The 71054-nt window shown below is 33.1% G+C and overlaps 8 protein-coding genes and 1 non-coding gene across 30 annotated transcripts in view; 7 read left to right on the forward strand and 2 right to left on the reverse strand.

Annotated features, from left to right (window-relative positions):
• Window positions 1-1614: 1614 nt before the first annotated feature.
• Window positions 1615-4426, reverse strand: LOC125864411 (protein RESPONSE TO ABA AND SALT 1-like). The gene is made up of 2 exons (XM_049544410.1): window positions 4075-4426; window positions 1615-2270 (listed from the first exon to the last, which is right to left on the reverse strand). Exons 1-2 carry the CDS (start codon window positions 4393-4395, stop codon window positions 1836-1838), a joined length of 756 nt encoding a protein of 251 aa, XP_049400367.1. The 5' UTR covers window positions 4396-4426; the 3' UTR covers window positions 1615-1835.
• An 8923-nt stretch (window positions 4427-13349) lies between these two features.
• On the forward strand, window positions 13350-16082 carry LOC125864422 (uncharacterized). Of its 2 annotated transcripts, none has more exons than XM_049544421.1 (5): window positions 13350-13398; window positions 13536-13631; window positions 15597-15658; window positions 15738-15796; window positions 15883-16082. In XM_049544421.1, exons 2-5 carry the CDS (start codon window positions 13552-13554, stop codon window positions 15898-15900), a joined length of 219 nt encoding a protein of 72 aa, XP_049400378.1. In that variant the 5' UTR covers window positions 13350-13398; window positions 13536-13551; the 3' UTR covers window positions 15901-16082. The 2 variants fall into 2 exon arrangements, with proteins under 2 accessions (XP_049400378.1, XP_049400379.1); XM_049544422.1 differs by having other exon boundaries at window positions 13389-13395; window positions 13534-13631.
• A 2336-nt stretch (window positions 16083-18418) lies between these two features.
• LOC125864408 (mitochondrial succinate-fumarate transporter 1) lies at window positions 18419-23370 on the forward strand. Its single transcript, XM_049544406.1, has 2 exons — window positions 18419-18888; window positions 22524-23370. Exons 1-2 carry the CDS (start codon window positions 18496-18498, stop codon window positions 23058-23060), a joined length of 930 nt encoding a protein of 309 aa, XP_049400363.1. The 5' UTR covers window positions 18419-18495; the 3' UTR covers window positions 23061-23370.
• Window positions 23371-25484: 2114 nt separating this feature from the next.
• On the forward strand, window positions 25485-29653 carry LOC125864118 (heparanase-like protein 3). The gene is made up of 9 exons (XM_049544048.1): window positions 25485-25826; window positions 26575-26611; window positions 26715-26898; window positions 27018-27169; window positions 27579-27809; window positions 28545-28734; window positions 28826-28951; window positions 29105-29204; window positions 29275-29653. The coding sequence occupies exons 1-9, from the start codon at window positions 25485-25487 to the stop codon at window positions 29641-29643; spliced, it is 1731 nt and encodes a 576-aa protein (XP_049400005.1). The 3' UTR covers window positions 29644-29653.
• A 2220-nt stretch (window positions 29654-31873) lies between these two features.
• LOC125864397 (UDP-glycosyltransferase 76E1) lies at window positions 31874-55940 on the forward strand. 19 transcript variants are annotated; one of them, XM_049544383.1, is made up of 6 exons: window positions 31874-32374; window positions 32576-32821; window positions 41375-41560; window positions 44728-44926; window positions 51353-51440; window positions 55521-55940. In XM_049544383.1, the coding sequence occupies exons 1-6, from the start codon at window positions 31912-31914 to the stop codon at window positions 55770-55772; spliced, it is 1434 nt and encodes a 477-aa protein (XP_049400340.1). In that variant the 5' UTR covers window positions 31874-31911; the 3' UTR covers window positions 55773-55940. The 19 variants fall into 19 exon arrangements, with proteins under 19 accessions (XP_049400340.1, XP_049400337.1, XP_049400334.1 ...); XM_049544380.1 differs by lacking the exon at window positions 44728-44926 and having other exon boundaries at window positions 41375-41664; window positions 51258-51440; XM_049544377.1 differs by lacking the exon at window positions 44728-44926 and having other exon boundaries at window positions 51154-51440.
• On the forward strand, window positions 34698-35303 carry LOC125864421 (UDP-glycosyltransferase 76E1-like). Its single transcript, XM_049544420.1, has one exon. It carries the CDS (start codon window positions 34731-34733, stop codon window positions 35229-35231), a length of 501 nt encoding a protein of 166 aa, XP_049400377.1. The 5' UTR covers window positions 34698-34730; the 3' UTR covers window positions 35232-35303.
• Window positions 55941-61960: 6020 nt separating the features above from the next.
• LOC125865967 (BAG family molecular chaperone regulator 4-like) lies at window positions 61961-67365 on the forward strand. The gene is made up of 4 exons (XM_049546242.1): window positions 61961-62270; window positions 63666-63922; window positions 64005-64151; window positions 66673-67365. The coding sequence occupies exons 1-4, from the start codon at window positions 62090-62092 to the stop codon at window positions 67132-67134; spliced, it is 1047 nt and encodes a 348-aa protein (XP_049402199.1). The 5' UTR covers window positions 61961-62089; the 3' UTR covers window positions 67135-67365.
• Window positions 67366-69554: 2189 nt separating this feature from the next.
• On the forward strand, window positions 69555-69625 carry TRNAG-GCC (transfer RNA glycine (anticodon GCC)). Its single transcript has one exon. It is a non-coding gene; the product is annotated as a tRNA-Gly (tRNA).
• A 23-nt stretch (window positions 69626-69648) lies between these two features.
• Window positions 69649-71054, reverse strand: part of LOC125865731 (uncharacterized protein At5g01610-like) — an 11189-nt gene continuing 9783 nt past the window's right edge. For all 3 annotated transcript variants that reach the window (XM_049545961.1, XM_049545962.1, XM_049545960.1), the window contains one exon: window positions 69649-70152. In XM_049545961.1, coding sequence (XP_049401918.1) covers window positions 69782-70152 — 371 coding nt within the window. In that variant the 3' untranslated portion in view covers window positions 69649-69781. The remainder of the gene's footprint in view (window positions 70153-71054) is intronic.

Genomic DNA, 71054 nt, shown 5'->3' on the forward strand with positions numbered 1-71054 from the left:
TAACAACAAACATATTTAAGATAATTCAAAAAATGAGATTTAGATAGGATAAAATATACATGTAGATAGAGAGGATTGTTTTCTATAAATCTTTCAGCTAAAAAAAAACATACAAACGGATTGAAAAAGAAATATCAATTGTGAAAAAATCATGACAAAAACATTCTAAAAAAAAACATTCATACTAACAAAAAATAGTACGATAATCAAAATTAAAGAGATGTCAAATAGTAATAAAAATTGAAGGACAAGAAATTATAAAAGAAATACTATACCAATAAGAGGCATATAAATTATTCATAGCTGATCTTTTTCACGCATCTCCTTTTCCTTTTCGGATATTTAAATTGTTCTCCACCGGTCAAAGTAGGGAGTAATTGATACTTCCACTGTTTTAAAAAGAACGGAAAAGGATCAAAATTGCCCTTGAACTATGCGAAATAGATCACTTATAGCCTTCATTATATTTTGGGATCAAAAATACCCCTGCAGTTATCTCAGGAGACCACAAATACCCTCAAGAGTTAACACCCCAATTTTTTAGTGACGTGGCAAGCCACATGGGACTAATCCCTCCACCTAAGCATTGCCAACTAAGATTCACTACAAAAGAAGTTGACTTTTAGTGGCGACAAAGTCGCCACAAAATCCCAAAATATTGCCACTAAAGGTTATGAGTGATTTTTAGTGGCGACTAAGGCTCCAACAACCATTCGCTAGTAAAACCTATTTTTTCAACAAAAAAATATGATAATTAATTTTCGATTGCGACCTAATTTTCTAAAATAAATAACTTGCAATATCCATATTAAAAACATCCAATATTATTACGAAAAATAATCAAAATTACTTCTCGATTCAAATCTCCTACTATATATATATAATGCATCATTGTACATTTTATACATTTACATATGACATAAAAATAAAACATATAGTGTCTTCAAACTCCTACTTAATCGATATCATATTTGGTTTTTTAAAAACAATGAAGAAAAAAACACAAAATTAGAATTTAATGTTAAAAACTTTTAGTGACGATTTTTTGGTCTTTTGTGGCGACTGTTGTTGCCGCTAAAGGTCTAGTTCTTTTGTAGTGAATCCTAGTTGGCAATGCTTACGTGGAAGGATTAGTCCCACGTGGCTTGCCACGTCAACAAAAATTTGGGGTGTTAACTCTTGAGGGTATTTGTGGTCTCTTAGGATAACAGCAGGGGCATTTTTTATCCCAAAATGTAACGAAGGGTACAAATGGTTTATTTCATATAGTTCGGGGGTAATTTTGACCCTTTTCCGTAAAAAGAATAACCTTCTTTCTGTTTAGTTTGTTTAAAAAAGAATTATCTTTTTTCTTTTTTAATAACATTTTACTTTCAACTTTTCACGTGACATGTTTAAGACCACAAAATTAAAGGGCAATTTTGTATATTTGACATAACTTTAATTTAGAACCACAAGATTCAAATTATTATTTTTTCTTAAATGTGTCAAATCAAACTAGACCATTTTTTTTAAACGGAGGGAGTAGTGTTTATCTCCAACTTAAAGGTGTGTGCATCTTCTCGTAAACAACGAAATGACCAACACGAGAAAACCCAATTAAACACAGCCAAATAAGCAAAAATCACATGTCTCATGAGGTCTTACACCAAAGCATTTTTTTCTCAAGCTCACACTAATTATTTATTACACAACCTTTAGTTTTCTAGAAACTACTACAACAAAATATTCAAAAATCTTAAAACTAACTCGTTCAGATTCTTCAAAAATATTATTAGACTCAACAATATATATTTTTGAAGAGTTCGAACAACCAGGTACTACCTTGAAGTAGTTTACCATCCATTTGAATGTTCATTTCTTTGTTGTTGTCTCTCAGCTTCTCTTTCCATTCCCATCATCCTTACCCTCAATTGAAGTTGACCTACAGCACTCAAAAACTTCAAACTTTGCAAAGGATTAAGTAATCCTACAACTCTTTCAGCTGTTCTTGTCCTTAACCTATCAGCATCCGTCACCACATTCTCCAATGCCATCTTCAATTGGTCTATGTTTCCATCAACCTCCTCGATCTCTGTGTTTATACTGTCAGTGTATATAAGTTGCATTCCTACTCGACGTGCTAGATCCGCCAATGGTGGTGAGGCCACGCTCTCTTGGATTTGTGCCATCTCTTCCGTTAGGGACCTTTCTTCAGCCTTTGTCTCGTGTTTCAACCAGTTGAGCCTTTGAACTTGATGTTCACTCAAATTGTTTACGGAATCAGTTACCTGTTGAAAATATAATTAAATAAATAAATAAATATGTAATTGAAGTACACCTATGATAACTTGAAGTTTTTAGATGTATCACATAGTTTATTAGAGCTCGTTTAGATTAACAGATAAATATTATGTGTTTGATAAGTATTGTAAGTGTTAAAAATTAATTTTATAAATTACATGTTCGATAAAAAGTGATGAGAAGCTTTTTTAAAAAAAAAGTAGAATGACTAATATATTCTTGGCTTCTTTACCAAAAAATTATAAATTTGAAAGTAATTTTTTATGGAAAAGGATGATTAACGGATATGCAAGGGAGAAGTTAAAATTTTGTTTTGGAAAATGTATTTTAGAAATTAAATAAGGTATTAAAAATTCAATATTTTGATCAAACTAAAATTTACTTATAAGCTAAGAAATCACCATAAGTTGATGGGGATATTTAATTTATAACGACTTACAAGATTTCTATGGAAGGACATGGAAATAGAGAAGTAAATATTTTGATGAAAAAATGATCTACTTATGATTTTGACCGACTTTAGCTTATAAGTAAATAATTATAAGCATTTCGAGCTTATCAAATACCTAGATATAAAAAACATTGTATAACAATTTAAACATCTTACAAACTTATTCAAATATCATACATCTAAGATATCAAAACATATAAAAGTCCTAAGTTAAGCATCATCACAACCTATAAAAAAAATTTATAAGCTCTCTATCTCAATTTAGTTTGAAATATATATGAAATTAAATAAATAAATAAAAACTCTCCTTCAAAAAGTACATTTTTGTGGAATTCTTATAAAAATAATTAAATGAGATGTAACATGAAATATACTGATAATATTATCAAATATTTACTAAATAAAAATGTATCATTATTTTTTTAGACCGACTAAAAAAGAACGGATGATAAAAGGATTTGCTTGCACCGTATGAGCCTTTTGACGCCACCTTTTAAATTCTATCGCATTAATTAGATAATACGTGCTTAGCTCATAAAAAAATCAAAGCTATACGTGAAACGTGTGCTTGCGCCGTATGGTTTTTATGTTAATTAGTTCGATGACAGAAAAAAAAGCAGTGATGAGACACGTTAACAAGGAAAAAAATATAAAAAGTGATTGTTTTTTTCTTAAAAAAATCATTTCTAAATGACACATAAACATGTATATTGAGTTAAATATTTAGATAAGATAATCACACTATTCGATTTGATACATAAAAAGTAATTATATTAAAAAAAAAAATCATTTGTAAATGAGCATGTATATTGAGTCAAATATTTAAATAGATGTTCACATAATTCGAACTGATATATGAAAAGTGATTTTTTTTTTAAAAAAAAATCATTTGTAAATGACACATAAGCAGGTATAATGAGTCAAATATTCATATGGGCTGATTACATTGATATATAAAGAGCGATTATTATTATTATTATTTAAAATCATTTATAAATGACACATAAGCATATATAATGAGTCAAATAATTAGATAGGATAATTACACAATTGTATCTGATATATAAAGGTGATTAGTTTTTTTTTTTATAAATGATACATAAGCATGTATACATAATAAGTCAAATACTTAGATGATCACACAATTTGATTTGATATATAAAAAGTGATGTAAATCATTTATAAATGACACATAAACATGTATAATGAGTCAAATATTTAGATGTGATAATCATATCATTCTATCTATTCTATTTGATATATAAAGAGTCATTTATAAATGAAACATATATAATAAGTCAGATATTTAGATGAGATGATCAGACAGTTCAATAATTTACCAGATTGAATATTAAGCCGGGATTGAACCCGGTGATCCATAAGAAGCTTCTTTCAAGTGGAGAGAACCAAGTAGGTGAAAAGGCTCTGAAAACATTCCTATGAGTCATTCTTGATTTTTCTTCATAATATTCTTGATAATGAGCTAAAACTCTAGAAATAAGGTCTCCCATATCATTTTCTTGTGATTCTTGATCATCAAAAGTATCTTGTGCTACAACAAGTTCATTTAGAAATTGTTCTTGTCTAATTAACCAACCTTCTAGAAACACCTCAAAGGAATTATCATCATGACTACTACTTCTATAAGATCCTCCTGACATAATTTGGTTATAATCTTCTTTTTTATAGAAGAAAATAGAAGTATAAGAGAGGGAGAGATAGAGAGGGGTTGTGTTTCTATTTATAAGAAGAAAAATGAAAAGAGGTAATGACACCGACGTGGGAAATCGAACTTTTGCTAAAAGTTCGATAGCTAACCAATTGAGTTACTATGAAAGTTTAATTTTGTAATTTGCGATTGAATGGTTGAGTTTTGAAAGATTAAAAACACTTATTTTAATTAAATTTTGAGATAAAATAAGTATTTTTTGAAAGTGATAATTAAAAAATAGTGTTTTTCCCAAAAAAAAAGTGCTTTTGTGAAAAACGTTTTATCACTCTTGATAATGTTTGCATTCTCTGTATATTCAGTTTTGCTGACACATAATTAGTTGATGTTTATTCCTCAGTTATTATCATTATTACCTTTTAATTGATTAAACATAAATTGCTTCTCATTAAAAATATATTTTTATTTTTTAAAAAAAATAAGTTAATTATAAAAGTTTGACCAGACAAATGATTATTATAATCGGAATGAATTTTGTTGAATATTTTTGTTGGTTTTGCTTAGTGGGAAAGGATTCAATGGATGCTTGAAGAATAAGGATGTTATTAATTAAACAATGAAAACTAATTATAGATTAGAGAGGATCATATTGAGAGAATATATATAGGTTAAGCCAATTGGCAATCCTACTTGGCTTAATAAAATTGAAGATCATAATTAGAAGGGTGAAGAAACGAAGAGCCAATGATGTGTTGACACGTCATAGGTTAGTCTCCATGAAGGGGGTTGGGGTTAAATCGGTGGGTTTTGTCATATAGTGAAGAGCTTGTCACGGCTACGTGGATTAATACTCGCCTCCTAAATTCTCATCTACACTTGTCTTTGATTTCTTACAACGGTGATCAAGTCAGAAATTTAACGAAGGATATATAAAAACATTGCAAAATCGAATTTACATTTATAATATGTAATATTTGATTTCAAATAATTGATCATAAATCTAATACTTCTTATTTGATTTCTTACTATTATTATTCATGTAATGATAGTATCGAAAAATTAATGAAGATATGCAAATATAAAAAATGCACAAAATTAAATATATATTCATAAATCATAATAACTAGTATTTGATTTATGTAAATTATATAATTATTCTGTAAAAGATATGTACTGAACCATTCTTCTTTTATGAACACTTTTAAATTTTTAAAATATTTTCCTTTAAATAGATAAAAAAAAAAATAGGGAGTATACAAGTAATTTCATGTGTATATTATGAATTACAAGGCCTCTTGTCATGACTACGTGGATCCATTGTTAGCCTCCTAAAATATCGTCTCCATTTGTCCTTATCCCAACTTAGTTTTTCTCAATAATACAAATCATAATCATATGATATCTCACTCAATTAATTTAGATTTATATTGTTTACGCTATATTAGAAAAACATATTTTATATAAATAATTTCTTTGATCTGAATATTTGAATTTAAAATTTCTAGTTAAAAATGAAAGAATCACATATTGAGGAATTGGTCTAAACAAAGATATGATGAAGGTCATGTCGTTCTACTTATGTTTGTTGTCTAATTTATCATCGTGAACAATTTATTTTATTAGCTTTTGTATAACGTTTTATTATTTCAATTCGAATATGTAGCATGGCCAAGTGTGATCGAGAGGATGAAAGATTATGTCACTGTCCTTAACATTACACAATCATCTAAGTACAAAATTGATGCACATTCCTCAATCTATGATGAATTATATGGAAAATTGTTAAAATGAGCCAAAAAAGAAATCCTTTGCATTAAAATACCATATTATATAGTTGATTTTATTGATGAGGATTGAATTGGAATAAGACTTTATATATATTTTTATTATTATTATTACATTAAGGGAAGGGAGTGGGTAGGTGGATGCTACCTACTAACTACGGATGAGTTTGAATCCTCCAACCTCATGAAAGACGGATAATTCACCAAGTGAGTTCAAAGGCGGAGCTATACCCACCCAGGTGTCCAACTAAACATTTTTTGTTAGAAAATTAAGTTATATATATATATATGATAAATTCTGCATTTAAAAGATATATATTTAAAGTTGGACATGCTTGACAAGAGTTATGCCTTTGGCGCAATGGTTATGAATGTTCATTCGAATAAAAAGTTTTGGGTTTGAATCCCAAATAACACAATATATATTTTCTCCCTTTAATAAAATTTCTAGCTCCACCATTGAGTGAATTAGCCCTCAACCTTATAGTAGTACAAAATCCTCCACCTCATGAAAGACGGATAATTCACCAGTGAGTTAGCCCTTAATATTATAGTAGTACAAACTTAAAATGTGAATCAATCGTTTTTTAAAAGTTAAATTTAACAAATTTCACTCAATTTTCTTTCTTGGGAGTGTACGAAGTGTAATAAATTTTACTTGAAGCCCTAATTAACCAAACGAGTGATAAGTTTTATTAGTTAAATTGATGTGATTTTGTTAAAATGTTGCACTACACCATATGAAATGTTAAAACGAGAGGTAAAAGTAAACAAAATCATTTTTTCTAAAAGAACAACCAAATAGATGGGTACGAAGAAAAAAAAGAAGAAAAGATGCTTATTAATTTTTGTTTCTAAATTTTACTATTCATTTAATAAAAAAATTATGTGTCAAAATATTCTTAATTATGTCCAATTATTGTTACTTCTCCCTCGTTTCTTTTCAATTGTTACCTATACAATAAATGTTTGTTCTAAAATAGTTGTCAAGAAGGAATGGAGGCAGTACTAATTTTTTTAAAAAAAATTAATGTTTGCTGCTAATCTTTTTGAAATTTTATTATTGATGTATTTATAATTAAAAATTATAGACAATTAAATTTACAGTTACTTTTTATTTCTTAATTTCTCTAATTCACTTCAATTTGAATCAACCATGTTTTAATATTGACTTTGTAAGATTGTCTTCAATAAAACATTTCAAGAACATTTCAAGCTCAAACTAATTAGATTATCAAATAATCAAATTAAAAAAAAAAATTGTAACTTTGAATGTCTTGGATAACAATCATTATAATATTGGTTTTTGTATTTAAAAATATTATGAAATATTATATAAATAAAAAATGATACTCTAATTTGTAACACCCCGACTTTCCGAAACGTCTAAACTTACTCGTATCTCCATGGAAAGACAAGGAGGGTGGGTAATAAATTAAGAATGATGTGGTATGTCCTATTTTAAGTGTTCAAGTGTTGCATCTCAAGTTTTGAAGTTAGGTAAGTGGCAAAATAAAAGTTGGCGGAAGTTATCGTAAGTTCCTTCTTAAAGATTTCTTTGAAATTTGGGTCAAATGTATTGGAGGTTTTATCCCAATCTATAAAGGGTTATGGGGCCCACAAACTATCGAATCGAAGGTCTACGAGTCTAGTTTCCAATGCATCAAACCGTTTGTTCATACGACTTCAGAATAGAGAGATATTTGAGTTTTCGTAGGACTGCGCAAGCAAGCACGTGAGGTGGGGCCCTAGGTCGGTGGAAAGTTGCATATATCTTCTTCGAATTTTTTCTTCATTTTTAAGCTAATAACCAGAGAAATTAGAGAAACCCATTTCTAGGATCAAGTGAAGTATTAATTTTCTCGACTTAAGTCCTTGACGAAAGTTGTTCTACGCGTTGGGCTCATCATCGTGGTATAATTTGTTTTATCGATTGCGTAGCATATCACACTTTAGTGTTGGGACAACAGGGGTTTGAATATATTTGAAGGTTTTGAGGTGAATTACGAACCTAAGATCGAGGTAAGACCCTTCTTTCATTGACTTTAGCATTTATAAGCAGCAAACATCAATTTGCGATGGAAATACATATCTTTTATCATATTGTCTTGGTATCTTTTATTTTTGTATGTTGATTATGGTCCTACCTTGTTGTAGTATCGAGGGAGTTATGAGTTAAAGTCGTTAGGCCACGTGAATTTAGCGAAAAAGGTATGTTAAGGCTATTCTCTTCCTATGACATGTTTCCTTAAAGCTTAGAAGCAATGTAATTGAGTGTTATCGTTGTTATACTTGTAGCCATTATCGTTAATTGTTGGCCGCTCGAGTGCGTATAATCCTCTCTTATCGGGATTCTTATTCAGTAGTAGCATTCGTATGTTGGACACGACTTAGAGGCTATTTGTATAGGTTGCCTATAACTAAATTGCTCACTTTTAGCTGTTGGATTGTTATTGTTGCCTTTGGGCTATTGTGGTTAGCTGCATGAATGTGATCTATGCCTAGCAGGGTTATGTTCTGCCTACAGGGCTATATGAATGCCTAAAAGGGCTATGAGTTGCCTACGGGGCTATATTGATGCCTAGAAGGGCTATGAGTTGCCTACAGGGATATATATTGACGCCTAAGAAGGTTATGTGTTTCCTACAGGGCCATGTTGTTGCCTAAGAGGGCTATGAGTTATCTATAAGCTATGTTGATGCCTAAGAGGGCTATGTGACTGCCTGCGGGGCTAGGAGACTACCGATAGGGGTATACAGGCTGATTGGCACCTTCCGGGCTTATGGATGCCTGAGTAGGTGGTCTTGTGTGTTGTTTGTACCTGCCGAGCTTATGGGGGCTTGGTTAGGTTGTTGTTTTGTTATTTTTGATAAATTTAGATTTAGAAACAGGTCAGTACAGTTATCTTATCCTTAATTTATTTATCAGAATATTCCAGTATATCAGGATACCTTATCATAGTCTATTGCCTTTCATACTCTGTACATTATTTTGTACTAACGCCCCATTGCCTTAGAGGCGCTGCATTCATGCATGCAGGTCCTGACAGACGATCGAGTAGACCTCCTTATCAGCATGATTGACTTTTATCTGGTTGGTCAGCCCCTTTTCCTCAAGAGCTGCCAAAGTTGGGAGGTTTGTTACCTTTTGTTGTATATATTCTCATGGGCAGGCTGGGGCCCTGTCCCACCAATCTTTACTACTCTTAGAGGCTTGCAGACTAGTGTGTGGGGTTTATAGCTAAGTTATGGCCATGCTGGCCTATGCTGTTGGTTTGCTGAAGCTTGTGAGCTGTTTGATGTATTGTACTGATATTTGCCTGCTTTTAGTTTCGGTATAGATATCATGGTGGCCTCGACGGCCCAATCAAGACTTTTGTTCTAGTTGGCTATTTATTTATATGATTTCCTGGGAGTAGTTGTTTCCTTTATAGATCAGTTGACAGGGGCCTTGCCGGCCGATGACTTAGTTTTAAGCCGAGATATACTTGTTTGATTTCTTGATTGCGTGTGGCTGTCATGCGCTAGTAGCAAATGGTTCAGCAGGGTCGACTCGGGCTTGAGTTTTGGCATTAGGAGCCAGTTGCGCCCCTCGAGTTTAGGGGCGTGACATAATTGACATATTCAATAAAGTGAAATCTTAATTTCATTTTTAAGCACTTTTAGAATAATCTTGACAGTATATGTAATAATTGATTCTATTGAAAAAGTTTTCAAAACTATAATCAATAAAAGATGTTTAAATATTTGTGTTGTTATGTAACATACAATAATTTATATATGTTTATTATTTTCTTACAAAATATTACAAAAAATGTTATATTGTCAATTGAAAAAGAAAAAATTAATTATTAAATTATAATTAATTACAATATTTTTTTAGAATTTATGAGAATAATATATATATTACTATATAAGAAGAGTGAATAAATTCACTCTTCTCTTTCGACACGTGGCACCAAAAAAAAGGAGAGGGTTAAACATAAGTGTGAATGTGAGGGTATTTTGGATATTTAAAAATACCCTCACATTCACACTTATCTACTAAAAAAAATATATTTAACTAGTAGATTTAAATATATTTAAAAATAATATAAATAATACTATACTTAGTATGCTTAAAAATAGTAAAAACTACATAAAAAGTACTACATATCATATTACAATAATTAACAATTATTTGACACTTTCAATTCTATCAATGCCATATAAATTAGGATAAAANACATTTATTTGCTATTTCAAATTGAAATTAAAAAGACAAATGACAAATAAGTTTTATATTAGCTCACTTATGAGCAAAATATATTATAACAATCTTTACTAATTTTATAACAATACATAAACTATACTCTATCCGTCCCATATTAGATGGGCACTTCCAACTTTACACGGTGATTAAGAAATCATTAATACATTGGAAGACTTCACCATTTTACCCTTTGTTTATATCAATGCACATTGAAATGAGTTACAAAAAATACACATACAATATAGGAATGGTCATATTAATTGTAGGGGTAAAATGGAAAAGAATTAATTAATTCTATCCTAATTTAATAAGTGCTCAAATAATATGAAAAAATTTTTTTTAGTAAGATTCTCATCTAATATGGGACGGAGAGAGTAACAATATAACTTTATTAATGTTGGGCCCGGGTAGCGCCCAGACTTTCTTTACTAGTATATATATATTATTGAATAAATGTATCTCTTTTTTCTAAATTTTGACTTTAGTCCACTCATTTTCTTCGATATATAAAGCTAACTAATATGTCATTTTCTTTCTTGGTCGATGTAGTGACTTAGATGGTACTATCTTTTGTACTCTACTAGTTATATCTTTGATTTTCTTCGGATTTTCCGGAAAAGGTTTTTCCACCCAAAGTCAGGGACAAAAATTAGGGATTTCTTCCTTCTCTCGGCGTACGAGTAGGAGTAATGCGACAAAGTCTTTTCTGTCGATCATTAGGTTAGTCTGACAGCTTTCCATTAGTCTTGGACTTTTTCCCTAAGTTTTGCAAACTCGATTGAATCATAATTGTTTGGTTCTTCACTAGGACATAACGAAGAATTGGAAATTATTCATGATGTACCATTCCCTTTAATTTCAGCCGAGGAAATAAAGTTAATTTGTTCAACTCAACTACACGAACACAACTCAGAAACATATCAAGAATATTGAAGTGAAATCAAAATATATCTATGAAGCTAATTCCGTGATTTTTTTTTTCTTTCAATAGAGAGAAAAATAGAGTAAAAACAGATAAAAATGAAAATGAAAGAGGATAAAAACGCTACGAGTTCACATACCTTGACTTTAACGACGGCGAGAAACGTTGGCAATAAACTTTCGGCGAGAATCGACAGAGCAACATCTGTTTTGGGCTTCTTTTGTTTCAAGTTGACCCCGCTGCAAAAATTTGTAGATCAAAATATGTTTTTTTATCTATATCAATATAAATTTGTTCGGCATAAATTTAGAGATAAAATCAAGTTATTCAACATAAGTTGTATAGTATATCAATGACCTAATTCGTTTCGTATAAATTTAAATATTTTTGCTTTGTTTGGCATAAGTTCGATTTACCTAGCTAGACATAAGTTATGTAAGAATTAAGTTATATAACACGACATAACTTGTGGATTCTTAAATGAACTTGTCTCCTAAGTAGAAATTAAGTTATACAATACGACATAACTTGTTGAAGCTTTATAGAAGAAAAAAAAATCTGAAAAAGAAGAAGAATTGTTTCAATTTTTAAGTTTGAAGTGAAAAATTAACATAATTTTTAACCAAATATATTATAAAAATGTCCAAAATGGTTCTAATTATTTTAAAGATTTAACTAGTACAAAAACAATTTGTCTTGAGTGCCATTCTCAAGTCTCAAACCTCTCTTCATGATTTTAACCTAAAGATGGACAAAAAACTAATTATTAACACAGAAAATACGAGCTTTCCCAATATTGCAGCACAATTGGTAAAGGATGAAAGACACAAAACTATACTGAGAAAAAAACATGTGCGTACTATACAATGTCGATCGATCGAGAAGAACAAGTACCTTAATTACTACTATAAAAATATTTTTTTTCCCACTTATATAGCAATAGATTTTTTTTATAAAATTAGATTTATTTTTTTAAAAAAAAAAGAAACGCAGAACGAGTCAGCCACATTATCACATTATGCACTTAAAAATTTTATTCGTTTGTAGCAATAATTTTATTTTTTCTTGTCCACTTCAAAATACAAGAAATAATTATTCCAATGTTCACGTATAACCCAGTGGATCCAAATTCCACTAGACTTCCAATGCTAGGTCTTTTTAAAATAATAATATTATTAATAATAATAATAATAATAATAATAATAATAATAATAATTAAATGGATGACTGGGGGTCTTTATTGACACGCGGCATTCGTTTTCTTATTATATAAACGGAAATGAATTGGGTCTGCTGGGTTTAGTCCAAATTTGGTCTGAAAGTTGAGTTTAAAGTGAGGTAACAAAATAACGACATTTACAATAAAAAGGGTTAGATTTCAAATTAGGACATGGCCACATCAGTTTCAGGTCAATTCTAATTAAGAACGTAATTAAATTTATAAAATTCGGCTAGAATTTAAATAAGATTAATTAATAAGCTTTTTAATCTTAACAAAATAAAATAATTATAAACTAATTGATTCGAAAATATAATCTACTAACTAACTAATACTAATTTCAGAAAATATTTAAGTTTTTGAGAAGATTTTTGAACAATGCTAACTTCTTTTCTCTAACACAAAATACAAATGAATAAAATTTAAACCCTTGACATGGATGGCCAAGTTGCTCAAGTTTCAAAGCATGTTTGTTTTCAAAGAAACTTTTATACGAACTTAGTATAATAAAATAAGTTTCGTAGAAATTAAGCCACAAAAGACATGCCTTATGTTATATATATATTTTTTTACATGCCTTATGCTATATTATGTTACGAAAATATAATTTTTATCTTATTTTTTATTTTTTTACTATTAATGTAGATATTTTCAACTACTTTTTGTTGTTGAAGGAGGCCGCTGGCACATTCCTATAAGCCCATCGTTAATTGGGCCACATAGCCCACTTGTCCAGTTACCTTATAAATACAATTTCCCCTGCATTATTTCCCTCTTTAAGTTCTTCCCCTTCAGATTTGGCGATATCTCGTTTCCCAGGTTAGGGTTTCTTCGATCTGTTCGATTTTCTTACTTAATCTATTGTTCGATCTTCGGAGATTTTTCAATTATAGCGAAAACTGTATGAGTTTCATATTTCTGTATGTGTATTGATTTGTTTTCTTATTTGTGTATAGTTGTGCAATCTCAGCCATGGCTGGTGGAGGAAATTTCATTCATAGGGTCATTTCTTATGTCGCCAATGAATTGATCGTTAACGGGCTCTCCAACAGGTAGTTAATTCTATTTTGGTTGATGTTTCTCTGATATTGAGGGGAGGGGAGGGTTGATGACTTCGAGAGTTCATATGACTTCGCGTAATCAATTTCGTGCATATATTCTCCTGTAAAAGAACTGTCTATACCGTTTTGTTGCACCACAATTTTTTCTTGATTAATGCTCATATCTTATGATTATTAATCAAGTCAAAAGTTCTGTTGTTTGATGCTCCAAGTTTGAATTTCTCTTGTAGTCAATTATGTTTTTATATGACGTAATATGCAACTAATCCATCTCTGATAGCGGCCCTGTTTGTATGTGTATATACAAAATAAAACATAATATAACAAAAATATACCTCGTATAATCCCACAAAGTGGAGTCTGCAAATAAAACATACATGATACAACTGAAATTAATAAAAGCACCTTAGGTGCCACTGGCATAGGGCTATACTCAATCCCAACAAGGTTCTGAGTTCAAATCCTGCTTGCCACAATTTTTGAATCTTTTCCGTCTGTTTAGGACATTTTTAACCTCAAAATGTAAAATATAAGCTCCCTCATTGTAGGTGCAAGGATTCGAACCCAGCTAAGAAAACACATGGAAACTCACCTAGACCAATTCCCCCAAACATCATTTGTAGTTTAGGGTGCCTAGTAATCAATATATACTGTACATAAGGTATATAAACTTATATACATATGATTTTTTCCGTGGTTAACGGGTGCACATGACTCACAATGTAGGTCCGCCTCTGACCTTTGGGAGATGTGTGTCAATACGAGGAACTTTAAGATGGATTTATCTTGTATGGAAGGTTGTCATTGATTTGTTGGTGATGCATAGCCTACAATGACCCCCAAAAAATATAATTTAGCTGGAAACATACTAGGGGACTGTGTCTGTTATTGATCTTTACATGTTCTAATACCGCATTGATCTTTACATGTTCTAATATCGCATGCATGCTGATGATGACTCCTTGGGCTTGTAATGATTGACTAGATGATAGCAATTCTTTTGCTAAAAACTCTTTAACAGACTGAAGCTATTCCTTTTTCATCTTCCCTAGCAATTGTGTTAACATCATTAGGGTTTCCTATTTTGAGGCTATTTGTGTTTATGGCCTTTGTGTAGGATTATTGTTCGACTTCTCTTTGCAACGTAATTGTGTTAACATCATTAGGGTTTCTAGTGATTGTTAAGATGATTGTGATTCGATGATTAAACATATGATGATCCAAGGCTGCCTGGTCATCTTCTTATCTTAATTTTGTATGTTTGTAATGGTTGTGCGACCATATCAGTGTGATAGCTCAAAATCTGTGCTATCTTCATTATACTTGGTGCCTTGTTGAGAAAGTGATTCTTCTTAGAAGTATTTGTTTGCATATGATGCCTTTTGCTTTGACCGGAAGAAATATGATCTTTCATCAATTCTGGGGTGGTTTGTTGTGTGTTGTCATATATGTCAATCTTGTGTTATAGTGCGTTTGATTCCATGTCTCTTTGCTATGCAACTACAAGCAAAGGGAAAGGCGGTTTTCATTTTTGTGCAGTTCTAACTAAACAAAGAATAAGGAATCTGTTAAGTTATGGTTAGCTTAGCTTTAAATAAGCGATGGCCTAATGGATTAAAGTCTTCTGTTGCCACTATTTCTTGTAGCCATCTTAGTGGTTTCGGAAACTTAACAGTCAGTAATATATTCTGAAGGCCAAACTTGTAGGAGATTAAGGAATTTCATATCTATTCTACTGGTGGGTACTGGTCAAGAAGAGAACTATTTGTGTGAAATGTCTTTTTTCAAAATTTATTTTATACTGTGTTACATCTAACATCTTCAATTTACTGTATATACTTTTTGATTCTTAGAGCTAAAATATAATAAAATGAAGTAACTTTAGCAATTTGGGTAATGCTTGAGATGTTATCTTCTGAATATACCCACTAAAAGGCCTCTTTCTCTTCATCTCAGCGCTAGTTTTCAAAGATTTGCAGTGAGGACATCAAAGAGAATGGAGGATCTATCTAAAATGGGTAACTATTATTTCAGTCTTTTCCCTTGTTCGCGTGAATCTTCCAGGCCATTGTAACCATTTGTTTTTGGCACTTGCAGCTCAGCAAAAGAGGCAAGAAATTGCTGATCAGGTGAAGGATGTGTCTAAAAATTTTGAGGTAACAATGCTAAATCTTTTTCAAAGTATAAATACTGTTGAACTAGTGACTTAACACTTATTTATTTCCCAATTTATGCTTTGCAGTCTTTCAAGGACCGGTGATATTGTAACTTGGTGTTCTCCACAAATATGGAATGAATGTAGCAAAATTTAGCTCAGTTTGTAAAGTAGTTTGAAGACAAATGCTTAAAGTTACACTATCGTTTGAGGATTTGGTATTGTATGACTCAATTGTGTTGCATTGTTTGAGTATCAATGCTTCATCCTTTTTCTTTTTCCCTTTGTGATTTCTGTACTGAATCTCTCTTGTAAAGATGCCCTAGTTGGCATGACAAATTTTGAAAATAAGCTTGGTTACAAAAATTTCGAAATAAGGTGATGGCAGGAAGTAGCTAGTAGTGGTGATGGTGCTAGCAATAATCGGTAATAGTTGTAATTGATTGTGGTGTTGATGATGCTAGCCTAAATTGAAGTTCAAAGTAATCTTCATTTTTTTAACTCAATAATAGTTGGTAACAGTGAAATTATCTTTTTTAATTTTACAAGTAAAATCCGAGATGGTTAACATATGCAGAAATTTTACACCTAATTTAAAGGTTTGATGTAAGGTTAAAAAAAGTTTAAAATACTAATCGCTCAATAGTAAAAGAAATAGACATTGTCAGTCAAAAATTAAAAAAACATCTCGCTTAAGGATAAGCGATTTATTCATTATGGTTGATCAACAAAACAAGTGGCAATTTGTGCATTTTAGAGGGAAAAAGTGATCCTTTTGGCTTCAAACTCGTAGAATGTTTATATTATTAAATAAAGAATCTTTATTTTGTAAGCATGGTCAAGTACATTGATATTGTTAACGTGTGTGAGAAAAGTAAGGTTGAAATGGTGAAAAAGAGATGAGGAAAGTAAGGTTGAAATGGTAAAAGAGAGTTGAATGGAAAAAAGATATTCTATATCTCCAACTTATTATGTTAGTCTTGGTGAACCTCTGGACTCTTCAATTAATTCGGAATTGTTTGAGTCACACAATGTTGTGTCTAAAAATAAAGCGAAGCAAAGTGCATAACAAAATAATAGCCATCTGACTCATATTTTCTAAAGGGGACAAAGAATTAAACTGCTAGATCGGTGAAAATTATATGACAATAAACTTGAGTTTTCTTTAAGAAATTGAGACAATAACGTCTCAATATGAGGAATATTTAATTATTTTTCTTCTTTTTTAGTACTACAAAAAAAAATCAAAATCGAGGACCAAAATTGACAAATAACCTCAATTTTTGCCTAGAACTGACCCAAAATCAACAAGCTCCACTATGCCAAAAAAATAGTGAATCGATTTCCTAAAAATAATAACGAAAAACTCCGTCTTTCAAAAATACATATTAAAATAAAGTAGAAGGGAATAAGTAAACAACGTAATCCACGACCAAAAAAAAGGCGCAAAAAGAAAATATTGTTTATTTTATTTATTCATTATTTCAAAAATAAATTTTAAATTTTACTTGCTACTTTTAATAAATTCAAAACGATAATTATAATTTATTTTTTTCATAATTCACCTCACTAACTACTTATCTAATGAGTACCTTACTTCGATTAATATATTTATTACGTTCATGTAAACTACTTTTTTCCTCCAAATATCAATTATTATTTCATATATATACGTTTAAAATTCAAAGCGGACAACTAAACATTATAAGGTCCACTTGTGTTTCCGAATAAATTAATACAGTACTAACCACCATTGAATATGGCAAAAAATCCCCTAGCAAAAGAGTGCTCCTCAAATAGGTTATGCCAATTTAAATTTAGTCGAACTTCAATTCAAATAACTTAGATAAAATCATAAAAAAATTATTTTTTTGTCCTTAATTATTTGTCAACTTTTGAATTGACACATCTATTAAGAAAACAATTAATGGCATAGTGAGTTTACCATTTTACCCCTATTAATTATGAAGTAGATGAAAAGTCCTACATTTTTCAAAATAATTAGTCATTTAATTGAAGGTATAATAGGTAAAAAAAAATTATCCTTTCTTGATTCGTCAAAATGGATAAATAATTAGGAAAAACTATAAAAGAAAAAATAAACAAATAATTAGAGACAGAAAGAGTAATAAACAATACTCCCTCCGTCCCTATTTAGTTGTCCATATTTCCTCTTTTAGTTGTCCCTATTTAGTTGTCCATTTTGACAAATCAAGAAAGGACAACAAATTTTTTCCTATTATACCCTTATTTAAATAAAGTTGTCATAAATAAAATAAATAAACTTATGAACTTTCCAGCATTGATTAGTTATCTTGAGTGAATTTATTTTGAAATTGTAAATTGTACTATAAGGGTAAAATTGTAACTTCACTATGCTAATCATTGTTGCCTTAATCTGTGTGTCATTTCTAAAGTGGACAACTAAATAGGGACGGAGAGAGTACAAAAAATTGAAATGACGTGTTCAAATAAAACTTTAATATCTCATGATTTCATGTTATAATTTCATATGATATGACCAAACGGCCCTAAATATTAGTGAGTTTTCGAATCAAGATCTAAAGAAAAGTAAAAAGAAAGAATAAATTTATGCAATGTCATCACGTCTCTTTTTTCTCCACTGAAGCAGAGGAGAAGGTCGTTACCCAATAAACCTCGGCGCCGTTTATACTTTCTCATTCTGCTTCATCAACTTCAATGGCGGAAGAGAATTCAAGGAGCAAGAAAACGATTCCACCGTATATGAAGGCCATTTCCGGCTCATTAGGTGGAATCGTTGAAGCTAGTTGTTTGCAACCGATCGACGTTATCAAAACCCGGCTTCAACTGGACCGGGCTGGTGCTTACAAGGGGATTGTCCACTGCGGTTCTACCATTGTTAATAACGAAGGTGTAAGGGCTTTGTGGAAAGGATTGACGCCATTCGCTACTCATTTGACTCTCAAGTATGCGTTGCGTATGGGTTCAAATGCGGTTTTTCAGACAGCTTTTAAGGACTCGGAAACGGGTAAGCTTAGCCCGCAAGGTCGGTTGATGGCTGGTTTTGGTGCTGGTGTGCTTGAAGCTCTTGTTATTGTCACGCCCTTTGAGGTTTGTTGATTTCCATAATTTCTCGTGATTTAGTTTTGATTGTGTTGAATCTGCTATATATGCACATAACACGTTTGTCTTAATTTCTGATCCAGTAAATTAGTGTAACTTTGGAACCCAAACAAATCCTTTTTGATAGTAGATAGTTTTCTTTTTTGATAACCGTGGTGTCTTGGCAACCTTGCACGCAGTGCCACCAGCGACAGGTACCAGATAGCTAGATGGAAAGAAATCAACCTAGCGTTTTTATCCGATTAATAGATCAGTTGAGACTATTCAATCATATGAATTGATGATTTAGCTTTGTTCGTGGGTGAGATTGCTTCTTGAAGTACTGACAGTAAGAAGGAGATGATTTAGGACAAAGAGATGAGTAAAACTAAAATTAACAGCTTGAAGTACGACGATAAGTCGACAACAAGGAGGTGATTAAGGACAAAGATATAAGTAAACTAAAACTATATAAACAACATTGCCAAAAAAGGAAATTAGTTGTTTTTATCTAATACTAAAAAAGATAAGAAATGATTACTGTGTATGCAGAGAGAATGTGACTATAAAGCATTTACTCCTTGGATTGTCAGGTCTAATTATCGTGTCAATACTAGTATACACGCTTTACATGCAGAAATGATTGTTGTTGGAGTGATAACGGGTGTATGCATTCTGCCCTGTCTGAAACAGAGTGATTTGGCTAGAGCTGAGGGTAAAAAATTAACATTCGTTTTGGACTAAATGCTACTCATGTTTTCATAAGTGCAAATGGTAATTAGAACCTAATCAACTTGGTAAACCAAATGTTTATAAGGTGTTTATTTGTCAATGTGGTTTTCATTCAATCACTTCGACTGTGCTGCTAAATAATGCATCTAAGTCTTTGGAAATTAGGTTCTCCTCCTTACTAAGATAAATTCCTCTAAAATATGAACCAATGATGCCGTTTTACTAGGTTGAACATGTGTCTTCATAGTATACTCTACATTATTAGGTTTTGTGCGTCCTTTTGTTCTCAAATCATATTTTTATTTTTTGTTTCTTCCAACAAGGAAAAAACTAATGTAGGGCCAAAATATCCCTTTAAAAAACCCAAATACATTTTCTCCTTAAGAATGGATTAGGGGTTTTTGTCCTGCCTTCTCCAAGAGCTGAGGTTATGTCTCTTTCTCATGTACACTCAACAATGACCACGCTAAGGTTGACTTAAGTTCTCTTGATTATCATTCATTATCAAACAATTGACTTCATCTCCAATTTAGACCCAACTTTTGTTTACATAAAACTTTTAACTCTGACCTCAATACAGAAATTAGGTCAATTAATTGAATGATATACTTGAAGAGTTTATCCACCTAGTGGAAGAGCATTCCAATTATCCATGATTTCCGTTTCAAACAAAGCCATGAATAATTTGGCATAGACTGAGTGATAGATCTGATGTGGTTAAACATTTACAGGTTCTGTGGACACTATAAGTTGAGACCTTAGCTGACTTTGTGTGGTTTTACAGTTGATCAAGCACACTTTGCAAAAAGATGGCCAATTTTTCTTAGTTAGGTAATTGGAACAATTTTCTAAGGGAAGTGGCTTGCTTCAAAGAAGGAGAAAAAATGTATATTAGGATAGATGATTTCTCCAAGGCTCTGGTCTAGTGGTAAGACTGAGTGCAACAAGTGATGTGTGAGTAAGGTGTACGCCATGGTTTCATACCTTACTGTAGACAAAAAAATTGGTATTAGGGTAGAGGGGTGGACCTATTATCCATCGAATTTCTAACCATGCGCCGCTGGTCCATTGGGGTTATCTCAGTTATAAAAAAAGAAGATGATGATAGTAAGGTTCTGTTAAGCTTGATCATTCTTAATTCAAAAAACAGGGATTTTGCAGTTCTACTATGGACTTAGTAATTGTAATATTAATATATGTACTAGGAATTTTGTAGTTCATTCAAATTAATGGATATGCACAGATTTTTTTATTTTATTTTTTGAAATAGGCAACTTTGATGCACAGAATTATTAGCAGTTCTACTTTTATTGTTTCTGATTAGTGTTGATCATCAACTGTCCATTGAATTGAAGGCGGTCCTTAGCTAGTGGAGTTTACAATATGATAAAGGTCTTAAGAGCTTACCTCGTGTACGAAGTGCTCCCTGGCTAGCGCAGGGTTAAGGGGAGAGTGGGTGTATACCATACTTTGTCTTCTCCTTGGATAAGATAGGTTGGACCAGTAAAACGGAACTAGGAAAAAGTGCTCTGGAGTATGGCTTCACTAGTTACTAGAGTGACAAACCAAAGTCAAGATATGGTTATGCACCTGTGGTGCTTTATCTAGAAAAGATATTGGTGCAGCTCTAGAGAAGGATGTTGGAGTAAGAATACTAGGTTGGATTAGATAAAAGTTAGAGGAGGAGATAGAGTAACATTGTTGAGCTGAAAGGTTATGCCATGATTACAACTTACAACACAACAAAGAGCACAAGAAAATTAAGTGCTGCAGAATATAGTGGAAATTAAATACTATCTCAAAATGTCGAGCAATTCAAGATAGTGCTAGATGGAGAAGAATTAGGGAGTGCAACACAGGACTAATTTGTGGATTTTCCACATAATGTTTCTTTTAGGTGGCAAAAAGTACCATTCATTTAATTGTTAGTCGGTGAAGACTCCTATAAATAGCGTGGATTTGTGACATCTGGTGATCTTTTATGTGAAAAAGAATATGATATGAGAAGCAATAAAGTGAGTGGAGAGGGCCAATGCATTTATTGTACAAGGTTATGTTAGCCAAATCTTTCAAATTCAAAAAGGAAGTAGTGGAACGATGATCAACGGGTAATGCCCCTCTCTTCCATTTAAGTTTCGTAGTGGCTCATTGTTTAATTTTGAGGATGAATGCAGTTCTAACAATGGAGAAATTTGGTTTGTTGACCAGGCTTAATTGGGCTTTTAAATAATTTATAGTGATAACCATACAGTTAAAAGAAATTAATGTCCAAAAGGTTGTAGATTTTATTCTTAAAGTAGATTTGGTTCCTGATAAATGGACTAAAGTTACCATGGACATGCAGCATATTGCACTACAAATTTGATATTATCTTTGCAATGGAAAAGATAGGCGAGTTGATGGTGATGGATACCTATTGCTTTGTCGAGTATGTAGAGGTTCTAAAAGGATGGTGTGGAAATGTTTGTATGGAATACTTATCTCCTATCTTAGCTGGGATGCTTTAACCTTCCAGGGGCACTTACAAAATGCTTGCATTCTGTACTGTTCATGTGTTTCGCATTTTTTTTAATACAGAAGTCTTTAGAAGGGGTAATGAAATTATCTATAAAATAATTACACTCTGCTCATTTGTATATGGTTGCTTGTTGAGATGTTTTTACTTTCATTTGCCGGTTGACGCTAGGCTTGAAGTGGAATACCTATCCGCTGTTCCAATTGAATGTTGTCCTGTATCATTTGTCAAGAATTATGTCTACAGGATACTAATTTCTGGTTATTTGCATGACTTTGCATAATATTTTGTATACTAGCATCTCTAAAATGGCTCAATATCAGAATTCAGAAGAGAGATTTTTGAAAGGATATTCAGCATAAATCACTGGATGATTGTCAAATTTTTATCAATGCAGGTGGTGAAGATTAGACTACAGCAGCAGAGAGGATTAAGTCCTGAGCTATTGCGATACAAGGGACCTGTACACTGTGCTCGTATGATTGTTCGTGAAGAAGGCATTCTCGGTCTCTGGGCAGGTGCGTCGCCAACAGTTATGCGTAATGGTACGAATCAGGCCGCCATGTTTACAGCCAAGAATGCATTTGACACAATATTGTGGAAGAAACATGAAGGTGATGGGAAAGTTCTTCATCCATGGCAGTCTATGATATCAGGATTCCTGGCAGGGACAGCTGGTCCTATATGCACCGGTCCATTTGACGTTGTGAAAACAAGGCTCATGGCTCAGAGTAAATCTGTGGGCGAGTTGAAGTACAGAGGAATGTTTCATGCCATCGCAACAATACATGCAGAAGAAGGATTACGTGCCTTATGGAAAGGACTAATTCCCCGGCTCATGAGGATCCCACCTGGACAGGCGATTATGTGGGCTGTGGCTGACCAAATAACTGGCTTTTACGAGAGGACATACTTGACAAATGCACCCTTATAGTAGGTACTACTGCAGTTTTGTCTTCGCCTTTCTTAGTTCATTTTTCTGGCAGAAGCTCAGCTAGTTTTTCCCTTTATAGTTTCTGTAGCTATTGTTTGAAGGCGAAAAGAAGATGACGTTACGCCTTATCCACATTTTTACTGAGATCCCGCAACCTTAACAATGTTTGTCTAGACTACCTCTATCTTCACAGGCTGAGGAACTGAGTTTTGCAGTAAAATTGAAATCTTTAAGTCTCATTTTGATATGTACTGAGGATAGAAATCCTAACTGGTGTGATTCAAGTGCTTGAGAACATTGTTGATTTTTTACCCTTGCCAAAAGGAAAAAAAAAATAACACATTCTAAATTTTTGGCAAGTCTTTAAGGGTGCGTTCGGTATGAATTTTTTTATTTTCTCGTGTTTAGTTGGTCAAAAAAATTGAAAAATATCTATTTATAAGAAAATAAACTTCTTGAGAATTGAGGAAAACGATTTCCATAATGAAAAGAAAAACAACTTGTATCGTCTCATTCCCACCCTTGTAATCACCCACCCCATGCACTCCCCCATCCCCACCCTTATTCTCCGAGGTCTATATTTGAAAAATATTTAGTTTAGTTTGAAAAAATTAAGAGATAATTTATTATGTTCCATCAATTTTATTCTTGTTAAATTTTGCGAAACACACGTTTAGTAAAGTCTCACTACACCTACCGTTTATACTCTATATGTCATATCCTTTAAGAAGTAATAAATAAAATAGTATTTTATATTTTCAAAAAGGAATTAATTGAAGGGGAAAATGGGGGAAAAAATAAAGTAATTCTACTTTGATTTTGTATATTGATAAGTAATTTGGGAAATATATTTTTGATAATATGGAAAAGTAATATGAGACGAAGAAATTAATTTTTAAGGGTCATATATACAAAAAAATATATAAGTAAATTGGTCTAGACTTGGGAGGGAGTTCGTAACTTTCTTTATTAACTACTTCCTCCGTTCTTTTTTTACTTTTTCACTTTGAATTTTACATGGGCCTTTAAGAAATAATGATTTATTTGAATATTTTGTGATAATATATATATTAATCAAGGTATATATATATTAAAAAATTATTTTTAAAATATTAAATAAATAAAAGTGAACTATTTGTCATGAAGTTTTCCAGAATTCCTACATTAATTGACATCTTAATTAATTCTTTCGTTTACACATCTCGAGACTAAATTAAATATTTATGGAGATCACAACTTTGCTAATTTTAAAGTTGATCCCACCGATATGCAAAGGCCAAACCCATCAGATCTACTTATAGTAATTTCCAAAATAGTCTTTGTTCATTTTTTTCTTATTATTTTAAAAAAAATTATTTTTATTTATAATTTTGAACAAATAAAATAATTATTTTTTAATATTTTTATTCTTAGTATTAATTACTTATTTTCTAAATCGTTTTACAAGATTAATACATCAATTAATAATAATAGTGTGATAAATAGTTATGTCAATTATTATTTTTCTTAATAAGTGTTTTGAATTCAAATATAACAACTAAAAATAAACGGAGAGAGTATTAAGTTTGTTACTCCCAACATATCAGAGCAAATGGTATTTCACATGATCAAAAAGACATTTGATAATGTTCTTTCAATTTTATTCTTATTTAAATAAAAAAAGTTCACATAATAAAGAATTTATTAAAATTAAGTTAGTAAAAATACCTGTTACTTTCTAGAATAATTTTCTTAAAATATGTGCTTAACTTAAGAAACACAACTTTTTTTTAAACAGAAAAGTATAAATTCAAATAATGATATAGCAAAATTATTATTCTATTTATTGTTTTTTAAAAAGTATGTCAAATTGTTCTCTCTATTTATTTTTATTTGTCCATTATTTTAAAAATAAAAAATTATTTTATACTTGTCACTTTTAACATATCACAAAACAATGATTACTATTTTTTTTTTATGTTTTATTCTTAACATTAATTTAGTTATTTATGTTCAAAACCTAATACTAAATATTAGAATAATGTAATATAATAATCATACCAATTACTTCCTTTGTTCATTTTCTCTTGTCACTTTGACACAATCACTAAGAAAATAATTACTGAAATATATATATATATATTATCACATTATCTCTATTAATTAATGATTTAGTATTAGATCTTGAAAAATAATTTGGAGAATAATATTTAATATTTAATACTAAGGGTAACATATGAAGAAAAAAAATATATTTTAGAAATAAGTGATAGGTAAAAAGTGAACAAGGAAGTATTATTTTTGAATGTGTCAAATTTAAATATATAACAAATAAAAGTGAACGAAGCGGAGGGAGTAACAAAAAATGCTGGGGGGCGCACACGATTCCCACATGTACGATAAGTATAATTTAGAAATTATTATCTTTTATGCATTTACTCCTACATGTGGACATCTAATACTATTTTCATTACAAAATTCCAAAAAAGAGAAGAAAATATAAAGACCAAATTTTATTTGAGTGTAAAATTACTTACTGGAACTGTGCAAATGTCTTCTTCCTTCAGATGCTTCTTGGTGTTGTACTTCTTGCTATTGTCCTTGTACTTAGCCCAAATTTCAAGAGCAGAAGATGATATTGTTGAAGAAGGGATTCTTTACATTGATGGGTTTTCTTCAATTGCAAAAATTGATGAAGATTTTATTTGTGCTACTTTAGATTGGTGGCCTCCTAGTAAATGTGACTATGGAACTTGTAGCTGGGGAAATGCTTCTCTTCTTAATCTTGTAAGTTCCCCTCTTTATAATTTCTTCAGTACTAAAGGAAGAAAAGAAAATGAACCTTTTTGGATCTTTTTAGGTGTAAAAATGAAAGATATTTTGTAGAAAAAGGACATAGACTATTTATTTTTTTTGGAAGTGGCCTAAAAACATCAATTCTCTGCTTACTTGTTGTATAATCTATTTGATTTGTGGTTATGTTAGTTTATGAGTTGGTTTTATATAAATTTTGTAGTGTAAACCACTATATATTCTTCATATTTTGATAATTGTAGGCAGGAATATGTTTTCCTTGAAAACAAGTGAGTTTTTTTCATTTTCAAGTGGTTGGTAAGTAAGCAAAAAAATTATTACCTCAAAAATATTCATATGTATTGTAAAACACTATGGATGGGGAGGTGGTTTGGGTGTTAGGATGGTCAAGGGGTGGGGGGTGGGAGCGTTAGGTGTGTGGGTTGGGAGGAGACAACGAAATCGGAATGTCATTAATGAAACTTGTTTTCGTATTTTCATTACGGAAGTCTAATTTCATGGGGTACATGTTACCTTCTATCTACACAGGTAGCGGGTAACTCTGTCTAGACTTGGACACATGGAAAGAAATCATCTAGTTGTTTTGCGTTCACTGATATTTGAACCGAAGACGGGTGATTCTCAATCCACTTCATTGACTACTAGGCTACACCATTGAGCGTATTATGTTATGTTCAACCTTACATCTCATTGGACTGATGGAAAGTGTTCTTTATTGCAGGATCTAAGCAACAAGGTATTTTTTAATGCAATTAGAGGTATAAAATTTTGGAGAGACACCTATCTATGATACCTTCAAAATTTGTTTAGTAGTTTTCTGATTAATGAGTAACTATTGAAGTTTTCTCCTGCATTTTGCAGCGTTTTCTCCGTTAACAATTAGACTTGGAGGCACATTGCAAGATAGACTAATATACCAAACGAAGCATGATAAACAACCATGTACTCCTTTTCTCCGTGATGATACAGAGCTGTTAAAATTCACCCAAGGTTGCTTGCCTTTGTCTCGTTGGGATGAACTCAATGAATTCTTCAAGAAAACGGGGTAACTTTACTTCATGCAGTTTTCTGCATTTTAAACTTGAGTGAGGAAAATTGTATAGGGACGTGATAGTTATGGACTGTGTTCTTGTTAGTGAAGAGCTATTATGTATATCATTGCAGGGCAAAAGTAGCTTTTGGGTTGAATACTTTAAATGGAAAGAAAATAGCTTCTGATGGCCGCACTGCTTTGGGAGATTGGGATTCCAGCAATGCAGCGTCTTTAATCAGATATACAGTTAGCAGAGGTTATACTATCCACGGCTGGGAGCTTGGTATGAAACTCTCTTCGTTCTTTAACTATAGTTATTTTAAGGGTATTCTGATATGCAAATTTAGCATAAATGTAATAGAATTAACAATACTGTCAGGAGCAAGTAGTATGAGAATTATCGAGTATTCTTTTTTGTTATCGTATGAGAGAGCATATGCATCCATTTCCAGTAATTAGATCTTCATACAGGGTGATAGGGAACCTTTCTGTTGTAGTTGACAGTATATCAATAATCTTTCTCTTGAACAAGAAAATAAATGTCAAAGGGCTTCCGTAAGACAGGTTCGCATGAATCACTTCCTTCAAATAGGAACACAATATCACAAGCCAACTCTGAAACTGTTGACTGATATTTCATCTCTTGGCCTACTCTCTGCTACATTTGATTTACTTTTGTAGTTTCTTTCCAGGAAATGAATTGAATGGAAACGGAATAGGTCCAGCTATTTCAGCCGATCAGTACGCTTATGATGTTATAGCTCTTCACAAATTAGTGCGAGATATATATAAAGGGAAGGATGTTGTGCCATTAATCCTTGCACCAGGAGGAATATTTGATGCTATTTGGTTTCCAAAATTTATAAATAAAGCATCCAATTCTCTTCAAGTAGTTACACATCACATTTACAGTGTTGGTGGAGGTACGTTCAGCTCTTTTTATGTGATGAAGTTTTAATATTCCCTGTAGTCGTAGTATTTCTCATGTAGTTTCTTGTCCTTCGATTTCTGATTCTATCTTTTGTCTCTTGAACTTCGATTATCGCAATATTGTGTTGCAGTTACTGTTCCTTTTTTCAGAATAGTCATCATACTTCCTATAATTTTCCATGATTTCTTCACTTACATTATTTCTTTTTTCAATATGCTTTTCCTTGAACCGAGGGTTTATCAGAAACAACCTCTCTGCCTCCCAAGGTAAGGGGTACGGTCTGCGTACCCTCCCTAAACTCCACTTGTGAGATTACACTGAGTATGTTGTCGTGAGATTACACTGAGTATGTTGTCGTGAGATTACACTAAGTATGTTGTTGTTCTTATAAGCTTTAATTTTCTCCTAATCCTAGGCACCTAGCTCAGCCACTGTAATTGTTATAACGGTGTCAATTTTCTGCTGAATGCCCCTCAAAGTGAGAGTCTTTTACACATCCCGAAAGATCCGCCATCCTATCCCTAAAGATCAGCTATTCTATCTCTACAAATCTGCTATTCAATCCCTCTAAATCTGCCTTGCTATCCCTCCAAATCAGCTATTCTATCACAATATTTATTCCTTTGATTCTACAACAAATGTATATGATCATGCTAATATAATTATAGTAATATATACAATCATTTAGTTGTCCATCATGCTAACAAACGGATCATCTCATATTTAGGCAATGACCCCAACCTAGTTCAGAAAATACTTGAACCTTCTCATCTGGATGAAGAATCCAAATACTTGCAAAATCTTCAAGGCGTTCTCCGAAATTCTGGAACTTCAGCTGTAGCATGGGTTGGTGAAAGTGGAGGAGTTTATAACAGTGGTCGCAATCTTGTTTCAAATAGCTTTGTGTCCAGCTTTTGGTAATAATTCAACCTAACTGGTCTATCTATACCTCTGGTAACTTTCTTGTCAATATTTCATAGAAGTGATTTTGCATCTTGCAATATATAGGTACTTGGATCAGATTGGGATGTCAGCCACGTTCGATACTAAGAAATATTGTCGACAAACATTGGTTGGTGGCAACTACGGTCTCCTCAACACCACAAACTTTCATCCAAATCCTGATTATTATGGGTATGCCTTAGCAACTCTTCAATGTTGTTTTCTTGAAAACAAGACTAACTGCATCATCTACAGAACTAATGTAGAACACGTTTAACTTCGTAATGTAACATACTTGTTTAGCATTATACTTATTGTTACTTGCATTCTCTTTCATGCATACAGTGCTCTTTTATGGCATCGTTTGATGGGAAGGAATGTTCTATCGACACAATTCCAAGGAATGAAAAAACTGCGCTCGTACGCTCACTGTTCAAAATCTTCTGTAAGTATAAATAGTGTAAATTCGAACATGAGAGATTGTGATGTCTAAATACATAATTGATATGTTGCAGGAAGGAATCACACTGATGTTGATCAACATGCATGGTAGTACAACAGTTAATATTAGTCTTTCAGTCACTCTTGCTAACACAAACGAGTCGCCAATGCTGCTACAACTCACAAATGATCAGAACCCGAGACACGGAATTGAGAGGGAAGAATATCACCTTACAGCCAAAGATGGTGATTTACATAGCCAAACAGTGCTTTTGAATGGAAAGGAACTTAATGTGGATCATTTTGGAAGAATCCCTCTCTTGAAACCTATAAGAGTGAACCCCTCTGATCCAATTTCCATTGCTCCTCTTTCAATTGTATTTGTTCACATTCCCACTATTCAAGTGCCTGCTTGTAGTATGTCTACTAGAGAGTACATGTAAGAGTTATTTCCTCCTTTGATCATGGATTTATTTTTGTAATAAATTAGGTGCTAATGAATAAGAGCATGTTTGAGCACACTTTCAAAATCTACTATTTTGAGAAATAAATACTCAAAAGAAGCACTTTGCCAGAGTAGCAATTTGTGTTTAACTATGAGCTTGTTTATATTGACTTATTTTAGATGTTATAAACACTTTTGTAGTGTTTAGGGAAAATGAAAAAGAGTCAATAAAGTAAGGTAAGATTTGCGTACACTCCATGCTCTCCATATCTCAATTGTGGGATTTGTGGGATTATATTAAGTATATTGTTGTTAGATAAAATAACAAAAATAGATCACTAAGTCAGAATTCCTAACTTATAGTTAAAAGACATTTAAGCCCATAGAAACAAGTTTTAATCATTCAAAAAACTCTTTTTTCAATTTTATCTAGAGAAGAGAAAAATTACAAAAGATATCGATAAAATTGGATATAATACATATAGTGGTCGAGACATTGTATTCAATAAGAAGTTTTAACATCTATTGTATGTATATATTAAGAAAATATGACCTTTAGTGCAGATCCCGAGGCTTCGGACTAATTTCGAGCCCCCTCGTGAAATTTGAAATAAAATGGAGTTTGAGTGTGGGATCCAGTTTTTGTTGAGACAACCTCAATTGGAAGTATCAACTGCTCGGTTGAGTCTAGAATATCAAATTTAATGACACAGAATTTCGAACGAATTTCGAGCACCCCGTATTGACACTTGCCAAAACTAAAAATTTTAAACAATAAGATAAATTTTTTTAATAATCAACTAACCGAACTATTAAAATTTTCATCGCCCTCTCCGGTCTGCTCAAACACAAAAAAAAACAAATAGTAATTGTACAAAAGGACCACATGTTAAAAAAATTCTACATAAAATGACAACTTTTCTTGATATTATTTTCTCGACAATGAATACTGAATTGTTGGACTAGAAGACAATACATATATAAAGACAAATAATACCATTGCCAAATTCGAGGCATCTTCTACTTGTGGCTAAGCCTCCAAAGAAATCATAGTTCTAGAATTACACTCCCTTTTTGTGATTAACAAGGTGAGATTTCCCAATATCATTACCACTCATTAAAAATCAACTAGTAGCAAAATTTTAGTTTTAAAATAAAAAAAATGATATTTAAAAATTGAAATTGTTTTTAATTTTTTGTGAGTGATCTGGAGTGAAATAAGTGAAAATAACTTTTTGGTATTTTTTCAAAATTTTATTAGATTTTTTACAACTCTAGAAAAAGTAAAAGAATAAATTAAAATTTATGACCAAATACACCTAAGCAGTAGAAAGTGAAGTTTATAGGTTTTTAGAACGATCTCAAGTTAATATATAATAATAATAATTAGTTTTACACTAGATATTTAGTGAAAGGGTGTATTCAATATAAGAGAAAACGTTTTTCATGAAAAATATTTTCAAGGAAATTAAGTTTGTTTCTTGTTTATTTTCTTCTATGCAATATGTAACAAAACATATTATCCTAAAAGCATTTGTGTATAACTTAGACAAATACTATGAAAAGGTGAAGCGGTGGGGATGAGGCTCTATGTGTAGGAGCAAAGATAAAGTGTGTTGGATAGTGGGTAATGTAGAATTAACATGAAATTTTTCTTTAACGAATGAACATAGGAAAATTGAACTCCATTGAAACACAATCTTGGTACAAGATAAATGCATGATCTCGACAAAAGCTATTGGGTTCAGAGGCGTATGCGGTCACCGGCTTCACGTGAACCCATGCTTTCCTTCCGAAATCATATATAGTAGTGTTATATTTTTAATTTTTTGTTAAATATAGATATGTGAACTCACACATGAAGTATCATATAATGTGACGATGATTGGGTGCACCTCTTAGTGAGGTTAGAAATTTGAAATTTATATCTATCTTGTTTTATTTTTCTTTCTAAAATTGGGTAACGCTTCTCTAAGTTGTTATTGCTAGCACTTTTGGCGTTTTAATTAATTAAGCATTTCAATATTGAACCTATAATTTTAAAATTTTAACTATTTTCAATGATTAAAACCTAAATATCTTATCAATTAGATCCACTTTTTCATAATAGTGCATCCATATTTCCGAAATCCTGGATACGACTCTGATTGGGTTCACGTGAAACCATACTTTGCTAGATCCGCTTCTGCAGTCCTCATAGTTCCAAACCTTAATTAAGAACTTATATATAAACTTCCATCAAGAACAGAAATTCAAGAAAGCAAAGATGAAAATAGAAAGAAAACAGAGAGTAGTACTAGTGCCATACCCATTCCAGGGGCATTTAACACCAATGCTACAGCTTGGAAGTATCCTTCATTCACAAGGCTTTTCTGTTATAGTTATACATACTGAGTACAATACTCCTAATTATTCCAATCATCCTCAATTCGTCTTCCATTCAATGGATGACGGATTACAAGGAATTGACCTATCATTTCCGAGTTTAGAAAACATGTATGATTTGAACGAAAACTGCAAGGCGCCTCTCAGAAACTACCTTGTTAGTATGATGGAAGAGGAAGGTGATCAGCTTGCTTGTATCGTTTATGACAACGTCATGTTCTTTGTCGATGATGTAGCCACCCAGTTGAAGCTTCCCAGCATTGTCCTGCGTACTTTCAGTGCTGCATATTTGCACTCTATGATCACCATTTTTCAGCAACCTGAAAAATATTTACCTTTTGAAGGTATGAGAACAATTACACATACTCTGCTTCAACATCTAAATGAAAAAATCATCCTTATAGTTAATGTTTTCTTAAGGGGCGTGCAAACAGAAAAAATGACAAGTAAAGTTATTTCAGTTTCAGTAAAATATTTTGGTACATTTTTCTTCCATTATGCTCATCTTTTGCTAAGTTTGCATTGATTACTCTATGCAATTTCAGATTCTCAGCTGCTGGATCCATTACCAGAGCTTCATCCCTTGAGATTTAAGGATGTACCGTTTCCTACCATCAAAAATACAGTTTCAGAACCGATACTAGACTTCTGTAGAGCAATGAGTGATATAGGATCATCTGTCGCGACTATATGGAACACGATGCAAGACTTGGAGAGTTCAATGTTATTACGCCTTCAAGAACATTACAAGGTGCCCTTCTTTCCAATAGGCCCTTTACACAAAATGGCACCTTTGGCCTCATCGACTAGCATACTAGAAGAAGACAATAGCTGCATCGAGTGGCTTGATAGACAAGCCCCTAACTCTGTTCTCTATGTCAGCTTGGGTAGCCTAGTGAGGATTGATGACAAAGAGCTAATTGAGACTGCTTGGGGATTAGCTAATAGTGATCAACCCTTCTTGTGGGTTATTCGACCGGGCTCTGTCTCTGGCTTTCAATGTGCTGAGGCACTGCCTGATGGTTTTGAGAAAATGGTAGGAGAAAGAGGACGAATAGTGAAATGGGCACCACAAAAACAGGTGCTTGCACATCCCGCGATAGCAGGCTTTTTCACACATTGTGGTTGGAATTCTACGGTTGAAAGTATTTGTGAACAAGTCCCTATGATATGCAGGCCATTTTTAGGAGACCAACCGGTGAACGCAAGGTATCTGAGCCAAATATACAAGGTTGGGTTCGAATTGGAGGCTATCGAGAGAACGGTAATAGAGAAAACAATACGAAAACTCATGTTAAGTGAAGAAGGCAAAGATGTGAAGAAAAGAGTAGTAGACATGAAACAAAACATAATTGCTGCTATGCAGATTGAAGGCACTTCACATAAGAATCTGAATGATTTGGTAGACTTCATTTCTGCCTTGCCATCACGGCTCGCTCCGCCATTGCCTGTTGTTGGGGCAATCATGAGCTCAAACCATATAGCAAGCAAGTGTATCATAGAGTCTTGAGTTATTTTTGAGCTCAAACCATATATTTGTGGCCTGTTAGCTTGGCAAGACAACAAGTCCTTAATCACAAAAGGAAGAATAAGATAAGAAGTGAACTTTTCATAAGTCCATGGTGCAAATACTGAAGCAATTTACTTTAGTTTGTTGATTGGTTTTATAAGTTGGGAACTTTGACATATTGTTCCTAGTTGGTAGGATAATATTTTCGTGGAAAATAAATGATTTTCTTACTTATTTTGTGGTGTTTGATTAGTAAAGAATATTATTGTCCCAAGAGTATCTATTTACACATAGACCTGGAACCACCCTATAACATAGGCACGGACTTGACTCGACCCGACCTCACCCCAACACTGACCTAAGACAAAACCCTGACCTTGACATCGACTCAAAACTTGATCCTCGATCAGACCCTGACCTAACCTTAACCTAGGACCTGACAACTGACCCCATGCCACGAGCTGCAACCCGAAGTTAACTCTGAACCTAACCTCAACCCAGATCCATGACCCCGTCCAGAGACCTCAACCCCAACGAGGACCCGACTCCTGACCCCAATCTCAAATCTGGACCCCAATCCCGGGTCCCAACTGGACCCAAGAGTATTTATTGATTTTGTTTTCAACTCATTTGATATTCGATATTTATATGGCATTCGACTATGAGTGACTTCATAAGTGAGTAACTGTTGGAATAAAAATCAAAATTAGGTGACTTTGTACGTAAAACACTTATAGCTGAGTGACATTTGGAATAAAATTCAAAGTTGAGCAGCGTTCGGAGATAAAATGATGTTTAGACATTAGTAATACAAAGGTAAAACAAATTAAATTAACTAGTACACAAAATTTGTAAAGGGAGTTTTGACCTTAATACAAAGGTAAAACAAATTAAATTAGCTAGTACAAAAATTGTAAATGAAGTTTTGACCTAAATAATACAAAGGTAAAGCAAATTAAACTAACCAGTACAAAATTTGTAAATGAAGTTTTGACCTTAATAATACAAAGGTAAAACAAATTAAATTAACCAGTACAAAATTTGTAAATGAAGTTTTGACCTTAATAATACAAAGTTAACACAAATTAAATTAACTAGTACAAAATTAACTATAAACTTGTATACATAAACTTCCTTCAAGAACACTATTACTTAACTCTTGAATAGAAGAGAAACTCAAGAAAACAAAGATGAAAATTGAAAGAAAACAGAGTGTAGTACTAGTACCATACCCATTCCAGGGGCATTTAACACCAATGTTGCAGCTTGGAAGTATCCTTCATTCACAAGGCTTTTCTGTTATAATTGCACACCCTGAATACAATACTCCTAAATATTCCAATCATCCTGAATTCGTCTTCCATTCTATGGATGACGGATTAAAGGGAATTGAAATATCATTACCGAGTTTAGAGAACATATATGATTTGAATGAGAACTGCAAGGCGCCCCTCAGAAACTACCTTGTTAAAATGATGAAAGAGGAAGGTGATCAGCTCGCTTGTATCATTTATGATAATGTCATGATTTTCGTAGATGATGTAGCCACTCAGTTAAGGCTTCCCAGCATTGTCCTGCACACTTCCAGTGCTACATATTTGCACTCTATGATCACCATTTTTCAGCAGCCAGAAAAATATTTTCCTTTTGAAGGTATGAGAACAAACACATTCTCTGCTTCAAGATTTTAATGAAAAATCATTTCGATAACAATAACTATGCTTCAGTCACAAACAAGTTGAGGTCGGCTATGTGAATCTTCACTGACCATGTTCCCTATTTACATTCATCACAAGCCAATATTATAGAAAATAAAAATAAAAGTAGAAATGAAAGGTACCCTTTCCAGTCGATTTTACTTGCCGTCCTTACATAAAATAGATGGTCCAAGATAATTGTCATTTTAGAAAAACAAGATATAATTAACTATTAGTTTTCACTTTTATCTTTACTCAATAAATGTGGAAAGAAATTAATGTGGTGGAGAAGAGAGTAGTATTAAATTGAGATCAAATAATAAACAAGGATAATTTGGTCAAATTACACTTTAAGTTATTGTTTTCTTATAGGGCGAGCAAAAAAAATGACAAGTAAAATGGAACAAAGTGAGTACTAGAAGGATAATTCAGCCTATAATCTTTTTCTTCCGTTATGTTGTATCTTTCGCTTAAGCTTGCATTAATTACTCACTACAATTCCAGATTCTCAGTTGTTGGATCCGTTACCAGAGCTTTATCCCTTGAGGTTTAAGGATGTACCAATTCCTGTTGTTAATAATACAGTTGCAGAACCGGTACTAGACTTCTTTAGAGCAATCAGCGATATAGGATCATCTGTTGCGACTATTTGGAACACGATGCAAGACATGGAGAATTCAATATTGTTACGCCTTCAAGAACATTACAAGGTGCCCTTCTATGCAACAGGCCCTTTTCACAAAATGGCGCCTATGGCCTCATCGACTAGCATACTACAAGAAGATAACAGCTGCATCAAGTGGCTGGACAGACAAGCTCCTAACTCTGTTCTCTATGTCAGCTTAGGTAGCCAAATGAGGATTGATGACAAAGAGCTAACTGAGACTGCTTGGGGATTAGCTAATAGTAATCAACCGTTCTTGTGGGTTATTCAACCTGGCTCTGTCTCTGGCTTTCAATGTGCTGAGGCACTGCCTGATGGTTTTGAGAAAATGGTAGGAGAAAGAGGACGAATAGTGAAATGGGCACCACAAAAACAGGTGCTTGCACATCCCGCGGTAGCAGGCTTTTTCACTCATTGTGGTTGGAATTCTACGCTTGAAAGTATTTTGGAGGAAGTCCCTTTGATATGCAGGCCATTTGTAGCAGACCAGCCGGTGACAGCTAGGTATCTGAGCCAAATATACAAGGTTGGGTTCGAATTGGAGGTTATCGAGAGAACGGTCATAGAGAAAACAGTAAGAAAACTCATGTTAAGTGAAGAAGGCAAAGATCTGAAGAAAAGAGTAGTAGACATGAAACATAACATAGTTGCTGGTATGCAGATTGATGGTACTTCACATAAGAATCTAAATGATTTGGTAGACTTCATTTCTGCCTTGCCATCACGGTTCGTTCTGCCATAACCTGTTGTTGGATCAAATATAGCAAGCAAGTGTATCATAGAGTCCTGAAGTTAGAAGAATTACAAACTTTTTGTTGCCTGTTAGCCTTGCAAGACAAAAAGTCCTTAATCACAAAAGGAAGAATAAGATAATTAGTGAACTTTTCTGAAGTCCGTGGGGTAAATGCTGAAGCAATATAGCAGCCTGCTACAATCACAAAACTTTATTATTTTAGTCTGTTGATTTGTTTAATAAGTTGGGAACTTTGACATATTGTTTGCTAGTTGTTAGAACTGAGATATATTTACTCTTTGTTATCCCCATGTTAAAAATATAATATGTAGTATACAACGAGGGAGCTAGTAAAACAATGGTTGTGTTTGGTATGAATGAATATGTTTTCCTAGAAAACATTTTTGTGGAAAATAAATGGTTTTCTTACTTATTTCCTGGTGTTCGGTTAGTATAAAGAAAATGTTGTCCCATGAGTATTTATGTATAATCTGGGCAAATACTATGACATGGACCCAGACTTTGAATCCCACCCTTAACATAGACCAGGACTTGACCCGACTTCACCCCAACACCGACCTGAGGCACAACCCCTGGTCAGTCCAATTATGATCATGTAAATACTAGTGAACGACTTCACACGCAGAAATGATAGTTTTTGGAGTGATAAACACCACGGTATTCTCTGAAACAGAGTGATTAGGCTAGAGGAGAGGATAAATAACTAACTAACTAACATTTGTCAAGGTAATTAATAGGGTGTTTATTTTGTCAAGGGTGATTTTCATTCAATCACTTGATCGTGCTGCTGCTAATTAAATACTGCATCTAAAGTCTTTGGACATACATAAAGGCTCTCCTCCTTATTTATGATAAATTCCTCTAAATATAAGAGTGTTTTACTAGGTTGAAGGGTAGAGGGGCGATCATAAAGTGCCAAAGAAGGCAAGAATAAGGCCATTTTGGATATGGTTTTGGAACTCCTTGTTTCATTTATCTATGAGGGCTAACTTGATATTTTTTTTTCTTACTCACCAAAGATTCCAAGTTCAAATCATGGCACATCTTTTTTCTTTTATTGATTTCTCGGTCTTCTATGAGACTAGCCAAGTAGTCAGGCTAGTCACATTTAAAGAAGGAAATGACATTTAACGAAGACCTCGATGATTCAGGGTTGAATACTTCAATCCCATCAGGCTAATCTAAGCAAGAACCTGAGACTAAAGTAGGATCACTATCCAGCATGTGAAATTTCGACCTTATTGGCATCAATGTGCTCCATATCTACCAATATTTCCTCGTATACCAACAAATCATATACAGGATTGAATCAGTTAAATAATGTGTCTATTCTTTAATACATTAACAAGTAACTGCGAATGTGATTAAAAATTTCGCAGCCATAGGGGAGGACTTTTGTACCTGAAAAGCGGTAGGGGAGGGTGCTTGAGCTCGAGTATCCAGTGCTATGGTTGTCCTGCAATCAATTTGGCAATCTCGGAATCAATCTTTTAACTCACTACACCATCTTCTCCATGGCTTTATCCATTTGTTAGATATTTTTTCTCTGTGTTTCCATATCCAATTAGGAGCACAAGTGCTCTTTTTGGTGTTTTTTTTTCTCTGGTCTTATTGTCAAGCACCTTGAGCGCTTATCATTCTGAGTGATCGTCTTCATCTTTTTCTCCTCTTTTTTTTTCCATATTTTTGCATGCGATCGTTACCTTTATGGTCTTGCAAGCAACAATTGAAGTAAAAATATTAGCAGACAATACAATACAATCTCAACAATTCTTTGCATTCCAACAATTTTTCAAATTTTAAACTTGATTGTTTCAACTTAATTTCTAGTCAATTAATTTCTTGGCTGATGGCTTTATTTATTAGCACTAACTAATATTCTGATTTTTTTTTAAAAATAGAATAATTAATAGAGTAAGGTCATTTTGGCTATGCATTGCTTATGCTTACAAGTCGGGGTGTCAAATGATGGGTTGAGTTGAAATTAGAGATATTAAAATAGGTTGAAATAGAAATCGGGTTGGATCTTGACCCGCCCAAGTTTACTTTGGGCTCAAATGGGTTGGGTTTAAATGGGCTAAAAAACGGGTTGGGTCTTGACCCGTCCAATTTGACCTGATTAATCTCAGTAATTTTAACATAGTGATATTTAACTTTTATAGTCACAATTCAAATTTCAGCTCAAGATTTTTTTTAAAAAAAAGTTACAAATGGATAGATAAATCCTAAAAGATGTTAAATAGATAATAATTCATACCTTTAATATAGGAACATATCTTAGTAAAGAGTTTTAAAACGGGTTGAAATTGGAGATTGAATTGGGCTCAATTGGGATTCTCTTAAAATTGGTTAGGCTTGAATGGGTTGAGATTGAACCCAATTCAAATTATCTTGAGCACAACCCTTAAAATTATGGGCGGGTTCTGGTTCGGGTTAAAAAAGGAATTGGATAATTTCAATTAAAATCGGGTAATTTCAATTGATTTGGGGGTTTCCGTCCAAGGAGGGATATATTTGTTAAGTTTATTGACGGCAGGGGTAAAAATAACTTGCTTTTAATGGTAAGGGTAAAGTCAACCAATAAAACAAAGTTGAGGGGTAATTTTGACCCTTTTCCCTATAATAAATAAAAAGAAACTACAAGGTGAGAAATCGAACCCTCACCAACGAGGTAAAAAATCAAATAATCAACTAACTGAATTACTACGATTAAAAAAACAAAACATGTTGAAAACATTGCACATCAACTTTTCTTGATGTTATTGTCTGGTCCATGAATACTGAATTATTGGACTAAAAGACATGCATACTAAAGGCACAAGCAGTATGAGGCTTCTTGTGGCTCTTGTTACTCCCTTTTTGTGATTGGAAATGGTGAGTAGTTTCAATTTTATCACCACTCATTCAATACCAAGTACCAAGCAAAGACTGATTCAAAATTTGAATTTCGAAAGTCAATAAATTTTATTTTGATCATGAATTCACGCATAGATTTTTTAAAATACAATTTACATAGTTAAAAACAATGCAAAAAATGTTATAGTCACAATAATTTGTAATTCAAGATATTTAAAAAATATATGAAAAAACTACGGTGAAAGAAAGATTTGTTTGAATTTCGAAATCCAAAAAAAATCACAAAAATTGGAACAGAAAAAGTAGGTTTTTATAAAGATTTCAAGTTAATATATAATAATAACTGAATCTAGAGTTAATATTTATAGATTTTAAGGAAAATTTCTTAGTACACTACAAATACATTATTAGAGCAAAAGCTATTGGGTTCACGTTAACGCAAATACTTTTTAAGTTTGAGAGTTATACTACTACTACTAAACTCTTGAATTGAAAAGAAACTCCAAGAAAGCAAAGATGAAAGTAGAAAGGAAACAGAGTGTAGTACTAGTGCCATTCCTACTCCAAGGGCATTAAACACCAATGCTGCAGCTTGGAAGTATCCTTCATTCACAAGGCTTTTCTGTCATAGTTGCACATACTGAATACAATAGTCCCAATTATTCCAATCATCCTGAATTCATCTTCCATTCTATGGATGACGGATTAAAGGGAATTGACATGTCATTCCCGAGGGTAAAGAGTATATATCGTATGAACGAGAGCTGTAAGGCGCCCTTGAGAAATTACCTCGTTAGGATGATGGAACAGGAACAGGAACAGGAAGAGGATGTGCAAGGTGATCAGCTCACCTGTATTATTTATGACAACAACATGTTTTTTGTCGATGATGTAGCCACTCAGCTGAGGCTTCCCAGCATTGTCCTGCACACTTTCAGTGCTGCATGTATGAACTCTATGGTCACCATTTTTCAGCAACCAGAAAAATATTTTCCTTTTGAAGGCATGAGAACAAACACATCCTCTGCTTCAAGATTTTAGTGAAAAATCATTTCGATAACAATAGATATTCTTCAGTCACAAAAAAGTTGAGGTCGGCTATATGAATCCTCACACACTGTGTTCCATATTTACATTCATCTCAAGCCAACATTATAGAAAATAAAAATAGCAATGAAAGATACGCTTTCCAGTCAATTTTACTAGCCGTCCTTACTAAAAATAAATGGTCCAAAATAGTTGTCATTATAGAAAACCAAGATATAATTAACTACTAGTTTTCACTTTTACCCTTAATAAATGTGGAAAGAAATTAATGTGGTGGAAAAGAGAGTAGTATTAAAGTGAGATCAAATACTAAACAAGGATAATTTAGTCAAATTACGGTTTTAGTTAATGTTTTCTTATAGAGCGTGCAAAAAGAATGACAAGTAAAATGGAACGGAGTGAGTACTAGAAGTAACAGGGCCAAAAGTCTCCTAGAAAGCATAGGACCTTACGTACACGTATTAACATGACTAAGATATATTCTCCACTAATTGGTATAGCTTATAATCGTTTTCTTCCATTATGCTCATCTTTTGCTAAGTTTGCATTGATTACTCACTACAATTTCAGATTCTCAACTGCTGGATCCGTTACCGGAGCTTCATCCCTTGAGATTTAAGGATGTACCGTTTCCTACCATCAATAATACAGTTCCAGAACCGATACTAGACTTCTGTAGAGCAATGAGTGATATAGGATCATCTGTCGCGACTATATGGAACATGATGCAAGACTTGGAGAGTTCAATGTTGTTATGCCTTCAAGAACATTACAAGGTGCCCTTCTTTCCAATAGGCCTTTTACACAAAATGACACCTTTGGCCTCATCGACTAGCATACTAGAAGAAGACAACAGCTGCATCGAGTGGCTCGATAGACAAGCCCCTAACTCTGTTCTCTATGTCAGCTTGGGTAGCCTAGTGAGGATTGATGACAAAGAGCTAATTGAGACTGCTTGGGGATTAGCTAATAGTGATCAACCCTTTTTGTGGGTTATTCGACCTGGCTCTGTCTCTGGCTTTCAATGTGCTGAGGCACTGCCTGATGGTTTTGAGAAAATGGTAGGAGAAAGAGGACGAATAGTGAAATGGGCACCACAAAAACAGGTGCTTGCACATCCCGCAATAGCAGGCTTTTTCACACATTGTGGTTGGAATTCTACGGTTGAAAGTATTTGTGAACAAGTCCCTATGATATGCAGGCCATTTTAAGGAGACCAACCGGTGAACGCAAGGTATCTGAGCCAAATATACAAGGTTGGGTTCGAATTGGAGGCTATCGAGAGAACGGTCATAGAGAAAACAATAAGAAAACTCAGATTAAGTGAAGAAGGCAAAGATGTGAAGAAAAGAGTAGTAGACATGAAACAAAACATAGTTGCTGCTATGCAGATTGAAGGCACTTCACATAAGAATCTGAATGATTTGGTAGACTTCATTTCTGCCTTGCCATCACGGCTCGCTCCGCCATTGCCTGTTGTTGGGGCAATCATGAGCTCAAACCATATAGCAAGCAAGTGTATCATAGAGTCTTGAGTTATTTTTGAGCTCAAACCATATATTTGTGGCCTGTTAGCTTGGCAAGACAACAAGTCCTTAATCACAAAAGGAAGAATAAGATAAGAAGTGAACTTTTCATAAGTCCATGGTGCAAATACTGAAGCAACTTACTTTAGTTTGTTGATTGGTTTTATAAGTTGGGAACTTTGACATATTGTTCCTAGTTGGTAGGATAATATTTTCGTGGAAAATAAATGATTTTCTTACTTATTTTGTGGTGTTTGATTAGTAAAGAATATTATTGTCCCAAGAGTATCTATTTACACATAGACCTGGAACCACCCTATAACATAGGCACGGACTTGACTCGACCCGACCTCACCCCAACACTGACCTAAGACAAAACCCTGACCTTGACATCGACTCAAAACTTGATCCTCGATCAGACCCTGACCTAACCTTAACCTAGGACCTGACAACTGACCCCATGCCACGAGCTGCAACCCGAAGTTAACTCTGAACCTAACCTCAACCCAGATCCATGACCCCGTCCAGAGACCTCAACCCCAACGAGGACCCGACTCCTGACCCCAATCTCAAATCTGGACCCCAATCCCGGGTCCCAACTGGACCCAAGAGTATTTATTGATTTTGTTTTCAACTCATTTGATATTCGATATTTATATGGGCATTCGACTATGAGTGACTTCATAAGTGAGTAACTGTTGGAATAAAAATCAAAATTAGGTGACTTTGTACGTAAAACACTTATAGCTGAGTGACATTTGGAATAAAATTCAAAGTTGAGCAGCGTTCGGAGATAAAATGATGTTTAGACATTAGTAATACAAAGGTAAAACAAATTAAATTAACTAGTACACAAAATTTGTAAAGGGAGTTTTGACCTTAATACAAAGGTAAAACAAATTAAATTAGCTAGTACAAAAATTGTAAATGAAGTTTTGACCTAAATAATACAAAGGTAAAGCAAATTAAACTAACCAGTACAAAATTTGTAAATGAAGTTTTGACCTTAATAATACAAAGGTAAAACAAATTAAATTAACCAGTACAAAATTTGTAAATGAAGTTTTGACCTTAATAATACAAAGTTAACACAAATTAAATTAACTAGTACAAAATTAACTATAAACTTGTATACATAAACTTCCTTCAAGAACACTATTACTTAACTCTTGAATAGAAGAGAAACTCAAGAAAACAAAGATGAAAATTGAAAGAAAACAGAGTGTAGTACTAGTACCATACCCATTCCAGGGGCATTTAACACCAATGCTGCAGCTTGGAAGTATCCTTCATTCACAAGGCTTTTCTGTTATAATTGCACACCCTGAATACAATACTCCTAAATATTCCAATCATCCTGAATTCGTCTTCCATTCTATGGATGACGGATTAAAGGGAATTGAAATATCATTACCGAGTTTAGAGAACATATATGATTTGAATGAGAACTGCAAGGCGCCCCTCAGAAACTACCTTGTTAAAATGATGAAAGAGGAAGGTGATCAGCTCGCTTGTATCATTTATGATAATGTCATGATTTTCGTAGATGATGTAGCCACTCAGTTAAGGCTTCCCAGCATTGTCCTGCACACTTCCAGTGCTACATATTTGCACTCTATGATCACCATTTTTCAGCAGCCAGAAAATTATTTTCCTTTTGAAGGTATGAGAACAAACACATTCTCTGCTTCAAGATTTTAATGAAAAATCATTTCGATAACAATAACTATGCTTCAGTCACAAACAAGTTGAGGTCGGCTATGTGAATCTTCACTGACCATGTTCCCTATTTACATTCATCACAAGCCAATATTATAGAAAATAAAAATAAAAGTAGAAATGAAAGGTACCCTTTCCAGTCGATTTTACTTGCCGTCCTTACATAAAATAGATGGTCCAAGATAATTGTCATTTTAGAAAAACAAGATATAATTAACTATTAGTTTTCACTTTTATCTTTACTCAATAAATGTGGAAAGAAATTAATGTGGTGGAGAAGAGAGTAGTATTAAATTGAGATCAAATAATAAACAAGGATAATTTGGTCAAATTACACTTTAAGTTATTGTTTTCTTATAGGGCGAGCAAAAAAAATGACAAGTAAAATGGAACAAAGTGAGTACTAGAAGGATAATTCAGCCTATAATCTTTTTCTTCCGTTATGTTGTATCTTTCGCTTAAGCTTGCATTAATTACTCACTACAATTCCAGATTCTCAGTTGTTGGATCCGTTACCAGAGCTTTATCCCTTGAGGTTTAAGGATGTACCAATTCCTGTTGTTAATAATACAGTTGCAGAACCGGTACTAGACTTCTTTAGAGCAATCAGCGATATAGGATCATCTGTTGCGACTATTTGGAACACGATGCAAGACATGGAGAATTCAATATTGTTACGCCTTCAAGAACATTACAAGGTGCCCTTCTATGCAACAGGCCCTTTTCACAAAATGGCGCCTATGGCCTCATCGACTAGCATACTACAAGAAGATAACAGCTGCATCAAGTGGCTCGACAGACAAGCTCCTAACTCTGTTCTCTATGTCAGCTTAGGTAGCCAAATGAGGATTGATGACAAAGAGCTAACTGAGACTGCTTGGGGATTAGCTAATAGTAATCAACCGTTCTTGTGGGTTATTCAACCTGGCTCTGTCTCTGGCTTTCAATGTGCTGAGGCACTGCCTGATGGTTTTGAGAAAATGGTAGGAGAAAGAGGACGAATAGTGAAATGGGCACCACAAAAACAGGTGCTTGCACATCCCGCGGTAGCAGGCTTTTTCACTCATTGTGGTTGGAATTCTACGCTTGAAAGTATTTTGGAGGAAGTCCCTTTGATATGCAGGCCATTTGTAGCAGACCAGCCGGTGACAGCTAGGTATCTGAGCCAAATATACAAGGTTGGGTTCGAATTGGAGGTTATCGAGAGAACGGTCATAGAGAAAACAGTAAGAAAACTCATGTTAAGTGAAGAAGGCAAAGATCTGAAGAAAAGAGTAGTAGACATGAAACATAACATAGTTGCTGGTATGCAGATTGATGGTACTTCACATAAGAATCTAAATGATTTGGTAGACTTCATTTCTGCCTTGCCATCACGGTTCGTTCTGCCATAACCTGTTGTTGGATCAAATATAGCAAGCAAGTGTATCATAGAGTCCTGAAGTTAGAAGAATTACAAACTTTTTGTTGCCTGTTAGCCTTGCAAGACAAAAAGTCCTTAATCACAAAAGGAAGAATAAGATAATTAGTGAACTTTTCTGAAGTCCGTGGGGTAAATGCTGAAGCAATATAGCAGCCTGCTACAATCACAAAACTTTATTATTTTAGTCTGTTGATTTGTTTAATAAGTTGGGAACTTTGACATATTGTTTGCTAGTTGTTAGAACTGAGATATATTTACTCTTTGTTATCCCCATGTTAAAAATATAATATGTAGTATACAACGAGGGAGCTAGTAAAACAATGGTTGTGTTTGGTATGAATGAATATGTTTTCCTAGAAAACATTTTTGTGGAAAATAAATGGTTTTCTTACTTATTTCCTGGTGTTCGTTAGTATAAAGAAAATGTTGTCCCATGAGTATAATCTGGGCAAATACTATGACATGGACCCAGACTTGGAATCCCACCCTTAACATAGACCAGGACTTGACCCAACTTCACCCCAACACTCCTTTTTTCATTTTTCTACAAGGTCTAACTTGATATTCCTTTTTCATATTCACCAAAGTTCAAATCACGGCACATTTTTTTTTCTTTTAATGATTTCTCGGTCTTCTATGTGAGTAGCCAAGTAGTCAGGCTAGTCGCATTTAAAGAAGACCTGAATGATTCAGGGTTAAATACTTCAATCCCATTAGGCTAATCTAAGCAAGAACCTGGGACTAAAGTAGGATCACTATCCAGCAGTGAAATTTCAACCCTATTGGCATCAATGTGCTCCATATCTACCAATTTTTCTTCGTATGCCAACAAATCATATACACTCCACCCTTAATCTCTAATTAACTCGAACCCTTAATCTCTAATTAAAAATTAGGCACTTACCACTCCACCACAATCTTTATTGATAAAAGAGAAAGAGTTATGGTATTCATGAATGGAGCGGAAATTATGAGATAAAGGGTGATGTAACTCTTAAATGAATAAAAGTTATAAGTCTCAACATTATCCTAGTAAGGACTTAACAATACTTCATAGTCTCCATAGTGATCATGTAAGAAAATGCTAAGGAAATTGGTGGTGATAACACACTCAGTTATAGAGAAAAAGGTATGTATTATTTCGTATAAATCTCCGAGTATAAATCCTTCACAATTCAATTTAGGGAAGAGGAGAATTATAGAAGATAATCATAATATCAGATAATACATATAGTAGCCTAAACATGAATTTCACCAAGAAGATTCAACATATATTATATAAATAAATGGGATAGATAGAAAAATTGAACCTTCGTATAACTTAAAATTCAAGTAATTAACCAACAAAATTATTAGAATAAAAAAAAACATTTTAAAAACATGCACATCAATTTTTCTTGATATGAGTGTCTCACCATGAATACTTAGGGCTCGTTTGGCCATGCGATATGGTATCATGATGTAGAATCATGAGATGAAATTGAAGGTTTGTTTGGACATGTCATATGAAATTTTTGTGTTGTATATTTTCTCATAAACATAAAAATCCCATAAGTTGTAAAACTATTAAAATAGCCCCAATTGTTTATTCAATCTTATCAAATAAACAAAAAATTATAAAATTGCATAATAAATTATTACAAAGTTATTTGTTCTCCACTTAAGTAATTGTTTCATCTAACTTTAATTTAATAAAAAAAATTGAACATAAATTGTAGTGTACTAGTCTTTAATATAATCCTCCCACATAGTATGGACAATTTCCTTACGTTGAACTTGCATTTCTCGATCATGTGACCGAGAAGACGAACCAACATTGTTACTTTGAGCCATTTGTTGGTCAATATCCTCCGCAACTATATCTTCATGTTCATAGACCATAAATATTTTATCACTACTTTGGTATTCTTGCAAATAATTATGTAACTATGACAATTTTCACTTGTGTATCAATATCATAATGATTCATGCCTTGTTTCAGTATTCTAAATCTATTTTTCCAAGCTCCAAAAGTCTGTTCAATCACATTGCGCAGAGATGAATGCCTATAATTAATTAGTTCTTTGGCATTTTGAGACTCTCTTTCACTTCCTCGGTAATCTTGCAAATGATAGCGTAGTCCTTTGTATGGAGCTAAAATTCCTTTTGTGTTTCGGAAACTAGCATCAACAACATAATATTTATCTACCAAAAAATATTTTATAAAGAATTACTAAAAGCATATGTGACGTAAATGAGACAACTATGTGTAAATAAATAATATTTATTCTAAGGATGTAATTTAAAGTTACCATGTGGCGGAAATGGAAATTTGTGACGTTGGTTCAACAAGTGCATTCTCAAGTACTTTACTATCATGTGCAGTACCTTCCCAACCAGCAGCAACAAAGGTAAATCGCATATCAAAACCACAAGCACATAAGACATTTTGTGATGTTCTTCCTTTGCGATTACGATATGTTTGTTGCACCGCTTTAGAAACCTCCCCTTCTATATATGTTCCATCAATCGCACCAACACAATCCTACCAAATAAAAAATACATCAATATTAGTTTAGTGAACATAAAATAAATTGGAAGCATTATAGAATGCACTTCATAAAAATAGTGTTTGTAAGAGTAATAAAAATAGTGCTTCCAAGACAATGCAAAGTCATAAAATAAATATTATCTCTTTAAACAAAGTTGATAGAAAATATGTAACTAAATACTAATAACTTACACATAAAATATAAATGTTCACTTATTAAGGCCATAAAATAAATTTATTAATGTGATTGAAATTTTACTTAAACCAAGGCCAAAATCGAGTATTATGTCGAATTTTGGAATGTATACCAGTCATATTTTTTTGTTGTATAAATGTTGGTGCCATCTTGCTAATTGCCTCGGCAACAATTTTAACATGCCGGTTAATTGTTTCAAGTGAATGTTGAAAAGTTTCACAATCGTGAGGTGTGAGTTAAAGTGACTATATATTGGTGAGAATAATAAATTTTAAAAAGTAATGATGTGATTATAAATTTTATTTACATATGAAACAAATGGTTAGTAGATATAAATGTGGAGTTGTTTTAACAAAATATAAACTCATGAATCAATTATTGTATTAAAATATCTCAAATCATGATATGGAATCACCATATAATTCCATATAATGGTTTTTGGAGAATATGGTATCACCTCTCATGATATGGAATTATGAAATGGAATCAGCGTAAAATCACATATCCAAACGCTGATTCCATCTCACGATACCATATCGTGATATAGTATCGCATGGCCAAACGCCTACTTAATTATTGGACTAGAAGACTTTACATGAGAAAATGATCAAAATGGTCCTTAATGTATGGGCTTTGATTCCATTTGGTCCTTAATGTATGGACTTGATGGAAATGGTCCTTTATGTATCATAAATTGTGATCAATTTGATCCTTAACCCTAAAATTTTAATGGCAGCGATTATTTTTTAAAGAAATTAACTAAAATCGCTACATGTGGAGCAATTTCCCATTATTTTTTAAGCAGTCCTCGCTTCGGGAATTTTTAATAAAAAAAAATTTAAACTTTTTTAAGAAAATGGCTGCTATAGCAGCTATTTCTATTTTTTAAACGTTGTTGGGGCAGTGTTGTTAAAAAAAATAAGTCACAACAGCGATTTTAAAGAAAAAAGAATTTTTTTTTGGACCGGCAGCAATTTTTATGTTTTTTAAAGGAGTAACAACGTCAATTTTGTCAGAAGAAAATCGCTCCGTCAGGAGCGATTTTTTTCCCTTTTGGTTAAAAAAAATTGATGTGCCATTTTGGAATTTTTAGAAACAGGGGAAGGAAATTCTTGAACGAGCGCATCTTTTACATATTCCGTGTATTTTGACTGCAAAAAAAAATAATATTAATTTTAGGGTTAAAGACCAAATTGATCACAATTTATGATACATAAAGGACCATTTCCATCAAGTCCATACATTAAGGACCANTCACCTCTCATGATATGGAATCAGCATAAAATCACATGTCCAAATGTTGATTCCATCTCACAATACCATATCGTGATATAGTATCGCATGGCCAAACGCCTACTTAATTATTGGACTAGAAGACTTTACATATATAAAGTCAAACAGCACCAATTTCAAGATTGAGGGCTTACTTGTGGATCTCGTTACTCTTTTTTGGGGATTGAGAATGGTGAGTTGTCCCAATTCATTACCAGTCATTCAATATTTCCTCTATTTCTAATTACTTGTCTATATTTTTTTTAAAATTATTCTTAATTACTTATTTGTTCATTTTGAAAAATTTAGAAAATATAAAAGTTTTTTCCTATAATATACTCTCAATTAATTACTTTGAAAAAAGTAGAACTTCTTGAAAATGTTAAATCTTTAATTCATCTACTTTATAATTAATAGAAGTAAAATAGTAAATTTACTATATCAATAATTGTTTTTCTTAATAGGTATGTCAATTCAAAAGTGAACAAGTAAAATCTCCCATGAGCATCAAGTAGCAGGTCAACACAGTTTATAACAAATAAAAACAAAAGGTACAGATCTGAGCGAAAGCTACTTGATTCACATTAACCCAAAACTTTAATGCTAGATCCGCCCCTGCTGGTCAAGAGTCCCAAAATTTGAGAGCTATACATAAACTTCCTTCAAGAAAACTAGTACCTCGTACTACTAAACTTTTGAATAGAAGAGAAATTCAAGCAAAACAAAGATGAAAGTAGAAAGAAAACAGAGTGTAGTACTAGTGCCATTCCTACTCCAGGGGCATTTAACACCAATGTTACAGCTTGGAAGTATCCTTCATTCACAAGGCTTTTCTGTTATAGTTACACATACTCAACACAATGCTCCTAATTATTCCAATCATCCTGAATTCGTCTTCCATTCTATGGATGACGGATTAAAGGGAATGGACATGTCATTCCCGGGTTTAAAGAGTATATATCGTATGAACGAGAGCTGTAAGGCGCCCCTGAGAAACTACCTTGTTAGGATGATGGAAGGGGAAGAGGAAGGTGGTCAGCTCGCTTGTATCATTTATGACAACATCATGTTCTTCGTCGATGATGTAGCCACTCAGCTCAGGCTTCCCAGCATTGTCCTGCGCACTTACAGTGCTGCGTATTTGTACTCTATGCTCACCATTTTACAGCAACCAGAAAAATATTTTCCTTTTAAAGGTATGAGAACAATTACTTCAACATCTAACTGAAAAATCATTTCAAATTCAATAATATAGCAATAACTACGCGTCAGCACCAAACAAGTCGGGGTTAGCTATGTAAATCTCACTAACCATGTTCCCTATTTACATTCATCTTATGCACCGATGATTATAGAATAAAAAAGGAAATGAAAAATACTCATTCCATTCGATTTTACTAGAAATAGATGGTCAATAGACTATAATCTTTTTCTTACAGTATGTTGTATCTTTGGCATTTATTATCTTTTGCATTGATTACTTACTTGCAATTCCAGATTCTCAACTGCTGGATCCGTTACCGGAGCTTCATCCCTTGAGGTTTAAGGATATACCAATTAATGTCGTTAATAATACAGTTCACGCACCGATACTAGACTTCAGCAGATCAATGAGTGATATAGGATCATCTGTTGCGACTATTTGGAACACGATGCAAGACTTGGAGAATTCATTGTTGTTAAGCCTTCAGGAACATTACAAGGTGCCTTTCTTTACACTAGGACCTTTTCACAAAATGGCACCTATGGCCTCATCGCCTAGCATACTAGAAGAAGACAACAGCTGCATCGAGTGGCTCGACAGACAAGCTCCTAACTCTGTTCTCTATGTCAGCTTAGGTAGCCTAATGAGGATTGATGACAAAGAGTTAATTGAGACTGCTTGGGGATTAGTTAATAGCGATCAACCCTTCTTGTGGGTTATTCGACCGGGCTCTGTCTATGGTTTTCAATGTGCTGAGGCACTCCCTGATGGTTTTGAGGAAATGGTAGCAGAAAGAGGACGGATAGTGAAATGGGCACCACAAAAACAGGTCCTTGCACATCCCGCGGTAGCAGGCTTTTTCACTCATTGTGGTTGGAATTCTACACTTGAAAGTATTTTGGAGGAAGTCCCTTTGATATGCAGGCCATTTCTAGCAGACCAACCGGTGAACGCAAGGTATCTGAGCCAAATATACAAGGTTGGGTTCGAATTGGAGGTTATGGAGAGAACGGTCATAGAGAAAACAATAAGAAAACTCATGTTAAGTGAAGAAGGCAAAGATGTGAAGAAAAGAGTAGTAGACATGAAACAAAACATAGTTGCTGCTATGCAGATTGATGGTACTTCACATAAGAATCTGAATGATTTGGTAGACTTCATTTCTGCGTTGCCATCACGACTCGCTCCACCAACACCTGTTTTTGGGGCAATCATGAGTTCAAACCATATAACAATCAAGTGTATCATAGAGTCTTGAAGTGAACATTTCTCAAGTCCACGAGGCAAATGCTTATAGAGTCTTGTCAACTACTTTCTCATTTTAGTTTGTTGATTGGTATAATAAGTTGGGAACTTTGACATATTGTGTTCCTAGTTGTTACAACTGAGTTTGATTTCCTCTTTATTAGCCCTATGTTACTACTTCCATATGCTTTGCTTGAAAATATAAGACCTTAGTATACAACAAGACAGCAAGTAAAATAAAAGTTGTGTTTGGTATGAAGGTCCTACGAAAAAGAAAAGTTTGTTACTTATTTTCTGGTATTTGGTTACTAAAAAAGAAAGGGAAAAGGCTCAAATATGTCATCGAACTTTGAGAAAATGCTTATCTATGATATCTGTTAAAAGTTTGATTCATTTATGTCATTTCAGTTAACAAATAATTGCATGGATATGCCTTTTCTCAAACAAAAATGATAGACTCATGTATTGCTCGTTGAATTTGTATCAATCAGCATCAGGGTTGTTTCTTGAAGAAGGAATGAGAAAAGTCTTCCTAGTGTCTTTTAGTAAAGAATTAGGATACATGATGTCTCCCAGGCTTTGATTTAGTACCCGTTTGGATTGACTTATTTTAGGTGTTTTTAAGCAGTTTTGAAATGTTTGGATAAAGTTAAAAAGTGTTTATAAGCACTTATTTTAAAGCCAAAATAACAAAAATAAGTCATAAGTTAGAAATCCTAACTTATGGCTTTTGGCTTATAAGTCATAAGCTAAAAGTCAATCCAAACAAGCCCTTAGTGGTAAGAGCACATCAATTTATGTGTAGGTCAAGTGTATGTCACGGTTCAAATTTTGAATAGTCGCCAAACTTTTGGAAGGTCAAAAGTGCTTTTTCTTAAATTTTTGCTCATCTTCAAAAAATAGCTTAAGGTGTTTAACTAATCTTTATGGAGGGACAATAAGTGCTTCTAAAGAATAGCAAAAGTTGTTTTTCATAACATAAAAAATAGTTTCTCCCCTAAATCACTCTTTTTGAAAAACACTTTTGAGAAAAAATTACACTTAGAAACATTTAAAAAAGTTCAGTCAACCACAAATTATTGTTTTTAACTTTATAATCAAACATAAAAACTTCTCACCTAAAATAAAAATTCAAGTAATCAATCAATTGAAGTATTAAATTATTATTATATTTTTCAATACTTTTTTGACCTATCTCGATCCTTCCGCGTACTCCTACCATCAGTCTCTCGACTTTCGCACCTCCTCGGGGGTTACAGCACCTCCCTCTGCACATGTTAAAAATATGCACATCAATTTTTCTTGATATTATTGTCTGGCCCTTGAATACTGACTAAAAGACATACATATTAAAGACACAAACAGTACCATTTTACACCCTTCTGTGATTGGGATTGGTGAGTTGTCCCAATTTTATCACCACTCATTCAATATCAAGTAGCAGGCTTCAAAATGTGAAATTTGTACTTCTTATATTCTAATTTATGTATCATAATTTAAATTTCAAGAGTCAATAATTTTATTTTGGATATAGATTTTTTAAGTTTTTTGAAACAAAATTAACATGTTTAAAAACTACGCAAAAAATATTATAGTCACAATATTTGTAATTTAAAATATATGAAAAAATTATGGTCAAAGAAAGATTTATTTGAATTTTGAAATCTGAAAAATGTTACATAAATTGAAATGGAAAAAGTGGATTTTTATAACGAATTCAATTTAGTATATAATAATAACTGAATCTAAAGTTAATATTTATAAATATTTACTATTCTCTCCGTTCCTTTTTATATGTCATCCCTTTTTATAAATAATTAATTCATAATACTTGTCATTTCATAAAATCAATGCATAAATTATCATATTGTTCTTTTTTTATCCTTGTGAGTTATTAGCCTTGAAAATATATATTTGATCAACTTAGAAAAGCTAAGTAAATGATTCATGTTCATGGGTTAAATTAATTAATCAAAATAAATTAATTGATATTCATTGATTGAAAACTTGAATTCCAAAAAAATAAAATAAAGGTAGAAGGGTTAAATTACATTATTTCTTAATACTAATATAAAGTAAAAATATGACATATAGAAAGCAACGGAGGGATAGTAAATTTCTTAGTACAAATACTTAATGAAAGCAAAAGTTATTAGGTTCACGTTAACCTAAAATACTTTTTTTTAAGTTTGAGAGCTATATATAAAGTTCCTTCAAGAACAATACTAAACTCTTGAATAGGAGAGAAATTCCAAGAAAACAAAGATGAAAGTAGAAAGAAAACAGAGTGTAGTACTAGTGCCATACCTTCTCCAGGGGCATTTAACACCAATGCTGCAGCTTGGAAGTATCCTTCGTTCACAAGGCTTTTCTGTTATAGTTGCACATACTGAACACAATACTCCTAATTATTCCAATCATCCTCAATTCGTCTTCCATTCTATGGATGACGGATTAAAGGGATTTGACATGTCATTCCCGAGTGTAAAGAGTATACATTGTATGAACGAGAGCTGTAAGGCGCCCTTGAGAAATTACCTTGTTAGGATGATGGAAGAGGAAGGTGATCAGCTCGCTTGTATCATTTATGACAACGTCATGTTCTTTGTCGATGATGTAGCCACTCAGCTAAAGCTTCCCAGCATTGTCCTCCGCACTTTCAGTGCTGCATGTATGCACTCTATGGTCACCATTTTTCAGCAACCAGAAAAATATTTTCCTTTTGAAGGTATGAGAACAAACACATCCTCTGCTTCAAGAATTAAATGAAAAAATCATTTTGAATACACTTCAGTCCCAAACAAGTTGGGATCGGTTATATGATTCCCAATTGATCATGTTCCCTACTTGCATTCATCTCAAGCAAACATCATAGAAAATAAAAATAGAAATGAAAAGTACTCCTTCCAGTTCTTCTTTACGATGGTCCAAAATAGTTGTCATTTTAGAAAATCAAAATATAATTAACTACTAGTTTTTAGTTAATATTTTCTTAAGGGGCGTGAAAAGAAAAGGTCAAGTAAAATGGAATGGAGTGAGTACTAGAAGCAATAGGGATACTAACATTTTTATTCCATTATGCTCTATCTTTCGCTAAATTTGCATTTGATTACTCACTACAATTTCAGATTCTCAGTTGCTGGATCCGTTACCGGAGCTTCATCCCTTGAGGTTTAAGGATGTACCAATTCATGTCATCAATAATACAGTTCCAGAACCGGTATTAGACTTCTATAAAAGAATAAACGATATAGGATCATCTGTCGCGACTATTTGGAACACAATGCAGGACTTGGAGAATTCAATGTTGTTACGCCTTCAAAAACATTACAAGGTGCCTTTTTTTCCAATAGGCCCTTTTCCCAAAATGGTGCCTTTGGCTTCATCGACTAGCATACTAGAAGAAGACAACAGCTGCATTGAGTGGCTCGACAGACAAACCCCTAACTCAGTTCTCTATGTCAGCTTGGGAAGCCTAGTGAGGATTGATGAAAAAGAGCTAATCGAGACTGCTTGGGGATTAGCTAACAGTGAGCAGCCGTTCTTGTGGGTTATTCGACCTGGCTCTGTCTCTGGCTTTCAATGTGCTGAGGCACTGCCTGATGGTTATGAGGAAATGGTAGGAGAAAGAGGACGAATAGTGAAATGGGCACCACAAAAACAGGTGCTTGCACATCCTGCGATAGCAGGCTTTTTCACACATTGTGGTTGGAATTCTACGCTTGAAAGTATGTGTGAACAAGTCCCTATGATATGCAGGCCAAGTTTAGCGGACCAACTGGTGAACGCGAGATATCTGAGCCAAATATATAAGGTTGGATTTGAATTGGAGGTTATGGAAAGAGAGGTAATAGAGAAAACAATAAGAAAACTCATGTTAAGTGAAGAAGGCAAAGATGTGAAGAAAAGAGTAGTAGACATGAAACAAAACATAGTTGCTGCTATGCAGATTGATGGTACTTCACATAAGAATCTCAAAGATTTGGTAGACTTCATTTCTGCCTTGCCATCACGGCTCCCTCCGGCAACGCCTGTTGTTGGGGCAATCATGAGTTCAAACCATACACCAAGCAAGTGTATCATAGAGTCCCGAAGTTAGAATAATTACATATTTTTGTTGCCTGCTAGCTTGGCAAGACAACAAGTCCTTTAATCACAAAGGAAGAATAAGACTAGAAATAAACTTTTCTTAATATCTTGGTGGCTATGTCAAGGCCATTGGGCCAATGCTAGTTTCTCACCTTAGTTTATTGATTTTGGTTTAATATGTTTGGAAACTTTGACATATTGTTTCCTAGTTGTGAGAACTGAGTAATATTACCTCTTAGCATTTATGATAAATTGTTGCTCCGTAGTTTTTTCCCTATGTTTACTACTTGTCTACTACTCTACTTCCAAATACTTTGCTTGAATATAATAGACTTGTATACGTAGTATACAATGCGATTTGGTAGGGTATATAAAAATAATGGTCAATTAAGTGTATTAATAATGTTTATATTAGTTATACTTGTATTAATCTTACACAAATTATTTCTTACGTATTATTTTATTTGGAGTATTAAAAATAATATGCATTGCATAAAAATATTTATTTACAAAAATATCCTTTACAATTATGATGAAAAAAATATTAAAAGAATTTTGAGGGGTAATTGAGTTTTTAACCATGCTAATGCATGCATTAAATCTCTTGCATTACTAATAACTAGAAATTCATGGTATTAATAAAAATACCTTAATACACAATAAAATTATTTCTACACAACATAAAAATATATACCAAAAAATTACTAATACACCAAATTAATACATTTATTATTTTTATTAATATACTCTATCAAACGACCCCTAAACATATTGGTATTGTAGTATACAATGAGACCAACTGAGTAGGTAAAAGACCATATATATTCGAACAGGACTGAGTGAAGTGAACATACCCTTACAATTTGAATATAAGAAAATAATTCTACAAAAAATAATTATAAGCTATTTTCAAAATTTTCATATGTAAAAACAAAAAAAAAAACATATTTGTAATGGTATTACAAATGTAAAATTGCATTATAGTAATTTATAAGATAAAAATATATTGAATTTTATATTTTAAAAAAGGCAAACTACATAAATCCCATTAGTTTAGGTCTTAATTACTAAGATTCTTGATAGTTTCAAATATTACTTCTTCTCTGTCGAATTTTAAAATCGAGATACGTATTTTATTTTTTAAATTAACTGGGTCTGGTTGTAACTGATTTCCTTAATTAGAGGAGTAAATGATGATTTTTAGAATACATGAACCATTAATTAAGGAGTTTAAATTTAAGATAGTTATCCAATATCATATTTAAGGGATTTGTGTATCTAATTAAATCTTTTAAAATATATGGTATAAATATTAAAAGTGATAGTATATGTAATTATTTTAAACTAGAGGTAAATATAGTATATATGGTAGTGATATATGTATAGTTACGTAGTTTTTCCTTAAAAAAATTGGTCCCTTTTTTTTCTCTGGGCCTTTTATCCCAAACAGTGTCCAGTAAAACCCTAGCCCCCAAGTCCCTCTGTATATAAAGAAGCACAACTCTGTTCAGAATTCAAACCCTAGCATAGCTCAACTATGGCGGAGCAGCCGCCGTTCCTTCTCATCTATCTCCTTTCAATCGAATTGATTGAATTTTACTTGCTTTTTTTTTTGTTTTGTTTTGTAGTTTTGCAGTTTTGCCTTTCTTTTTGAATGTGCAAAAGCATTGGTACATGATCCTAAATGATGAAGACTTTAAATGAAGCTATGGATTAACATCCAAATGAAGCTTTTTTTTGTCATAGTTACTCTGATAGGATGTTTTCCATCTCCATTATTGTTTGTTTCTAGTTTTCTGTGCAATTATCATAGTTTGTTAGGTTGTATAGATCATGGAAGATCTAATCTGTGTTTTTGATGTCTATTAATTATGCTGATAATCATTTTGATTGAGTCTAGAGTTTATCAGAAATAGTCTCCGTACCTTCTATCCACTTGTGAGAATGATGAAGGGCAACTTTGCCGAGGTGATCTTTTATTGTAGATTTTCCTCTTTTTCCCTGTTGCCAATATTGTAATTGGACAAGCTTGGAGTAGTTTTGATTGATGCCTACTTGTAGTTTTGCATCAATTGATCCTCTAGCATGCCTACATTTTTTCAAAAATTGAAGTTTTTCACTTGTATCTCGGGAGTGTGGAATGTACGCAGATCTTACCTATTGTTTCTCTGGAAATTGAAATGTTGATTGCTCGTTTTTAATGGCAACTTTGCCGAGGGTATCTGTTACTGTTGATTCCCTCTTTTTCCCTGTTGCCAACATTTAAATTAGTTGAAGCTTGGATTAATTTTGGTTGATGAATATATTTGTGTATGATGATACCAGCCACTTCCAACTTGACAACATTCTTATTTCTTATTAAGCTTTACTTTCTTTTGCTTTGTTTTTCTGAGAATGGATTCAGGTACTCAAAACAGACTTTTACATAAAGAGCATATAATGGTCATATGCATTATGAGCAAACATCTTCAAAATCATAAATGAATCACAAGTGCAAATGAAAAGTAACTTAATAGTGAAATTGATTAAAAAAACCTGCTATTCAATTACAAATCTAAGAATTAGAGAATTGAATTATGCAATTAATCTAGAGAAATAAATGTTAGGTCACACATTGACCAACTAGAAATTTTAGATAATTAAGAGGAAATGACATATACCATAATATATATAATCATTTTTAATATCTCAAGGGGTTGTTTCCGATCATTTTTACATTAGCTAAGGAAAATCTGTCATGATCTGTCACTTTGTCGTTCAAAATGCGACTTCAGAATATCTTGTCTTAGAAGACTATAGAATGCACTTGTGTAGTATTTTTTATTTTTACTTTAGCCCCCTAGGAAACTCTAGAATGCTATTGTGTAGCATTTTTTATTTTTACTTTAACTCCTAGGAAGTAGTATAAATAGAGGGCTCTCATGTTGTAAAACATCTAACCAAGTGTAAAGCATTCTAGTTTTGAACTCAAATTTTAGTAATGCCAAGAGAGTTTTGCATTCCACTGTCTTGATGCTTATTTTAGCCCATAAAGATATTTAGTGAGTCTACACATTTTATTCTCCCCCGACTCTTAAATCCCTGAGAAAGGTTCATGTAAATCTCATCAGGTCATTGAGCGCGCTCTCTCCTGTGTCTACACACCTGAACAATATACATACTGTGCTTCTCTATGTATGGATATGAGGAACTTTTGTATTGGAGTTCAATTTTTTTTGTCAGATATGGAATTGTGGATAGTGCAATGATTCCTACTGTTGTTGGTTTTTCTACTTAGTTGGGAAAGATACTTCCTTTTTTATAGATAAATTTGTTCTTCAAACTACTCCCTCCGTCCCTATTTACTTGTCCATTTTGACAAATCAAGAAAGAACAAAAAAAAAATTCCTATTATACCCTCATTTAAACTTCTTGAAAATTTAAACTTCCCCCAACATTGATTAGTTATCTTNAGTGCAATGATTCCTACTGTTGTTGGTTTTTCTACTTAGTTGGGAAAGATACTTCTTTTTTTATAGATAAATTTGTGCTTCAAACTATTGTAAATTGACAGAAGTTCATATGTCTATTCTTGATTTTTTATTTTCACAACTATTACATTTTTAGTTTCAACTAAGTTGAGGTTGGCTATATGTCATGTTGCTCCATTTATGATAATCTTTGATGAAAAAAATTCTTGGTTCATATGCCTATTCTTAGTTCTCATTCAAATCATATATGTAAAATTTTGAATTGTTCAATAAAAAGATTATAGCCGATAAATATTAGTAACTGTAATAAAATTCAAATTAATATTAATACTAATTGAAAAATTAAATCAACTCTAATAATGACAATAATATTGAATATTTGTTCTATACTTTACATTGATTTAGACATTTAATATACATAACCTAATTTCAAAATTTTTTAGTGTCTAATCATCTAATTGATACTTATTAGACTTATTTTAGCATGATTTAGTATTTTTAAATTATGATCATTTTCACTATGACTTATTCATTTGCAATATTTATTTTATGCAATTTCAATATTATATTTTATTGAATATTTTAATGTCATCACTTTACTCAAATTTTGTGTTATTTTCTTAAGAAATGCCTTAGATAATTGTATTTTAGTAGGATTAAAGAAATATTTGAAGCATAAGTTAATTATATGTTTGTATGAACACTTAATTGAAAAAAAACCTAAAATCTGAAAAAACTTAGAAAACCCTTAGATTGAAAAATTTGAGTTTTATTAATTTGATTTGGTTTATAAATTTAAAAATTTGACACAAACAAGTTGGTTTAATTTTTAAAAAACTCAAACTAACTCGGTTATGTATCCCCCTACTTTAAACCAATTATATTTAATATAATCATTAGTCATTACTGGCACCAACATAGATATTATTTGTTTATGGAAGATATCTCATATCCATCACATGTCTTTTTAGTAATTACTTGTAAAATTGTTATTTTTATTGATAGATAAATATTATATTGTTGATATTGATCTTTGAAATACGAAAAAAAATTTAGCTTCATATACAAAGGAGATTGTTCAAACTATGTGCACTACTAAAAAAAAAGATTTAGCGATAGATATATTTTATAGCTAAGTAATAAAATCGATTACTAATCTTATTCATCGATGAATTAGCGACGAATTATGCTAGAAATGAAATAATTAGTGACGGAATAGCAAGAAAAGTAGTAGCTAAATTCAGTTTTATTTTCCAATAGTGGAAAAATTATATTAAAAAGTAGTCTTGACTTTAACACATTATAATTTATGTTCAATTTTATTTTTTTATTGAACTAAAGTTCGATAAATAAATATTGCATTATTAGAGCAACTTTCACGTATAAAACATAAAAATCATATTTGTATGTTATAGCTAGGGGTGGCAGAATGGGTAATTAATATGGGTATCCGCTCATATTTACCCATTTTAAATGAGTTGGGTATTCAACTCATTTAAAAATGGGTAAAAACGAATAATATTCATATTACTCATTTAAAAGTGGATAGTTAAATGGATAAAATGGGTAAAAGATATGCATTCACACAAACAAACAAAAAAGTGATAAAGGATGGGATAGTAAGAAAAAAAAAATCTATAAAAAAAAAGAAACTTTTTTTTTACATTTTTTTGGGATAGGAGGGTGGGGGTGGGGGGTGGGTTGGTAAATTTTTTTTTAAAAAAAATATTATTGGAAAAAATTTAAAATTTTGTTANGGGGCTTGGTAGGGGGTGGAGTGAAGTGATAAAAAACTTTAATTTTTTTTTTTAAAGCTTTTAACAAGATTTCTATTATAATATGGGTAAATATGGTTACCCATATTATTCATTGGGTAACTCGTTTTTATTCATTTAAAATATGAGTCGAGTCGAGTAACTTATCCATTTTTATTTAACTCGTTTTTTGATCGGCTCATATTCGACTCGACTCGCTCATTTGCCACTCCTAGTTATAGCTATAGTTTGCATAATTGTGCTCCATAACAAATTTTTTGTTTGCGATAGAGCTTTTGATTTTTATAATTCGCTAAATACATCCAATTTTATACAAATTGTTCAGTTTTGTATAAATTCATTTATACATTGTAATTTGTATAATAAGATCTGTATTTATATAATATAAGTGTATAGGATGAAAATATATGTATTTGTATATACACTTTTCTTTTGCTTTATACAAACACAAACGCATTTTATACCAAAATGTATAAAATGATTAATTGTCTACCGAAAATGGCTAATTATATACCAAATCAGATGGCAAAAAATGGGATATTTGTTGCGAATTACAAATAAAATAAACTAAGGCTATAACATTTAATTTAAATTAATAGTTTGCTATTTCATACAATTTCCCTTATTTTTATATAGCTTTATTATTTTTTTGTTATAATTTTTTACTAATTTAGTAAAGATTTACAAAAAAATTCAAATAATTTTGATAGTGTGACAATTTATAAAAAAATTATGTTTATGAATAAAAAATACAATTTAAAAATTCAAATTATATGTCCAAATAAAACTTAAGCTCACCTAATCTGAATAAACTTCTTATCAAATTAAAATAGACCAAATAAATTGAATCATATCATAGACCCGCCCACAGGCCACAACCATTATTGATTTTAGTTATAATACCTCCTTAATATAATTGTCATTAAGTTAATCCTTTTTTCTTTATCCGTACTTAGCACAGTTCCCTAGGTCTCTTGTACTTCCCCTTGTCGTCTCTCTTTCTCAAATAATCTTCAAATTATTACTGGTATCAATCTCCGTTGTTGTAGATAGATAATCCATCCCCCATTGGAGATTTGGGGATGAAAGAGTCAATCAAAAGCAGTACCAGCAGCAGCGATGAAGCTGTCTGGGAAATTAGACCCAGCGGCATGCTTGTTCAGAAGAGAGAAAACGATGCTGCCTCTAATCCCACTATCATCATCAAGGTCTCGTATGCTTCTCAGGAATTTGACCTTCCTGTGCCACCTGAATTCACTTTTGGTAATATTCTCCCCTCATTTCAGTAATTTTCAGTAATATTTTTGGTTATATTTCGAGGTCGAAAGGATAGGGATTGTCCAGTTTGGTGTGGGTTCTGTATAGAATGTGTGTTTATGAGTTTGTCTATATGTTGCTTGGTACTAGCGCGGATCCTAATTATACATGTTAAAGTTAATTTTTTTAGGGTTTAGCCAAAACTAATGAGTTATGCCAAAGCCGTAACTGTTAGCATGATGGATAGCGCACACATCATGAATTAATAGCGAATAATTGTATATATTAATGTAACTATATAGTTTTGTATATGAGTATAGTTATAGCCAAAACTACTGAGTTCTGCCAAAGTTGTAACTGTTAGCATGCTGAATAGCTCACACATCACGAATTAATAGTTTTTGATTGTATATATTAATGTAACTATATAGTGATGTATATACATGTAATTATAGAGATTTGTTGTAGTAATCAAAGAAAATAAATATTGTGATAGAATAGCAGATTTGGAGGGATAGAGTAAAGGATTGTTAGGGATAGGAATGACGGATCTTTAGGGATGTACTCTGTATACTTTCTATCTAATGCCAGCACTCTCAATTTGAGAAGCATTCAACAGAAATTTGATAGTAACCACAATGATGGATCCACCCCTTGTAGGATGTGACTTGTATCTATCCTTACATGGTTTCTCAGTACAGTGGATAATGTTTCTAAAAAATGTTATTTCGTCCTTTTTCTTTCAATTTCTTAACAAATGATGATGTCAAGCTGCACTTGCACCCATCTCAACTATTCCATTGAGACCTGCATCCTCCCACCAAGGCTAAGGCTTAGATAGATTGAAAGAAATCTACCGGTTTTCTTACTTTTTTGGAATTCGAACTGCCTCCCATGATTCATTCAAGCTTCATCCACTTTTATGCCGCACTGTTGTTGCACCACTTGCTACTTATATATTGGCAAGGTAGATTTGTAATTAGAATAGGAGTAAATGGAATGGTAGCTATCTACATTTTAGGATGAGGAAAAGTGTTTACAATGATAACCAACTACACCATAATGCCTTCTTAAGCTTTTACCATTTTCTTTTTTATCACAATAATTGAAAGCGCTTATAGTCCTCCAAAGCAATGTTTACAACATTGTTACCTGTGATCTATATGGTGTTTCAGTGTGTGTAAGCTTTTATTAACTCAAATCAAATCAATTTAGTAATTGTAATAGTTTTTATTGTTTTAGTGAAAGTAATAGTTTATTGTTGGATTTACTAAATTAGTTGATGTTAAATTACTGTTGCATCGTCTATATTTGTACATGGATGTTATAAGTTGGCCACCATACTCTCTTGCTTTGCTTGAGCTGTTCTAAGCATTTAATGCCAATCAAATTTGGATATAGGTGAAGTAAAAAGTATCCTTTCCTCAATAATCGGTTTGGAGCCTAAGGTGCAAAAACTTCTATTCCGGGGAAAAGAAAAAGAAGATCATGAATATCTGCACTTGGTTGGTGTGAAAGACAATTCCAAAGTGTTAGTTATGGAGGAAGAAATGGTTGAGGACAAAATTCCTGAAGAGGTTAGGGTTACCACTGAAATATCAAGAGGAGCCGAAGCTGTTGTTGAAGTGAGAACAGAAGTGGATAAGCTCTCAGAGCAGGTTGATTTCCTTTTGTTCTAAGGTGGCTGATGATACCATCATCTCTTAAGTTGAAGTCTTACTTTGGTCTTCATTACAACAGGTCTCTGCTGTACAAGCAGTCGTGTTTGGTGGTACTAATGTTGAGGACAAGGATATTATCCATTTGACAGAAATGCTGATGAGACAGCTACTGAAATTGGACGGCATTGAGGCTGCAGGAGAAGGAAGAGTACAAAGAAAATTGGAGGTTTGTTTCCTAGACAATTAAGATTTTTCCTACTTGTCAAAATAATAATTATTCAGTTTATCCTAGCTTGACTTTCTACTGTTGCAATATGCCACTGACTAGACTTTGAAGTGTATTTGATGTCCTTCACCTAGGTAGCACTTGGTTTCAGTTCTGTTGACTTAACATTTGTGTAAAAATAACTGAATAGCTTTGCTAATCATGTGTAGAAAACCACATAAGATAGATAAAATGTCAAGCCCTCAAAGTTTGGAGATTCGAGGCTGTATGCATAATTCCCTTTGCTGTTCTTTCTGGTAGAATTATGCCCTTTTTTTACAGTATATTTTCACTAATACCGAATGTTGCTTTATAGGTAATTGCATGAGATTGGATTTTTTTTTTAACATAACTCTGTGACATAGCTTGGATGTGTGCCCAAACACAAGTTGTCCCTTTAAATCTTGAAAATAGTTACATTCATTTTGACACCAAGAAGTCCACTTTGTTCATATTAGGCCTGATCTAAATTATTTTACACACAACATAGCAAGTTGAGGCCGGCTGTATGAATCATCACTGTCCATGTCGCTGCATTTTAAGTTCATCTCATTGCAGTATTGTATCAATTAAAAATAAAAATAAGGAGTACCTGAACTTTTCTATATTTTGCTACTGGCACGACTAAGGGGCTCTTAGAAAATAATGGACTGAAATAGACGTGCTAACATAACTAAAACTTAATCCCAACTAATTGGTATTGCCTATTCAGATCTCTTTCTTCCATTCTGCCCTATTCTTTTCGTTAGGTCTGCATGGACTTCAAAAGGTTGTAGGTCTTTAGAGAACTTCCTTTCATGAGATTTTAAGTCTATCTTGTCTTCTTTTCAACACCTTTTCTCACCATGGTTTTGTACCTACTAACCGATGTATATAGAGGTTGACAAACTAATGCAACCATCTCAAACAAGAGTTCTCTCATTTTGCTATATGTGGTTAGATTTAATCGTCTAATATTGTATGGATGCATATATACCTTAGCATCCTATCCACAGACACAAATCTTGTAGATATGTTGGACTTAAGCCTGACATTCAGTCCCATATAACTTGCCTTCTAAATTAATTTTTTTGGGCATGTTATTCTTATTGGTAATCAAGATAACAAGCTTTGGCTTAAAGAGAGGCTGAGTGGATGATGAAACTTGCCTTTTAAGTTAATTAATTCAGAATTTTATTCTTGGTAATCTAGAGGCGAAACAAGCCAAGCTTAACTTCTAAAAGAAAAGGAGAGATGTTACCTAAGGGTGTGGCTACTGGCTAGTGGTCAATGAAATGGGTCGAGAACTATGAGGTCGAGAGAAAAAACATGAGGTGATTTCATCCCATTTGTTTAAGCCTTGGCGGACAAATTTACCCAGTACCAGTACCTGTGCTGCTGGGAATTAGCTGGTAACACGTGGAATTAGTCAAGGTGTATTCAAGTTGGTCCGAACACCATAGTTATTTAAAAAAAAAGATGTTACAAACTTTGGTTAAAGAGAAGGTGAGTAGATGATGAGGGTCTTCTGTGCGGCCTTGTGTGTCTCATATTTATGAATTTAGCTCAGCAACATTCCTTCTTCAGTAAAAAAAATGGTTGATAAGAAATCATGCAATGCATATCATTTTGAATACAACTAACAAAACAATCAATAAGAAATAATCCCAGGATAATTTGTTTTCAAACCAAACGACCCCTGAATGAGATAAATTTGTATGCTAAACCTAATTTGATATTCTGATCATGGAAGCTGGAAATAAATTTACTATTTAGGATGTCTTTAATCACCCATATGGAAAAGTGGCAAAACATTGTTACTGCTTTAGTTTTGTGAAATCAAAATTACCAACAACAACAACATACCAAGTGTAGTAATCCCACAAGTGGGGACGGCAGAATATAATGTAACCACTTTTCCACTTTTCATTGCACACTTTGGCACGTCTATAATGACATCTTTATTATTAGCTTGGTTTTTTATGAATAAAGGAAAATATTTGGTCGGGAAATCCCCGCCCCTTTTTTTTTTTTTTTCTCCCTCTGCTTGGCTTTGCCTCTCTACTTAAGTTCCTCAATTTCTGACTTGAACTGTCACTTCGCTGGAAAAGTCAGATCACAATCTATCTTATTCCTTGATGTTTATTTATTTGATCTCAGTTGCCTCTTTGTCTGCATAAATTGTGAACTTCCTTGGCTAACCGATTTGAATTGCATAACTAATGCATTTCTATCAATTATTAACGGTCTAAACTAACTGTAAAATGGTAATTTTCGCTGTCTTCAAAATCTTCTACATTGATCTTTTAATGTTTAGAAACTTTTCCTTCATATTCGATATATCTGTTGTGAATATGATTAGAAAGGTGGAGCGTTGTTAACTGCTGCATTCAATACTTGCTTCTAGAGGAAAACTGCTACTTGTGCCCTATTCGGTTTTTGCATGATTGCACATATTGATGATCAGTGCACTATAATGTCAAGTTTCTTCTCCCCTTTTCAGGTTCGTCGTGTCCAAAACTTAGTAGAGACGATGGATGCAGTAAAAGCAAGAAATTCCAATCCCTTTATCAACAACAGTAATGCCGTGTCAGTGACTACTCAATGGGAGACATTTGAGTCGGGGGTTGGAAGCCTGAACGCTCCACTACCACCTAGACCTGTACTTGAGGTTGGAAGCATGAACGCCCCATCTCCTCCTAGACCTGTGCTTGGGGTTGGAAGCATGAACGCCTCACCTCCTCCTAGACCTGTGTTTGGGGTTGGAGGACTGAACACCCCACCACCTCCTACACCTGTGCTTGGAGTTGGAAGCATGAACGCCTCACCTCCTCCTAGACTTGGGGTTGGAGGACTGAACACCCCACCACCTCCTACACCTGTGCTTGGGGTTGGAAGCCTGGCCACCCCACCTCTTAGACCGCCCTCAACTATAGTGACCGAGGATTGGGAACAATTCGAATAGAGTAGCTGTATACGTTTCCATGTTATGATTTTGAAGAAACAGAAAATGCCAGTTATTAGGCACTAGTGACCACTATTATTTTGTCATCTATACTGTCGTTACAGTTAAATATTTTTGGTGGATGTAAGTTCATGATCAGGCAAACATAGAGGTTTAATGAAATCGTGTTGGTAAGTTACTTCTGTGTGTTGTATAAGATTAAATCAAAGTTTAGTGCATAATTCTTTTATTCTTCACCTCATATCTGGCAAACCTCTCAGCCAGAGCAGTTTACGAAACAACGTGAACCAGGTTTCACAAAATAATATCGCATAATCACCCTCAAGGCCACTCCATCTAGGGGTGTCAAATTGACGGGTTGGACTAAACTAGGGCACATAAAATTAGCACTCGGATAATAGCTCTGAAAATGAACGAACTTCTTGATATCAAGTGTTTTGTATTGCCTTTGTGGCCCCATCAAGCGCGAATTCGGATTGGTCGGGCTAGTAATTTCTGATACAGGATGATTAAATTAAAAAAAATGTAATATATACTAGATTTGTCTCTTTCTACTTTCTAGTCATTAGTTTTGATGAAGCTCAAAATAAAAAATGATGGTCCACTTGTTACTTTCAGTTTCCGGACCTATGTGCGCGCTTTTGTCTCATAGACCTCAATTATTCTTTTTGGTTTCCTTCACGATCAATGATGGTTCACTTGTTACTTTCAGTTTCCGGACCTATGTGCGCGCCTTTGTCTCATAGACCTCAATTATTCTTTTTGGTTTTCCACACGGTACCTGCTTATGAGGATGACTAATTCAGATTTATGACAGGAAGTTTCACTTTTTAAAGCGGTAAGGTGATTTCATATCTAGGGTTCAAATCAAGATCTATTCAGTATTTTTTACACGGAATCCAAGTTAATTTTGAACTACTACAACATATGCAATGGGGAAGGTAAAGTATGCACAGACTTTATAACTACCTCGTGGAGGTAGAGAAGCTAAATTTTGAGCTAATAATTGTTAAAGTATATGGCATATTCAAAGCTAATATCTTGAAAGTTTGAACCCTAAATTTTAAGTATATTCTGAATCTGTCTCTATCAATAGACTTCGTTTTCTGGTGGCCCAAAGTTCCTACGTAAGTAGTGACATTGCCCTCTTTTAGTTTTCTTGTCCCATTGTTGGAATCATTTTCACGTTTTGATATAATGTATGGTCCATATTATACCATATTATTCATTTTCAAAAAATCTCAAGTTACCTCCAGTCCAAATGAGATAAATATCATGAAAATGGACAATTTAAAAGTGGGCTATCTATCATACATTATAACATGCCAAAAAAAAATCAATGAAATTTTGTATCCTATTAAACATGAACAAATTAAAATAAAATAAATAATATACCATACCATATACTATATTTTTGTTAGAACTTTCTTTCTTTCTTTATGTCTACTTTGATGAAAACAATAGTACCTTCCATGGCTCCAAATGTTTTTTACCAAAAAGATGATGATCCAATTATTCTATCTACTAAGGATCATAATTTTGCTCTAAGTGGAGAAATTATGTTGCTGGTACTTGTACTTCTTTTTACTCTTTTTATTGTCACTTTGATTTTCTTCTTGTGTATGAAACATTATTTAAGGTATTCTTCATGTACTCCATCAGACCAAATTGTTCAATCACCTAATTATTTTTCCACTCCCATGAAAATTAAGCCGTTGTATCGCGATATCGTGGAGCCATAATGTTTTCAGATTTTAAGTCATATTATACATGTATATTTGGAATTGTACGTTGGATTTAGAATGATTTATGTATTCTAATTGTATGTATATATATATATTGATCTCTTTTCTACCAGTATTAGATAATTCTGTTGAATCCACAGAACCTGCTTTAGACTTGTTTTGATGGCAAAGAATAATTTTTGAATGATTATTATCTTATTGTATGTATATATTTTGATCACTTTTTCTATTTGTATTAGATAGTTCAGTTGAATCTACAGAACCTGCTCTAGATCCGCCTTGGTGGCAAAGAACAATTGACTTTAATTTCTTCTTGATAACTTTAAGGTTGTTCTTGTCTCTAGCATGAAGCTATAGTAGTACTATGGTTTCAATTTGTCTTGGTTTTGATGTCTTGGAACCTTGATGCTTGGGATTTTTGACAAATGAACTAGAATAATATAATTCTAGCAACCAATGCTTGTGATTTCATTTTCAATGGGTTTCAAATATTATATTCAGCGATGAATTCAAATTTAAATTATGAGCCCTCAAATATTGCCTTACAAGAGATCTTCACTTTAACACATAAGAAAAAAAAAGAAGAGGTCATTTTGTTCTATTCAATTTGGGTGAAGGTCCTCAATGTTTTACTGTATTGGTTATTAAATCATGTCTCCATTGTAATACACAACAGCACCAGTGGTCTAGTGGTAGAATAGTACCCTGCCACGGTACAGACCCGGGTTCGATTCCCGGCTGGTGCATATTATTTTTTTAAAACATTGAATAGATAATTCATATTTCACAAGTGCAATCAAAACATTACAATTTTAATCCAAACTTGCATCACAATTTTAATCAAACTTCTAAATAGTACTTATTAACTATATAATCTTATCGTTCATCGCAAGTTGATCACACTAGAATTTATCTACAGTAAATCCGTCTCTCAACACCTCATAAGCCTCTCTACTGCGGGATTTCTTCAACCCAGCCGTGACATAAAGCTTTGATTTTTCAGATGAAATGGCAGTAACTTTTACCCAGATCATCACCTTTGTTTTTATTCCCTCTATGTCAGCTAGCTTTCCTTTTTCCAAGTATCCAGTAACTGCCGTAGAGAACCGTAATACAGATGAATCCCTGTAACCAACCTCACATATTGAAGGAATATAGACAGTGAGCTTCTTGGTTTCTTCGTTAAACTCATAGTTGGTGGCATCACGAGGGAAAATGCCTACTGGAATGTCATGCTCCTTCAGCAGTTCTGGCAATGGCTTTTGCATTTTCCCTACAAATCCAGTGCAAAGCAAGGATGAGAAAGCTCCTGAATATTTTGGCATAAGAATACAAGGAATGACCAAAGAAAACTCGTGACTTGTACTGATGAGCATCCTTATATGATGAACACCATTTTTCATAACAAAGAATGACCGAGGAAAGCTCGTGACTTGTACTGATGAGCATTTATATATGAAAACCAATAACTCAACAAAATGAATCAATGGTCTTTTTTTTTATGACAAGGGAAACCCGTAGCCGCTACCCTTTGGTGCGCATAGGGTAAAACCCCCACACCTATGCAATAGCTCGCAAACCACATAGAAGAGGCAAACCGCACTAGGCAAGCCTGGTGCGACGAGTTCGACCCAGAAGGCAAACCCCTTGCTTTCGCTGGCAAGGGGTTTCGAACTTGAGACCTTCAACATGGAAGTCCCAAACTCAAACCAGGCCACCCCGAAGGGTTGAATCAATGGTCTTCAATCGCTATGAATTTTTTTTTTGAGTATTTAGTATTTACCATTACGAGAAAGCAAACATTTTTGGATATATTATTTAAATTATTCAACCATCCAGCATTCCAGCTTAGCCTTTTCTTTCAAAGATGGATTATTTTCTGGAAATATACCCCAAAAAAACAAGAAAGTGACGTTTCTTTCGACATTCAACATGGTTTATCACAAGCTAGTTTACAGTCTGATTACAAACCACTATCCTATACATCATGAGACTCACCACACAGAAAAAGGTCAGCATTTTATTTGCCTGTACTGGTGCCAGGCAAACCTTTATTACTAGAGCAAGGGTTGCTAGAGGGCTAATGTTTCACAAGCTAAAAGTTAGACCTTTTCTTAAAAGAAGTTAATGGTCGAGTAACAAATAAGAGTAAGAGCTCATATTTGATGAAAGAAA

Source organism: Solanum stenotomum, chromosome 5 (assembly GCF_019186545.1).
Source record: "Solanum stenotomum isolate F172 chromosome 5, ASM1918654v1, whole genome shotgun sequence".
Classification (NCBI taxonomy): domain Eukaryota; kingdom Viridiplantae; phylum Streptophyta; class Magnoliopsida; order Solanales; family Solanaceae; genus Solanum; species Solanum stenotomum.

Bases quoted from the DNA above. Each gene is read 5' to 3' on its own strand.
- LOC125864397 (XM_049544375.1), top strand. From the start codon at position 49,952: ATGAAAGTAGAAAGAAAACAGAGTGTAGTACTAGTGCCATTCCTACTC. The intron at 50,421-50,721 runs GTATGAGAACAA...TTGCAATTCCAG, and splicing joins AAAATATTTTCCTTTTAAAG to ATTCTCAACTGCTGGATCCG. The intron at 51,441-55,520 runs GTCATAGAGAAA...ATGGAAAGAGAG, and splicing joins TGGAGGTTATGGAGAGAACG to GTAATAGAGAAAACAATAAG.
- LOC125864411 (XM_049544410.1), bottom strand. From the start codon at position 4,395: ATGTCAGGAGGATCTTATAGAAGTAGTAGTCATGATGATAATTCCTTT. The intron at 2,271-4,074 runs GTAAATTATTGA...TATTTTCAACAG, and splicing joins CCGGCTTAATATTCAATCTG to GTAACTGATTCCGTAAACAA.
- LOC125864408 (XM_049544406.1), top strand. From the start codon at position 18,496: ATGGCGGAAGAGAATTCAAGGAGCAAGAAAACGATTCCACCGTATATG. The intron at 18,889-22,523 runs GTTTGTTGATTT...TTATCAATGCAG, and splicing joins TTATTGTCACGCCCTTTGAG to GTGGTGAAGATTAGACTACA.
- LOC125864421 (XM_049544420.1), top strand. From the start codon at position 34,731: ATGAAAATTGAAAGAAAACAGAGTGTAGTACTAGTACCATACCCATTC.
- LOC125865967 (XM_049546242.1), top strand. From the start codon at position 62,090: ATGAAAGAGTCAATCAAAAGCAGTACCAGCAGCAGCGATGAAGCTGTC. The intron at 63,923-64,004 runs GTTGATTTCCTT...TCATTACAACAG, and splicing joins TGGATAAGCTCTCAGAGCAG to GTCTCTGCTGTACAAGCAGT. The intron at 64,152-66,672 runs GTTTGTTTCCTA...TCCCCTTTTCAG, and splicing joins GAGTACAAAGAAAATTGGAG to GTTCGTCGTGTCCAAAACTT.
- LOC125864118 (XM_049544048.1), top strand. From the start codon at position 25,485: ATGTGGACATCTAATACTATTTTCATTACAAAATTCCAAAAAAGAGAA. The intron at 27,170-27,578 runs GTATGAAACTCT...GTTTCTTTCCAG, and splicing joins TATCCACGGCTGGGAGCTTG to GAAATGAATTGAATGGAAAC. The intron at 28,952-29,104 runs GTATGCCTTAGC...TCATGCATACAG, and splicing joins CCAAATCCTGATTATTATGG to TGCTCTTTTATGGCATCGTT.
- LOC125864422 (XM_049544421.1), top strand. From the start codon at position 13,552: ATGGCTGGTGGAGGAAATTTCATTCATAGGGTCATTTCTTATGTCGCC. The intron at 13,632-15,596 runs GTAGTTAATTCT...TCTTCATCTCAG, and splicing joins GTTAACGGGCTCTCCAACAG to CGCTAGTTTTCAAAGATTTG. The intron at 15,659-15,737 runs GTAACTATTATT...TGGCACTTGCAG, and splicing joins GGAGGATCTATCTAAAATGG to CTCAGCAAAAGAGGCAAGAA.